Source organism: Pungitius pungitius, chromosome 14 (assembly GCF_949316345.1).
Source record: "Pungitius pungitius chromosome 14, fPunPun2.1, whole genome shotgun sequence".
Taxonomy (NCBI): domain Eukaryota; kingdom Metazoa; phylum Chordata; class Actinopteri; order Perciformes; family Gasterosteidae; genus Pungitius; species Pungitius pungitius.
The window spans coordinates 10,154,939-10,215,886 of record NC_084913.1 but is presented as its reverse complement, the minus strand read 5'-3'; the positions used below and the strand labels follow the sequence as shown (position 1 = coordinate 10,215,886).

Genomic DNA, 60,948 nt, shown 5'->3' with positions numbered 1-60,948 from the left:
AATAATATGAGAGCAGTTGTTCAATCGACCACACCTTTCATTTTAATACCCCAAAAGTAATATCAAATTAAATACAGATGTATATCTTTACGGGGGGGAAAGGGGAGGTCTTTCTAATCTGACAATAATGGACATTAAACAGAACTGGTGGCACAAGACTGGGCTTTTTTTTAAGCAGTGAAACTATCCATTGTAAAGGCATTTTCTTCTACACCAGAGAAACACAAAGGAAACGCAATACGAAATGCAAATCAGCGCGATAAGTCTCTGTCAGTCTTCTCTTTCCCCTCACCTGCTCACACGCATCGCGCCAACACCGGAGGAGCATTTAAGCTCCCTTTGCCCGAAGGCAGCAGCTTCGCGCACAAACCAAAACAGAATTTTCATAAGGAGAACCTCATCGTGAATCAAGGCTTACACCCCGGGGGTGTGCTAGAGTCCCGACTCTCCGGGCAGAAGACTCTGTAATGGAGCCAGGCGCCACTAAATACCCCAAAGTATATCCATCTTCATGGAGACCGCTGAATGAGAGGTGTGTGCAGAGTGTGTTTTGTGTGTGGTCACCTCTGTCATTAAAAACGATTTGGCCATCTGAACGCTTTGTCTTTGTCCCTCAATCCAAACAGTGTGTCCCTGAGTCCTCTGTCCTCTGCCCCTGCCTGACCCTAAACCACTCTGGTGGAAGCAGCTAATTGGCCCGATCAATGAGCAGAGCCTTCTGGGAAACACAACGAGCCAGGGATCCAATTTCATTTTGCAAGTTCAATTTGGTCTTTATTGTCGGCAGGACAAGGGGTGTCATGGCCGTAATGTCACAGTGTGGAGACACGTGGGGGCGGGGGGGGCCCTGACTGACTTGTTTTTGGATCGGGTCTTGATGTCCGTGAATGATTTATGGTACACGGGTGGTAAAAAAGTGGATGGAATTGAGGCAGAGGACACCAATGAGGTCCAAGAAGGCTTTAGTGTTTGAGGCCCTTTTAATTCTATTGATTGAAGGGGATTGATTGCAATCTGTTACACTGAAGCCATATTCATACTGAATGAAGATTAATGGGACTCTTTGCTGTCCTGCTCCCAGATGATGGAACGAGCTCTCTGACGACATCAGGACCGCAGAGAGCCTTCACATCTTCTGCCGAAGACTCAAGACACACCTCTTTAGACTCTACCTTGAATAAAACACTAACAAATTGTAGCAATTAAACTGTACTCATAATGGCACTTATCTATAACGTGTTTTGAAACTGCTTGTTTGACGAAAATTGTACTTTTTTGTTCTTCTGAGTTTGTATCTCTACGGTTGAAATGCACTTATTGTAAGTCGCTTTGGTTAAAAGCGTCAGCTAAATGACATGTAATGTAATGTAATGTAATGTAAAGACTCCCACAGCAACTAGCAACTAGCGCAAGCTGTTATTTGTTGCATACAATTTGTGTGCACTTAAACGCATTGGCCGTGAAATTGTTGCATGCCGCATGTATTTGGTGATGCAAGCGCCTTGGCTCACAACAGGCTCATCTCTAATCTGTAAACACCATGTGACATGACCTCATTAGAAGACACCCTGCGGATTACTTTGGAGACTTTAATGATATGGTTATAATTTCTGCAACTGCGTGCGGGACGTCCTGGACTTCAAGGCAAAACTAACAAGGCGGATGACCAAACATTTCTAGTAATCATCTAACAGATGAGATAAAGTGGGTGTGAAACACTGATTGATCTTTTGCGGCAATAAATGAGATCAATTGTAGTGTTTGAGTCAGAGCTTAAGAACTCCAGACGATGACCAACGTGTAAACTTCTTTCTATAAAAACAGTCTCACAGTCAGAATAAACTAATACCAATGATACCAAGATCTCATGGATTTATTGGTGTGAAGAAAAGACAAGAAATGGGACTTCCTATCCCTAATCTAATCTGATAATAGACATTAAACAGAACTGGTGGCACAGACTCGGCTTTTTAAAGTTTTGTATAGGGAGTTGTTTTAACCTTGAAACCAAAATTTTTTTATTCTTTAATATGTGTATATATTGTCTAGATATTTTTGTTGTATTTAGAGAAGGATTTGTTCATTATCCTATTCATTTATTCCATTGAAATCTCAAAAAAACTTATTGTGCTGTGTTGGCTTTCACAATGGTTTTAATTTGCAAAATTCACTTAATAAATACAGCAGACACATACTAGGAAGACATGACTATAATATTAAAGACAATACATCAACAGTTGTCTCTAATCACTAAGACTAATAGGATTTACCTTAAAATCATAGAATTATTGGTACATAAAGCTTTATATAATTAGCTAGATATTTAACTACAGTTATTTTTTTTTACAAATTGTCATAGCATAGTACCTAAACTAAGCTGTTAATTTACAGATAATATCTGTGATTTTAGTTTTATATATATATATATTTTTTTTTAAACGAAAAAATCCTGCAAAATGTAGTTATTTTCTGTAAAATTAGGTTTTTTTTTACAGTCAGCTTCTTAAAAGCCTTCTCCGAAACCCCTCATATCACCACATCTGCTGCCATAGCAGATATTATCGCTGGCATTGCAGTCGCCGCAGGCAACATGGGGACTGTCAGAAATGCTTTCCTGGAGAGAGACAGATCCCCACAGTATTAACAATGACTTCATCCAGCTGTGAATGAAGAATAAACAGAGCCCTTCTTCTTCCAGGAAACTGAACTGTGCACTCGGTTCAACCAGGAAGCTGCTGTGATGAATGGCAACAGGTGAGACGTTGCACCTGGTATCGTGCTGCGTCTTGGTGGGCGCACACAAGCTCACGGGGCCGGCGAAATCTGCACCAAACAGAGTCTCATTTATCAAACTAATGTAGGGTTTGAAACCAGGGAGGAAAACAAAAGTGTTTGAATACATCTCATTTAGGGCCGTTGACTGTACTCACAAACCTCTCTAAAACCTCCCTAATTTGGCTCTTTCCACATGGTTCTACCAGGGGCATTAGGTGGTGGGAGAAGCCCCCCTCCCCCCCCACGCTGTCATGGCCCCTCACACCTGCGGACGTGTGCCGTGTCCCAAAGCGTCCTCACAGACAGTGAACGCACCAATGTTAAGACACGGGCGAGAGAGGAGATACAGGCGGCTGGGCAGTGCCCTCAAGTGGAGGAACGCGACCAGTGCTCCATGTACAAGGCATGCAGGAAGTGTGTGAAGATACGGATAGTACTGGACAAGAACCTTTAGGTATATTTCTATGTCTCCATGTTGTTACAATGTGTTACTCGTAAAGCATAAAACCGGTCACTCTCCACCAAGAGGGCAGTAGTTTGAGCAAATTAAGCAATTAAAATGATATTTTGGCCCACTTCTGAAGATTTGTGCATTGTCATTAGTGAATAAGTCAAATATGAAGTCACTCTAGCCTTATACCTAAAGACATTCTGCATTTGGGAAAATTAAACGATGCCGTTATTAAATAAAAATTACTTTATTTTTTTAAAATAAATGCATTTTTTTAGTCAGAAAACAGAGCAGCAGGACATGCAACCGCTGCTTCTGACACTGGAGGCAAACAAAAGCAACATCAGAGAAACAGCTGACTAGGCTGGGTCGCTTATGCTGATTCGTCTCAAACTATGTGGGTCTCCTTCATATGGACATTATTAAATGGCACACTTCAGTTGTGACAAAACCAGACAAAATTATATTAAAAAGGCAGTAAGCAAATCAAATTTGCCCCCCCCCCCCCCCCCCCAAAAAAGTATTATGCTCATTCTCCAGATGGGATCAAAACACAACCCCGAGAAAAGAAAACTGAAAACCAACAAATTAAAGTGGAAATGCAAAAACAAAGAGCACATTGAAAAGTCATAAGTATTTGAATTATTTAAAAAACAATTATAATATGTACTTGACAAATATCTTAAACAAACCTGGAGTTTGAGACTAGTGTTATCTTCATATATCTTCATATTTATATTCATAGGAATACTCAGTAAGGACACAACATAAGCAGGCACAATTCTGAATAATACACGTGTTGACAGGTGGCTTCTCCCCTCTTTTCTGAAAGGAAAAACTTCCAAGCACCCCAAAAAAGCAGAAAAACTGTACATTTCTATAAAACGTTTGTGTTTTTACATTAGTTACAAAAAAATAATACTTCATTTACTGATCCTTCATACTGAGGACAGAAGGACAAACAAACTTTGCATATTCATTCTTCAAACTCTGTGACCTTTTGCTGGTGTGTAATGATATAATTATAATAATACTATGCGGTGTGAGAAACAAGAATAAAGTTAAAGTAAAGATTGTACGAGGAAGTAATGATTCTTCATGTTGCGTAGTGTAATTAGCAATTATCAGGGTTTTATGTTTATCAAAAAAAAAATGTATCTGTTGAGATTTTAGCAACTTCTGGCCGCGCTCAAAACAGCAGCAATAAACAGACTTGTTGAGCAAATCGTCAATGCGTCTTGGCAGGTTTTCTTTCCATCAAAGCCAGGAAATAACAGGCATCTTGAAAAGTCAGAGCTACATGTAGAGTCTTCAAACATTTTTGATAACAAGGAACTGAGATAATTTAAATACACATGATCATTAGTTATCTTGGTTCAACATAACAACCCCAAACGTTTTTATTTATTAAAAAAAAAACTTGTTTTCAAGTAACATCAGATACACTGAACACTTGAGCTAATGACTTATTAAGATTACTCTTTTTTTGTTTGTTTCAAATCATTCGGAATAGATTTTCTAACCCACAAGACACTCATCCTCCTCAGCGGCAAACTGTAGTGTTTTTCCAGACATGCTCACAATAAACAGCCCATTAAATACAAAACAAAACTCGTGTCGACCAATACAACAACAACAACTCTCCAGAGAGACCCGACACAGAGGAGACAATCGCTCTGAAGCAAAGACAACGCACATCCAAAGCAAAAAGACATTTAACAACAGCTTATTCATTAACAGGACCGTATACTGTAGAAGTGCTTACATGTGACTTCAAAGGGATTGAACAGGATGGACACGTAGTGCTGCGTTCAGTGGCCTCTGCTACTCACAGACGGCCTAACGATCAGACTCTCCCATGAAGTCCGTCTCTTAGGATAAATAATTAAATATAGCTGTAAGTATCAGTGATACCGAAGAGAAGAGGGAAAGAGGGGAGGGGGGGGGGGTTCTTTGGGATTACATGTGGTGTTTGATTGGCTTTAAAGGGTATCATGGACGTTAGTTGGTAGTTCCAGGAGGAGAGGAAGGCAGATGGACAAAGGAGAACAGAGGGACTTCCCCGGTTCAGGTGGGTGTGAAGATTTACTGCATTCACCACAACATCAGCGTTATGAAGAAAATGACCTAGTCGGCGTCAACTGTAACAACGGAAAAGGGCGCGCGCTACCGTGATTGCAGCGCTGCTCTGGACTCTTCGACACAGCAATCAAACAAGACGGAGAAACAGGAGAACAAAAGAAGAGCCCAAACGCGGTGGTAGCCCCGCCCCCCTCCTGGGGCCTGACTCACAGACGCCCCCTGGTGGTTTAAGGGCAGCTCAGATCCAGCCGCTGGTCAGCTTGTAGAACATCTCCTCGTCTAGAGACTCGTTCTGGTCCTTGGCCCGCGTGGACAGGAAGATGTAGCCTCCGATGAACTCGTGGACCACCTTGCAGTCCACCTCGGCGCAGATGAAAGACAGGCAGGGCTCGTCGGCAAATTCCACCTTCACCTGAGCACACGGAGCACAAAGCAGCCAATAAAGAAACCGGCAAAAGGGGAATTTGTGTTACATTAGTCGAGTTGGAATTCAACCATTTATACTGCAGAAGCTTGAGAAAACCCCAATATTGAATTAGTAATCCTATTCAACGAGCTTCCCACCATCTTGATCTCCCAGTTGACGTTCCACTGTTTCATGTTGCTGAAGCGCCAGGTCTTGATCGCATCTCCAGTGCTCGCATCCATCCGGATCAAACGGTTATAAGTGATGCCAATCAGTTCGTCCCGCTTTCCACCCTGAAACCTGAGGAGAGGGAGAAGAAGGGAGGCCACTGTGAAACAAAACTGTGCAGATCCCATGAAAATCAGCATATACGACTCCAGCGTGGAGACGCATCGGCTTACTTTGCGAGGAAATGGGTGATTCCAAACTCGGGCAGGGACTGCCATGCCTGGATGAAGCGCATCTTGGCCTCGATGAGGCTCATCTGAGCCACATTTTGGTGGGCTTCAAGGATCCGGGCTGAAATCTGACAGGGACACAATCGCAAATATTACACTTCAGTGTGCTCCCACTATTTGAGTCCAGACAAACACCAACACACATCGGATGCACCCAAATCCACACAGACAAACACACACACAGTAAATAAACACGCTGTGGCTAATTGCATAAAGCCATCAGCATACACGGGGTCCGCTAATAAGCAGAGGGCTGTGACAGTAAAACTCTACTTCGCACCGCTACTAAATGGACAAACAAATATGAACCTATGAGCCCAGCGGGGAGCCACACTAAGGTAAACGTGCGGGTGTGCATGCAGGTGTGTGTTCAGTCATTTGTCTGTCGGGCAGCAGCACAGCATTTGATCAATGTATTTGGCTGGAAGAGCCGAGTAACAGAGACCTGCGGAGCCAGTAATAACTAATCCAGCACGGTGAACTTCTGCCAGCCTCCCACACGGTGCAGTCAGCTAATGATTAGCATTGAGCTACTTTGGAGGGGGAAAAAAACCAAAACGAATGCAAACACAGGTGTCTGGAATGAATGGACGGTGTGGATCCTTTCTTTTGCTTTACTGTGATGGATCCCTTAATTTACCCTCAGGATGTTTCTGTTCTGCCTTCTGACACGTTGCTACATCTTTGGATCAAAAACATGAATTTCTATGATAAATGTTCCCCATTACTGGTGAATGGAACTGCTGTTAAATACATGGTCCACGTATGTCACTGAATATGGTGTTTTTGGGATCCATTCTATTTGTCGCTAATGGTAATGTACGGGAAATTATAACAGATGTCTAAATGTTGTATCAACAGCATTTTGTTTCATCTGCTTGTTTAATGGCACACTGGAAACATCAGAGCCAGTGACAACAAAAACAAACAACAAACCAACAAGAAGGATTCCATCTATTCTACTGTGACCAACATGGTATACAATTCTACGTTTGGTTAGGTGAGGCAAACCGGACACACAAAGTGTTCAGTGTTTTGACACACATGCACATCCATGTATCTAAGGCATAAGAGACACCCAGTGGACACATAACTCAACTTACCAAGTCCCTGATAGAGCCTGGCTGAGGATGGGAGAAGGGCATAGAGGAATGAAGGAGATGCATACAAGGAGAAAAGAAAGATTGGACAAAGAAAAAGCAAGTAAGATCAATGTCAGGGGAGGAAAGATACAAAAACAATAGGGTCGGAGGCCCGGGTTGTAATAAAAGATGAGATAAAATAGTGGTGAGAGGGGCTGTTGAGTCTTCAGAGATCATGCAGTATTCAGCGACAACAGGGAGGAGAGCACAGCAGCAGTCATTTATTTTAAGAGAAAAGAGGAAGATTACACAGCATCTGTGTGGGCTCACATGGGGCAAGAAGGCACTAGAACCCCAGACACTTTACAAAGGCCCTCCACAACGCATCACAGAGCGTCTCCTCACTCCCCCTTTCATCCACAGGGGGGCGCCATTGCACCAGAGGAGCACACTTTGGAAGCCCCACGCCATAAGAATGCCATGGCGCCACACTCCGGGAGTTTATTATTGTGTCCCTAACGCTTGTTTTCTCTTGTGTAAATTTATCAATTTTGGCCAGAGACCACACCGGTCCTGAATATCTAAAACATTCCTGCCTGAGCTTCCGCTGAGAGCTGCAGCACAGAAGTCTCCTCGGGCCAGTCTTGCGACAGGAAGTCCAGTTTAAGGCAGATGAGGGGGGGGGGTCACAGCTGACTAGGAGCAAACAGGCCTTTTCCCCCCCCCCAGACAGCGCAGCATTCCCCGGCACGGCTCATTTCCTGATGCCCCACGCCCACTCCAGCATGTGTGTGTGTGTCACATACACATACTGCAAGTATGTCACTGCTCTTTCATGTTGTATGCCTGGGGATACCCCCCATCGGACTGTGGACATCGGGGAGGGGGGGGGGGGGGGGGGGCTAACCCAGAGAAGAAAAAAAGGCCCCCAGATGGTCACACACTGCGCTGAGCCAATACCCCAGCCTGTGTAAGTCCCACCTCCTTTTAAATCTCTGTTCAAAGCCACGTGTTATCTCAAAAATGTGAAAAAGGTTGTGATTGTGTGCATATGGTTCATAGAAGTAAATACAAAATCAAAGCAAACACTGTTTCACAGTTTGATTTAATGATGAGCTAATAAAATGTTACTGTACTTGATGATGGTTACTGAAGATTACTTTACTCTCTCTAGATATCCAAGTACATTTCAGGCCCAGATTGTTTCTGAGTCATCACCCTCCCCCTCCAACATTCATCTTTTCTCCAACAAGTTGAACAAAACCAGACTGCATGAGTCGGCTACGGAGAGGCCCCCCCCCCCCCCCCCTTCACTCACCCATCCCCAACTAACACGGCTTTGGCAGCCGTGTGCTCAGCTGTTCTAATGTACACACACACACACACACACACACACACACACACACACACACACACACACACACACACACACACACACACACACACACACACACACACACACACACACACACACACACACACACACACACACACACACACACACACACACACACACACAGTAATTGTAATTGTTGCTTGCTGCTTAATTTCCACACCTGGTCGTAAAGATGTTTAGACCACGTTTTAATACCGGATTAAATGAGCGCTTTCAAGTCCGGCCGCTGAGGCCTCGACACTTATGTCTCTGAGCGGAGAAAGAATCCGTTACGGCGCGACGCGGATCTACTGTTAAGCATGCGGAGTGCTGTGGACGTCCGCTGTCCTGGTTTCCCCTCGGACAGACGGGAGGGGCGAGGCAAAGGGAAGAGGACGAGGGTAAAGAAGGAGGAGGAGGAGGCTACATTCCAACTGAAGACGAGACCCGATGCCAGGAGGCGCCCATCTGGGAAGTATCAGAAATTGCGACATCTAACCCCACAACAGACCTGATCATCAAACAAGTCAATGCACACGTCGCAGCGAATAGTTGCCTTTGGTGTTTTCCTTTTAAACTGCACCCTTTACCTTCGCTTGCAAAGGTCGTGTTCCAGAAACATACCTGCTTGTTTTTGTACTTCTTCAGATAGCGCGGGGACACCAGGCATTCTGGGTTGATATCGGTGGTGATTGGCTCAATGAACTGAGGGTCAGGGTTCATGTGCTGCATCTTGAGGAAGGACAGAATGTTCTGGACCTCCAGGTTGTAAGAGCTGTCGGCCATGGTCTTCCCTTTGGAGGCCAGGCGACATGCGGCCATCCAGTGGGCGTACTGTTTCTCCTGGAGAGGGAGGACGAACGGTGATGATCAAAAAAATAAACGGCCAAAAAAAGGACGAATCCTGAAATCCTGAATGATTTCTAACTTCAGTCTCACCATGTCACACCGAAGCCAGATCTCATTCATGCCATCGGCCACCGGGATTAGCAACTTGATGTTGAATTTCTGACCCGAGATGTTAACATCTGGAGTTACCTCACAACCTGCAGATGGAAGCCAAAATGAGGAGGGGAAAAATAGGTCAAAGTTCACACAAATGCTTGAGACAAAAATAAGCATTGCATCGGCATGAAATGACATTCATGTGTGTTTGCACCTCTAAGATTCATTTGGTGAGCTGGTGTCCCATGTGCCTCCTCTTTACTCTTGTAACAGGAAATTGTGATATCCTTGAATGTGCACCAGTACTGCTTATAGCCCTTCAGTGTCAGTTTCTTGGGTCTGGAAAAGATGTAGAAAACAGAGGGAGATCATAAGAGAGTACAAAAGAGCCTCAAGTCCTAAGTCAGCATTGGATGTGAACATTAATGGGAAACAGTTTATCGCCCCCCCCCCCCCCCCCCCCTTCCCAACCGCTCGTGGTTGATACATTTAATGAGACAACCACACCAGGGACCACCTGCCAGTCAGCGAAGGCTTAAAGCCAAAATAATAATATGGGGAAAAAATACGCTCGGTCCAACTGTAATCATTTTGAAATGCTAAACTGAAAGCTCAGCCTGTAAACGCCTCTGGCAAGCAATGCAGCATCTTACACTGCGAAAAGCAGGCAGCAACTCTTATTTTGCCAGAAAAAATTGATTTCTAATTCTCTAAGAGACTCAACATATTTTGGACAAATGCAGTCTTTGCACACATTGATTCGCTGTATACGCATGTGACCTCGTGGGACCAGCTAGCTCTGTGTGTGGACTTACTTAAAGACTTTGACATAGTCGGCGAGCTCGGGAATAGACGTGATGTCACCCTAGGAGGAAGGGAAAACACATTGTTAGTATAAAACTCTGATTTTAATACAAAGCACCACAAGAACATGGTTAACCAAAACAATGACCTCATTCTCCACTTTGCTCGTTAAAACAAAACTTCTTATTTAATATCCCAAAGCAGAGTTCCCTCTGATGATAAGCTTAATAAACCTAAAAAGCTGTTGAGCAGAGGCAGCTGTGATAATGGATACGTAAATGTGTAACGTATCCGTGTCACATGCAGCCTTTGTTAGGCTCGTTTTGGTGTAAAACACCTCACGCCCCCGGGTTATCGCCAGATGACAGCCGCATTAGGACCTGTGTGAAATTCAGCACTTCCATCAAATCCATTTTAATTTCCACTTCCCTGGGTCAGTACACAGTGTCTATGTAGGTTCAACTTCCTGTTTCATACAGCTGACAAAAGGCACATGGTTCCTAATACAATGGAGCAATGAAGGAACAAACACACTGCCAAGCTGCTGCAGTCAAATAATTCACAACATGAGTATGGAACATGGAACATGTAACGCACAACCAAAAGGTATCCGCTGCAGGGAATCTGCAGAAGCATCAGAGTCTTCATACCAGTGAGTTGGACGTCTTCCCTCCCTCCAAAGTGATTTCCAGGTCTGACAGGGCTGCATCCACCTCATCCACCTCTTTCTCACTGTTGTTCATGTGGTTGTCTGAAGACATGATTGAGAGCTTGTTGATGTGGTACTGAGGAAAAGAAAGAGGCAAACTCAGTTAGGCTCATTTTCAAGTTATATTGCATTTGATTTTGTCCAACCAGATTTTTCAACTTTTTATTCATTTTTAAACATTTTGTATAAACAACCTTAAATGATCATTTCAGAGTTTTGGGTCAAACCGCAAACCTTTTCATGATCTAGAAATCCTCAAACGAAGGTTAGCATCATCTAACGGAGGTTAGCAAAGTCTGTGGTGCTGTGGAAAGCACAGCACTAAAAACCTACAATCCTCCAGTTACAAAATGTGTATTTCTGTGGGGGGGGGATGATAATGCCACACATAAACTTCAAGTAGTGGAAGAGGGAACAGCGGATCTCAAACACCTTTGTCAACACTTTTTTCTATAAAGTTTACTGCAGTGTGTGCTACCGGTGCACAAACCCTCCAACTTCATCTTATAAAAGCTATTTGGTCTGTAATAATAGCCACATAAATTATTTAACATGTGTTGGCATTTACGTTAGCGAGTGCTGCCAGTATGCAACAATGAGTTTAGCAGCGAGGAATCGGGGATAAAGATGAAAAGGCTAGTTTCAGGATGCCGAAAAGATGGAGAGGTCGATGGTGATGATTCCCTGAGAGAAAAAAGGGCGGTGGTTTGAACATTGTGTTCTCAATACGTCTCTGAATAGCAATAGGCTGTGAAATGTATTTCACTGGGAACACATGTGAGATCGAGCCAATGAGGATCACAGAACACTGGAACCGCCGATTCATCGGGATGAACTGAAAGGCCAACCGTTTTTACCGCTTAGTGTGAGTCACAGACACTAAATACAACTTGTTGACAAATGGCATTTATAATGTCAACCCATCCCCAACCCCCCACCAACATATGAATGAACAGCTGTCGAGAGAGTGAGGGATACAAAGGGAGAGTTTGAGAGAGAAATGCGAGGCCGTAGCCTGCTAAGGTTTCAGAATGTGGGACAAAGGGCTCGCTATGACATTCTATTCATCTGCTCTTCCACTTTAACCGTCTTTAAAGGAAAGAAGAAGAAAAAAAGATGGCAACACAGAGCGGCTCATTTCCTGTTTGTTTGCACGTGTGTCTGAATGTACGCATTTATCGGCTGAAGTTCAAAGCGAAGGCTGTCACTCAGGTCGCAGACTCTGAGGTCAGTTCTTGTTCTTGACTCGTGATTATCTCATTTCTCTGTGCGTCCAGGTGATAGCATGCCAACACCAACCAGCCACATACTGGATGTGGACAATCACTGGTCTCCATTTAGACTGTGTATCCACGCTCATCAGTGAATCATTAGCAAAAAAAACCCCTTGTGCTCATACATCTCCGCTGAAACATCGTGCTTGCTGGCAAACCTGCTAACTGATAGGTAGCAACAGGAGCCGCCAGTCTAAACACCCAACTTGGAGAAACAAGAAACCAGTTAGGTGTAATTATAGCTGGTCTGAGGAAACACACCTAACACCTTGGAGTGTGAAAGGGCTCTGAGAGGCATGAGAGCAGATCTTTAAGATGGTGCACCGCTTGGGGGCGGTTGGGTAGGGGGTCGGGACTAAAGCATTGGGTCCCGTGGCCCGGATGCTCTATAATTACCCCGGGGGGTGAGGACAGAGTGGCGTCCTCAGGTCTTGGAGCCCGCGGTTTATGACGGTCAGAAATAGCAGGGCACCACCCCTAGACTACCAGGGGGGTAAAGGGATTCACATCTGTACATCACTTCCATTGCTCCCTGTTTCCCCCGCTGCTAGATCCTCCATTAAACCCTGTCCCAGAAGAGAAAGCTGTGTGTGTCTGATGCTGCCAGAGACCCCACAGAAATGACTCGGTGACATAACCCTAACCGCCAACATGATTGAAATCCTTGAGTATTACAGAGAAAATTGCAGTAATATAATGCAGGTTTAGTCAAGAACATTTATCAGTTATGTCCTTCATGAGGACACACTAGGCATGGTTTCCACACTTATAAATAAATAAATTTTTAGTTCAAAGGCTAATGACCCTTTTTTCCCTATGAACTAGAAGTCAAAAAAAGGGCATTGATTGACATTCAGGCATATTGCAAAGCTCAATGGGAATAATGTGGGATAATGCACCCAGTAGCTCTTAGAACTTCTGTATAAATGTAAAATTGCAACGTCTAAGTATCCGTGCAGGGCAACTGGCAGCCCACCTAATTCATTGGCTTAGGGTTGAGAAGGCAACGTGCCCACTGCCTCTGAAGAAGAGGACTGCAGGTCTTCATACCGTGACAATTGAACGATGAAACAGGAAAATCTGGATTAGGCACAGACACACATGCAAGCTCCTTACCTGCAGGGCGGCAAACATCATCATTTCCTCCTCCGTGCACTCAATTTCCTCCAGCAGGATGGCCCACTTGGACTGTTCGTAGAGCTGGTTGACTCGGATGGCATCATACTGTGGAGAGGTTTGGCACAGAGGTTAACATGCAGACAAAACAGCAAAGAGAAACAGTCTCTTCCTTTCATACACAACTGGACCCAACTAGGTGTGTGTGTGTGTGTGAAGCGCTGGTTAGAAGCTTGTACGCGTAAACGCAATGTCACTCTCTACTGAGGAGGCATTGCAACCGATTTAACATAATACAATAACATCGGCGGGGAGAATTTCAAAAGAAAGATGTGCTATTAGCGGCTAATGCGGCCTCGATGCAAGCAGAGATGAGGAGTGGGCTGCTGAGGTCTGGTGACATTTCCGACTCCACGTGGCCAGATCATTTTCTCAGATTGTGTGCAGCTCCCTCTGGAGCCATGAAAAGCTTCATACTACTCTTTCACATGCGCAGAAGTATTCCCTAAGAACTGCACACAGACCATTAACAATTAAGTTTTATTTTGCGTTATCAAAACACTGACAAACTGGTCCCTTCGCTCTGCAGTCTTCTCTCTTTTGGGCGCCTGCGACTCAGTGGAGAGCAGGGTCGTCCTTCAATCAAAGGATCGTTGGTACAATGCCCGGCTCTACTTGTGCCCAGGATGATGTGTCCTTGGGGAAGAAACGTGTCCCCGGTTGCTCCCGTAGCTGGGACTACTGTGTGTGAATGTGTGGCACTGGTCGCTCCTCATCTCATGTGAGAATAGGTGAATAAGCTAATGTCCAATTTTCTGAACCGATAAGACGCTTTTTGGAAAACCATCAACGCAAACAAATGCGGTCATTGACTCAAGGTTAATGTGTACTGAATTGGCTGTGGGACGTACCTTAGGGTTGAGGTCAAAGAAACTGTGGTATTTAAACCTCAGCAACAGCACCTCATTCTCCTTTACATCCTGCTCCATCAGAGACCTGGATGAGTCCAACCACCTGCACGGAAAGTGAATACAGCGTCTTCAGAAACAAACTCTCTGCCTGCAAGTTTGATCACATCGCTAATATCGCAATCCACCAAAACATTTCTGACTGGAAGCCGTTTACCAAATCGCCCAACCACTAAGCAAAGTCTTCTCACCCCTGGTTGATTTTGGCTTTGTCCAGCAGGGACTGGGGCTTGTAGAGTTTGACCAAGATGTCCGGAGAGGAAATTGGCTGGCTGACCGCGAGGATGCTGGGGTTTCCCTCAGAGAGTGGGCTGTCCCCAAACCAGGCAGTGGTGGGCGACAGGGGGCTTCCATCTCTGGAGTCATAGGTGGGGGTCATAGTCTTACTGTAGAGGCCTGGACTGGAGTAAATGCTCCCTGAAAACACACAGTCATTTGTTAGTCCCCAATAGTGCAGTGAGGTCGAAATAAGAAAGAAAAAGGTTATCTTCACTCAACAATATAACGTTGTCTTACAATGACGCTACAAAAAAAAAAAAAAAAAAAAAAAAAAAAAAAGCAGTCAAACACCGGAGTGCATGTTCACAAATACTGATCGTCAATAAAAACAACATCAGGGAAATTGGGAGGGGACACTTTTTAAAAGGCACGCACACACACGCAGCCCAGCCAGGCCAGCTAGCAGTCAACGGCACCATGTGACTACCAGCACACACTTTGCAAATAATTGGCTTCAACCATGACCTGCTGCTGATGGCGAGATGCTTGTGGATCAGCATGCAAATGGCACAGAACATGATCTGGGGCACCCATTTACTTAGTAAAAAAAAACCTTGCAGGACTGCACTAAACACAGCAAACTACACAAGTCGCCACACATAAAGATATATAGGCGGATGAATGGATGATAAGAAAAAACATTTTCGATTAAAGAATAATCAGCTACATACTACAAGTTTAAATCTTCCACGAATAAGGGCTAGAAACTTTTTTTAAAGGTTTTATCTGTTTATTCTCCCTTCTGCATTTAAATTAGTCTCAGTAATGTGTCTAAATTAAAACCACCAAAGGGAAGCTTTGTGCATTTCCTGTTGGCTGGCCTCACGGTAGTATTTGCGGCTCCACATCCTCCATTCCCTCCTCCCTCTGTGGGGCATAGGTCAAGAAGCAACACTGGCTAAACCACTAAATCCCTCCCGAAATCAGGAAGTGGGCTCGTCTTGTGCATGCGGGTGTGCACGTGTGTGCGCTTGTGAGCGGAGGTCATGAGAACAGGGTGCAGGGTAAGGACACACATCCCTTGTGGGGGAGGACGTTTGGTGGTTCTTTCAAGGTTTTTCCCAAATGTTGAGTGCATCAGGTCACACAGTTCTTCCATTCTCCCAAAAGGGTCTCTTGCAGAATACCAAATATCCAGAGAGACCTTGATCAAGGTGAAAGTTTGCAGCCCATAAAAAAACACAACTGGGCCTCTTCCATCCTGTTTACCGACTCCAATGCAGGCAAAAAGGCACAAAGAATGTTAACATGACTCGACTCCCTAATGCTCCCACACTGGGGATTCATAAAGGGCTTAGATGGATGGAGCTGGACCACCATGGGCTGTTAAGACCAGAAGTAAATCATGTGAGCATTGTCAATAAATGAAAGTGTCTCTTGTGGATTGGACTCTTAAACACATTTCTGTGTGGGCTTTCGGCTCTGGTATGCATGTAGGGTTACTGATCAACGCAAATCATTCCAGATCTGATCCTAACCCCTTTCAAAAAGGTATGGCAAAAGCTCTCATAATAATTTACTCATGACCATCTCATCCTAACAGTCAGCAGCCACAGTCAGCAGGCCTGGGGCAGCTCTAAGAAAAAGTGCACTTTTACGCTAATTTCTAATGAGAGACAATCATGTGACAACCCAAATCAGCTGACTTTCTCTGGGGGAGCAGTCAGGTGACTCGGCTGTTAGTCCTGAAGAGTTACAGGTTTCATGTGACCTTGAGACTCCAGCTGTGGCGGTTAGAGCCTAGGGAGGAAAGGAAAGGAAGCAGTGCTGAAGCGAAAAGGACAGAGGAAAGCTTACCTTTGACCGGACCGATGTATATTACCTCAGAGGCTAGGATGAAAAGAGAAAGAGTAGAAAAGAAAGGAAAAGAAAGAACCGGAAGAGGAAACAAAAATTATCAAGTGGACAGGCAGAAGATAGTGAAAACTCTACAAGTAGGTAGAAACAGGTGAGACGAGATCGTAGAGAGAAACAAGAATGGGAGGATTTGTAGCGTTTCCATGGTTACTGCCAACTGTTAGCCTCAGAGTGGATGACTCAGTTTACCCCGTTGCAGAGGGAGATCTCCCTGAGACTGGACTAGTGAGGTTCTGTCATAGTCATCCAGCACAGAATGAGGGATTGAAAACGCAGGCGTTGGTCAACCTGACCGAGCCATGCATCCAGAAACCGCAGCACAAATAGAACAACTTCCGGGATTTTCTAAGGGATGCCGTCCAAAAGCCGACACAAAAGATACTTTTCTTTTTTCTTTACTAAAATGACACGTGAGTGAGCAGACAGACGGGGGACATGGGGTTTCCTCAACAGGTTAAGGTTAAAAGAGGTTGAGGCATGGGGTTGTCCGTGTGAACGTAGAAACCATTAGTCATATTCTCCTTTTATAACCTTACTGAAATTGCCCTAACCCATGGAATTCCCCATTTTACTGGCTCAGAAAAGTGGGAAATTCCATGGGTTAGGGCAATTTCTTGCTTGAAGTCTTTTTATAATAACAACAAATAAAATTGGTGAAATTATGAAAAAAAGAAAAGCTACACAGTAAGGACCATGGAACCCTTCTCTCTTCATATCCAGAGGCCATTCAGTGTGCAGAAGCGGCTGCACAGGGGCAGGTGTGATTGCATCGCTGCCTCTCTGCAAAGCCTTGTGATTCCTATCAGGAGATCATGAGTTAGGAGGCCAGCCCTTCCCCACAAGGGACAGAATAACGCCTTACATCTTGTACATGAAACATTCGTCCTCCTGTAGCATGTCACCCGATATGGAGGACACAGGAAGTGTGACTGAAGGGTAAACAGAGTCCTGCACATTCCTGTTGAAACTGTTTTCCTGCACCACTTAGTGCCAGAGGCATCGGCGTAGCTGCCCATGTGATGTAATGATGCACCTTTAGGTGTCCCCTGTTTTCTAACTTAAAATATATACACGAACTGCTGCTAGCTTCAAAGTGAAGCCAAATCAGTACCATTTGTTTTTCTTGACTGAAGCATCGCGACGGTTCCCTTAAGCTCACGCTGATCGTCAGCCCTCTTTGGACTCACGCCAGAGGGCATGTATGCGTTCTGAGCCAGGCCCAAGGAGCCAGCGGACAGCCCAGAGGCCTGGACCGAAGAGACTCCACGCGCACAAAGAGTCCCATTCAGCCGCTCTCATGGTGTTAGCAGTTTTGATTAATGCCAACTCTGTGACAGCAGCACAGACTGTTTTGTCCTGCTCCTCTCGGCTCACATGGTTTTAACTCTCACTGGCGCGACGAGGGGAGGAGGCCCAGGATAGCTGTGCAGCCTGGTTTGGGTTTAAAATGGCAGCGTGACCAACTATGTGTGGAATCTCAACCATTCTCCCTCCTCCCTGCCAAGGAATCGAGAGCCGCGGCTGTAGACATCACGCAGGCCTGAAACTCACACATTCATATTTGGTCACTGGCGGCGGGATGCAGCACCCTGGAGTTATCGCAGCAGTTTTTCGGACCACAAGTGCAATCTAACGCTAAGAAAAAGTCCGAGATGCTCTGTAGCAGCCACGGAAACCTGTTATTCGAAACAAGATCATCCCTTTTCACAATGAAGTACAAAAATGAAACCCAGACGCTCCATAATAAGACCTTTAAATCAGACTTTAGTTTGTTTGGAGCCAAATCGCTTTCAACTCATCAATTATGCATGTAAAGTGCCAAACGTACCTCTTTTAATTGATCATTCCTTTCTACCAACCCATTCAGTTTTGATATTTTAGAGCAAACACTGCAACGAGTCCATTCCATCCATTACTATCCATCCGCTCACCTGATCCGGGGGTCAACAGTGGACCCTGCAGCTCCAGATCGTCCTCCTCCGCCTCCTCCAACTTTTTCTTCTTCTTCTTGGGATCACGGGGCTTACGCAGCAGAGATAGCTCCTCTGGGTGGCGGATATCTGGAGGGGAAGGGGAGCGAGAAAAGTTGACTCCGTGTTAAATTCACCAATTCAATCTTGCCAATGAAGACCACAATAAGTCACTGAAAGCACACAGAGATTTGTGTTTGTACGGGCTTCTAATAAACCACACGAACAATGAGTCTGTAATGGAGATGCAAAAAGAGACATTGAAGAAACTTAAACGGAAAAAGGTTTGGGGTAAAAAAAAAAAAAAAAAGGGGGAGAAGTAGGAGAAAGCAACATGGCTGAGGAGATGTTTTCGGAATGTAGACAGCTGTGGAAAATTGCAAATCCCTTTTCTCAGGGCCCTGACAAATCTTGCTTTAACTGTAATCCCCAACTGAGACAGAGCAGACACGACCAGTATCTCCTTCTTACCCTCCTCCTTCCTGATTTTTCCTCTTAAAAAAAATGTTGATTCATTTATGGAATCTCGTTATCTTCTATCCTTTGGCGTTTTCTTTACAAAACAGTATGTGACCTGTGTGTAAGATCCCAATACAACGACTAAAACAGAGCAGCTTCTCTGCCCTCTCTTTTCCCTCCCTCGGACTCTGAGGCCACAGAGCCATCCCTCGCTAGCAGCAATGGTGATTTAAAATGGGCTTGGGACGGTTCTGATGTATGCAGTGTGTCAGGAATAGAATAGATGGTGCTTGTCTGGGTCCTCAGCTGGATGTGGTTTTCCCAAGACTCTGCCCCGAACCCTCACACAAGCTGATACTTGAGTCTTATTTTGTGCAGGACTACAGCATATTTTTTTTTATCCCCTCATTTTCTCATATCCATGATGGATAGGAAAGGTGTTGCAGGCCAATTGAAGACGTTGCTGATGGTGTTGGCGTACACGGGCGGGAGGAGGAGGAGAGGGAGAGAGAGAGAGAGAGAGAGCGGCTGGGCTTAGTGAGAAAGCTTGTTTGGTTTGTGTAACTAAAGCAAAAGCATTCCAGGAGTTTTAAGAACTACCAGATGGGAGCTCAGCCCCTCTCTCCTCCTCCGCCTCCCTCCTCTCTCATTCTCGCTCTGCCGCAGCGACGAAGCGCAATCCCTGTGCCCTTATACAGCCATGCGAGGTGCAGGCGTGCCGCCGAGTTTCAGCCCCCCCCCACCCCACCCCACCGAGCTGTGCAATACACACATGGTGTCAAACTGTGCGTACGTGAGCCTGGACTGTTTCTCTCGGTGAGGCATTGCAGAAGCATGTGACATTTTACTACAATGTCCTTTTTTAATTTTCATTCTTATGAGCTCACTGTCACCAGGCCCGATATTCAGGCCATATGATCCACGTTCATCCATTATTTCCTATGGAACCGTTGCTTCGGGACATATGATAATGCTCTATAGATCAAATGTGTGGCTCGAAAGTGAATACTTTGGTCACAAAAGCAAACCGTGAGTCAAAACTTTCCTGTAAAAACGATCTGTAGGGTGTCTCTGCCGAATGGCCTGCAGACAAGAGAAGTGGATAAAAGGGTGGGCGTACGGGGAAGAATGAACTAAAAAGTAAGCAGTATGCGTTTGTCATCATTCCCATGAAGAGAGTAGAGATACAGTGGAGATTCCCATGGGAGAGGAAAATAGAAGTTTCTAGACGGGAAATCACTACCTTCAATTTCTGCTGACATCCTCATTCATGTGTTGAATTGCATGTTTGTAGTGATCATTTAAGAATAAGGATTCGGAGGAAAAAGACCGCTACTCGGCTCACCACATACTTGCGGCCGGTCTCAGCGGGAAGAGGAAGGTGGGGGGGGGGGGGGGGGGGTGACGTTAGAGCGCCTACAGAAGCTCGGTGGGTTTCCATTAGCAGAAACGACACCTCAGTCAATGAGACCCACATCATCCATCCCGCTGACACGGGGCAGTAACCAGGACTGGGCCCGAGCAGCAGGGGTTGACTGAGAGCCAGCGAGGTCCACTCCTCGGAACACATGATTCACTGCAGTGAGTAAGGCCAACCGCGGAAGAATCACAAACACCGTCACTCTAATTTTACAGCACCAACGTCTACCGTACAAGAAGTTTGAGACCCTACATGGACAAAAAAAAAGAAAAAGAAAGTTATTTCACCTTGTTTTTTTCCATCTGCAAACTCCATGTTCTGAAGAGGTACTCATTGGGCTATAAGGCTGACTGATCAATACTCAAAGAGCTATGAAAAGCATTTGTTCCATGGATGACTAATTAATAGGAAGGGGGGTAAATGGATCTCTCCTTCAGTCCGGCGGGACAATGCTAATGACAACAACAACAACAACAATCTAAAAAGGTGGAGATGTATTTTATGGTTATGTTAATAATTTAGCTGATGGCAAGTACAGTGAAGTCATGCTTTGGCATTCAGGGAGAACTTCCAAGACTCAGTGGCTCAAAATAAAAGGAGAAAAGACATAAATAGATCTTAGTGTCAGAGCTAGTAGATACAATCCAAAAGGGCCCTCAGAAACGGTGCAATTGCCCTTTAATTTAGGGGTTGGAGCCGAGGAGAAACTGCACTCCTGTGTTATGACAACAGAGGTCGGCTCACTCGGGCCAGTCCAGCAGACCACAGGTTGATGTGCCATAAATCTGTTGGACCAAAACGATAGAGGAGCAGCAGGCACACACACACACACACACACACACACACACACACACACACACACCTTCTGCGCAATACGCCTTCTCAACGTTAATAACAAGCTCTTCCTGCTGTGTTCTTCCTGGCCTCTGGTACCAAACACACACTACAGGTGAGAGCTTCCAAAATAAGTTGTTGACAAAAGAAATGTTCAAAAATGTTGTTTTGCTACTACGAACGGAAATCCCTAATTCCCTTTCTTCGCTATCAAATGAGCAGCGCAGCACAGGAAGTAAGAGCAGCCAAATGTAATCAGGGGTGCAAACAGGAGTGATCTTCATGTATGTTGGTGCATGTCCCAGATGGACTGTGTCTGTGTCAGGACACAGCTGCCATGGACATGGGAGAAGTACAGCGCTGATAATTGGTTTCATACTTTTATCTTTGAGGGGTATGCTGATTTTCTATGCTTTTTCCACTCACTGACAGAGAGCTGTGCTAAAAATTAAATTAAAGCTGACTGTTGTCCAGTTTGGACGGACATTGTCTCTTCCTGTCCCGTCCGATTCTCTATTCTGCTCTGTTCACATGGAGTCAGCAGAAAAACTTTTTCAGGAAATTGTAAAACTCAAAAAGTTACCCAGATAACAAAACTGGCTTCCAGGCCCGTGCGGACGTGGGTCAGCCAGGTCTGCTGCCACATCCAGCTAGCTAGCTAAGAAGCTACTTCTCGCACGCATTCGTGCAGCACAACAGCCACGGACAACATCTTGTGACATCCGGGCACGCGCCATGTCAGCCAAAAGCACTTTGTCCTGGATTTCTTGGAAGCTGAAATAGATTTACAGAAGCAGCAGACACATTCCTTACTGGGCCTGCTTCGCCCCCCCCCCCCCCCCCCCCCCCGCAGCTTCTGTTTCCAAGAACAAAGTATTTTGGCGTATTTACACTAAAAGAAATGTGTTATTTGGACCTTTCATTTCATGGATCTTCTTCTCCACTTGAGGCGGACACCAGAAGGCCGTAACGCACCGTTTTTTGCGCGATCATTTTGCAGGTACATTCATTTTTTACAAATATTTTAGAGCAAAATAGCAACATCCCATTGAAATGAAACAGTCTTGAATAGTCTGAACCAAGACGACTGAAAACTCGTTCGAGCCTTGACAAAGTCAGTGTGTGCTAGATCCACTCATTCCTTTCACAATAAAATCCCTAAACATATACGTTTTGGTGGCCTTTCTCCCCATGTTGCCTACCAGGTCTTAAGAGGAGGCAGGCTTAGAGAGCGGGGACCGAGCTGGGGGAAAAGGTCACTGGGGCCCGGTGTGTGTGACCTCTGACACGACATCCTGGTGCCAGTGATGGCAGATACCGATGTGTGTGGCCGTTGGGTGTTTCATAGACCACGGGGTGGGGGGGAAGTTAAATTTGGACTTGATACGAGTGGAAGAGACAGCAGGTAAGCAAGACGTCTGTGTTATAAGCCCGAGGCACAGTGATAATCTCTGTTTACTAAACATTGCTGTGAGACCGATGGAGCCCAGGTTCCAAGGACATGACTCCACAGACGACGGTGGACTACCGGTGAGGGGAGACGTGGCTCCAGCTTGCGGAGCTCAGAGTGTGTTTAATAAACACAACAAATTGCAAGGGACCAAAAACAAAAGGAGGGAAGGACATGATTGGCTTCGTTTGATGTAGAGCCCTTTTAAAAAAAATAGTCTTACAGGGAGATGTTTTTGGTTCAGCGGCGTGGGCAGCTTCTGTGGGGCCGAGGAAAAAAAAAAATTCCCCACTGCTGTACACTCGCTCCCATGAGCCTCTGCCGATCCGTCGCACCACGTCTCGCATTTGCTCGATGACCCTTTCCCACATCTCGGTCTAGCGTTACCGACGCTTCTCCGCCAGCTGCCGTGCAAACGAGTCAGCCGCTCCACTTACTGAAGGTCTTGCAGATGTCGGAGACAGCCTTGAAGACGCGGTCCGAGAAGTTGACCTTGACCTTCATGTGCTTCATGTTGGGCAGCTGCAGGCGCAGCAGCTTGTGCTGCGGCGTGAACAGCAGCCGGGCGTCGGCCTGGATGCCGTACTTGTCCAACGTCCAGTGGGTCTTCAACAGCCACGTCTTCTTCTTCTCCCACCACAACGCGTGGTCGGACCAATCCTTCTTCACGTCTGCGGAGGGGCAAAGAAAATGTGGATGAGTCTCGAGAGATTAATGCTGAGATGCAAGTGAAAAACACAGTGGAAAGAGTGAAGTTACAAGCACCCTTTGCTAAAGTGCCATCGGCCATCTTGGTTGGGAGGGTTTCATCTATCGACAGCAAGGTGGAAAGTGTAATTCAATCGGTCTTCATCCATCACACTGTACTGACCTGACCTCAAAATATGTCCCTCTGGGGCAGAGGGTCAGATTTGGGGTGAAAGGGAGATAGGACAAGGGAGGGAGGGAGGGAGGGGGTGGGGTGATGTCAAAGTGAGAAGGAGGAGACGGCAGAGTGTGTGAAAGACGCCGCCGTTTGTGTGACACCGCGGGGATATCGGGTTCATACCTCCCTCTTTGTTCAGAAGTCACACTGGTGTCCCCCCCCCCCCCCCCCCCAAACACACAAGCCACCCAAAACCACACATCGCTCCCAGGCTCTCTCTCTGCAGGGGCTCAGAAACAATGGGTACCAATCTGTGGTCTCATGGTGTGTGTGTCTGACTTCAAGGGGAAGGTGAAAACCGCAGGGATTGGGGGGGGGGGGGGACTCAAAGCAGCTGTTTCTACGGCTCACCTTGCTCCGGTTTCTATACGAGTAGCGCTTAACTACTGGTTTGAGCCGGCCAAAACTGATTAAAAATAATCAACTTCATAACACTTCATAACATCCACGTCAGAATAAGGCGTCTATGATTGTTGAGGGAGTGAATACACCTTTAGTTTTAGGCCTATTATACTTTCAGAGCCCCCCCCCCCCCAACTACCAGAGTACATGCAGTGATGTCATTACTTCTGCAATAATCCAGGAAGGCACTTCCCAAGGCGGTGTCTCATTTCCTCCACCCACATACTCCTTCATTGCTTCTCCAGCTTGTCCTGTGTCTCTCTTTCAGACTCATTGTGTCCGGCCACAGATTCATAACAGTAGATCTGAACTGATTCCACTGCTATACTGCATTGTCAGCAAGAGTTTAAAAAGGCGTGTACCCAGATTTGGGATTCATAAAAAATATCTGCCTTCATTTATTATGTCGAGTACCTCAATACTTCACTGTACAGTTCATCAATTACTACTTTAGACAAAAAAAGCAGAAAAAAGAATGGTTGGCTTTTAGCTTGGACAAGGTTGTTATCTTTTTGATTCTGTAAGATTTCAATATAACATTTTAATGATTTTTTAGAACAGCAGCAGAGTTACATTTCAGAGGTTTTAACCACTAATTTCTTGAACTTCAATAAATAAACTAAATATAAGTCAATAAGTATATTCCCTCATCAAACTTGACCATCTTTCCATTGACAAATTTGTTAATTCATCGTTGGATCAGTATTTTTATCTCTGGGGGATAAAGAATTAACCAAAGTATATATCCTTAGGCCCACAAATCATTGTATAAAGTGTAAATGAAGGGTGAACATGGTGAAAAAAGACAGGCAAGAGCCTCATTAAGAAAAACATCTACTTTATATTCATGGCCAGTAGCACATTATCTAATGTGGCATCAATACATTACATCTACGGATTACAGGGGGAAGAACGCCGCTATGAATGGAATAAATTACTCTTGGATAATGGCGAGCAGGCAGCAGATAGGAGACACGGCAGCTCAGATTATTCCCATCACATCGGAAGACGAATACGGTAACAATGTCGAAAGTGAGGAGAACTTGAATATTGGCCTTTATTGACATATTTCATCTGCCAAACTGGTGTCATGGTAACCAAAACCTTGAGTGGCTGTTTCTTAACACAGCGGCTATCCTTATGCACTGTTGACCTTGTCCTGCTGACCCTTTCTAACAGCTGAATGAATGGGATTAGCCGATTTGCTTCCCGGTTCTGAGGAGCCCAAAATGCTGTTATGCGAGTAAAGACCGCTGGGATGAAGAATAAATTACACTGATTGATTAAAATGGGGAAGAACATTTTGAAAGAAGAGTGGCCACCCAGCATCTCCACGCAGACGTCATTGTGAAGGCCCTGGGGGGCCATGTGGATGGGTTTGGGGAGGACTTGTTTGTCGAGCTGTTGGGTGCTGTACCTTTTACTGCGTGGACCAACACTTGGCACCTATGAGAAAACATTCCAAGCTTTCTTTCAGAGAGCCTGTGTGTGAGTTACTCCAGCAGCTTCGAGGGGGGGGGGGGGGTTGTGGCTGTCATCGCTCCATTCTGATGCATCAGCTGCGCAGAACAACTTCATTGCTACCATCAGCCAAACTGCTCCCTTAAGTACACTGTGACTATTAAAGCATGAAATAATGAGAGGGAGTAAGGAGAGGGAAATAGAAAATAGATCTGAATGTATTTTCATAACTCTGCTCACAGTCCCCCCCCCCCCCCCCCCGCTGACAACCTTGTAATTTCTGGTGTCTGGAAGCAATGCAGAACGGCTAGTATTAACATTTGGGCCCTCCGCTCCTCACCACAGGCCGCGTTCTACAGGAACGTCCTCATACGCAGCTCGCATGACCACCACACCGTGGAAAGGCATGAATAGCCGCCTAAGATGGTCCAAGTTGCCCTCAACGTGCTCCCCGTTTCCATGTCCCCGCCCACCCCTCGATGGACATATGCGTTCCCTCTGCTCGCTTGTGTCATTACGCGGTGGTTCGATGTGCTGTGATTGGACAAGGGCAGCTTGCGTGGCGTCCATTGGGTTCTTTCAGCAACAAGCTGGTAACTCAATCCACGGAGAGGGAGGGGCCACCGGCTTCTCCGGGCTAAAAATACAGCCTGCCAAGCCTGACGTAATGCGGCAGCCAGAGGCCTAAGTAATTGGGTACATGAAATGTGGACCCACAGCCCCACAATAGAGTGATGTGCGTGTGTGCGCACAAGGAGAGCTTGAAAGACAAGGAGAGAGGGTGGGGGGGGGGGGGCAGAAGAGGAAAACCATGTTTTATGACCTCTGCAGGATGTGAAAGATGATACCGATCGTGTGTGTGTGTGTGTGTTGGGGAATCGTGGAGGGAGGGTGTTTTTATCCATCCATTAACTACATTAGTTCGATGTGTGTGTATGCTTTAACAAGCTAAATGAATCCATAAATTCTGTCAAACTGAGTTATTTTCATTCACCACCATCAGAGCTCTCCCTTTGCGTTGAGCACCAGACACCACAGCGTGAAATCCTGAATATTCATTCTGAGTCCTACAAAGCAGTTAAAAGAAAACGCCAAGAGCGCTTAAGATACTGTATAGAAGGCTTTAATTGCTCCTCCTTCCCTCTCCATCACTCGTCTTGGCCGTCTCAAGCCAGAGGATCTGTGGTGTTTACATTATGAGGCAGCTATGTTTATGGAGGCCCCACTGCGAGGGGGAGGGGATGGGATGACAGAAGAGACGGTGAGAAGGACGGACCAAGAGGGATGGGGAGGATGAGCAGAGGACAAGGGAGGAGCTCCTGGCGGGACAAAATGACTGCGACTTAGCAGGCAAGCGTGAGGCGGAGGGACACAAGTTTACATGCAGCTTCCAATTTAATTGCATGAAATGTGAACGCTGCCTCCATCAAGTCAAAGATGGACAGAATGCATCTGCTGACTCTCAGCGGTCTGCCTTATAGTTTTATGGTTAAATGGTCAAATCAGAATACGTGGCGTCTCTTCCTAGATGAGGCTTCCACGTGTTACATTGTGTACACTGTTCTTAGGTGCATGATTTCCATCCGGGTAGTCCAGTCCCAAATCTTAATACAGCGGTTGCGGAAAAATAACAGCAGACCGTACGTTTGAAAATGATCGTCCGCCTGCTTGTACGCTCGCTTTAAAAACTACATTTTCTTTGAATTGCTTGTGTGTTCACGCGATGGTTTGCGATACTCCGGCATGAGATTCACAAGGTTGTCGGCGCTTCCCCTATTTGCCACGAAGCCTTGATAACGACCGCGGAGGGTACGATGGTTCTACGCTCAGCTGTCGGACCGTTATGGGGACGCCACCGACGTACTCGTCAGCGATGCTACGCACTCTAAAATAGCAAGCGTGAGTTTGGAAGGGCTGAAGTTGAGACACAGCATCGGTTGATTGGAATCAAGTAAAAGGAAATACGATAGACACCATCTTTAGAGTTGATTTTATGAGCAGTTAAAGTGCTAATGATGAATGAGAAGAACACATTTCTAAATTGAAGCCTGGCGCTGCCCTTTGGACTAAAAAGCAATTCAGTCTTGCTGTTGCATGAGCACTCAATGACTCATATCTACTAACTATTTAGCTTCATACGGCAAAGCAGCAACAGTCAGCTGACACCTGAAGCCATCATTGATGGAGGCGATTTAAGAGCGAACACGCTCTCCGTTGCGCTTCAGAATGAGCATCAGCATGTTTTGCGATATCTAAGGCCCCTCTGTGCACAGGGTTGTCATCCTCAGACATCGGTTGATGAAAACAACAGCTGGGTGAGGCCGGTCATGCCGTTTCCTTGGTGACTCCTGGCTGACGCTGCGGGGGAAGTGGTGCGAGGCGACAACTTGTTTTCATACACAAACAAAAAGGACGACCGGCAGATTCTCTCACACACACAGACCTTATTAACCCCTACAGCATGAAAGCCTTGCTTGTTCTAAATATATTCCACATCTGAGGTGAGGTGAAGGTCGATATTGAAAAGGAAACCCAAAGGACGCAAGTAAGATTAAGTAAGATCTACTGTAAATAGTCTTGAGATACTCACTCGCTTGCACAGTCGACAAGTTAGTATCAACATCAGATTCTCTCCCCCCCCCCCTCCCCCGTGTATGAAATAAGCTTGATAGAGACAGGTGAGGACAATAGCGGGGTTGCTGACGCATGTGATAAAAGTAACGCAGGATTGCAAACTCGTCTCTGGTCTTGGGGTGCATGTTAAACAGACGCAGCGGTTCAGTCTTTCACACGAACAAGAGTGTGCGACACCAGCCACTAGCGCTGGCCATCGATTATACAAAAACAAGGTACAATACCAGTTCGCCTTGAATTGATAAAGGAAACCAATAGAGGGCTTCATTCATCCCATCAACTGGGTCCCTTTTGGGCGAGCTAAACGGCGCCAAACTGCACGCAGCTCATTCGGCGCCGACAACGCCGACCAGCGCCGCATTGCGGGCGGAACGCGCCACGCCCCCCCCTCCGCCGCAGAGCCTATTTCTGTCAAATATTATACACCAACTCAGCTTCCTGCCAATAGCAAATCAAAACAGGCCCATTTATCTGGGTCATTAAATATGCAAAAATAAAACGTCAGAACCCTTTCAAGCTGTCACACTTTACCCGATAGAGCTTTTAGACAAGGAGACACTGTAGAAATAAAACCTATTTGTCGAGGTCGCGGTGTTGGCGATACACCGCTCACGTAAGTGAGAGATCAATTAAGGTCATCTCTGTGGACGTTGTGGCAGACGGATATTGATTGCATTTAAAATAATTATACTGCCACTTCTACCGTACCACATACAGACAAACGCAGCCTACTTGTATTTTTCTGAGAACGAGACGGCGGTTGATTGGACATTGAATACACAAAAGACACAAACCCAAAGTGTTTGAGGATGATTCCGGACTATTCTCCAGGGGAAGCCCCTCTTAAATGGGACGATACCCAACCTTTGTTGCATCGTGGTTTAAATCGGTTAACCCGACGGCTCCAAAAGGATGAGATCAGCCCGGTTTGCTACAACTGAGGTCGACGGGCGATTCGGCCAAATCAAGGACATTTTCTCATTGTGGGACATCCAGCCCGTTAGAAGAGGAGAGTGCAACAGGCTCCGAAGCATTAGGGGAGGCCATGAGGGATAGTAGACAAACCTCCTAAGAGACCGTTTGTATCCATTTGTGTCATAAAACAAAACACAGCCAAACAGTTGGGGGTGAGCCCCTCCCGTCCTGACACAGCTTTATACGATTAAGTGTTCGGGGACCCGGTGAAATAACGACGTTACAGAAACTCCGGGACTAAGATCAATGGAGCAGAAAGAAAATATTCATCAGTCCTTCTACCCATGAGTACATCCTGCCAGACGTCCCCTCAGGACAGGGACGAGCCGCCCCACTGACGCATCTGTGAGTCAAACAGGAAGCTCAGTGGCTTCTCGCTGAATATGTCTAGAAACCTTTTGGACAGCTTTCTTTGGTTCAATGTTTGGACACAATTAGCTCATTTATTAATATGTGATAGAATTGTACATTTAGTTCTTTGTTGTACTACTGGGTAGAGCAATTTGAAGATAAGATCTTCTGCCTGGCACCCCAGGAAGGGGAGAAGACAAAGAGCAACAGGCTTACGATTCACCTGTGAAAGTTTGTCTGTATCTTCCTTATGTGGATTTGTGTCCACATGTTCCTGAAAGCACCATCTTCACTTGACATTTGGAGCATCACGCAGCTGATACTTTTCCCACAGGACCCTTCACATGGAGGGGCTTCATTGAAATGCTTACAAAAATGTCAAGGTTGAGTTTATTTCAGCTTAACCAAAACCGCTCCTCGAACGGTCTGCGCGTACTTGGTCGAATAGCACAACTTTACCTACACAGCTGCATTCTTTCATTGAGATGTCCAGTAGATTGCAGAGAGCAGCACAATCACTGTAGCATCTTGCTGGTGAAACAGGAAAGCTCTGGGCTGGGCAGGGTCGCTACTTAGGCTAACTACTTCCTGTCCAGAGAGATTAGAGGGCTGGATGATCACGCGGGCTGCAGGGCCCGTTTCTCACTTCAAAATGCCAGACATTGAGTGTGGCTCCACGGCCCCCAATCAATGAGGCTCATTACACTCGGCGATACATCTGTGCCCTGAGTAATGGGCAGCCGATGCGAGGGGAGGGAACGTGGACATCCATCCAATAGATCTCCCACTCTCCTGGTGAGCGACGTTGGATGTGCGGAGATGTTCACAGCGCTCCTGTCATCGAGACACATGCGACTGCGGTATCTCATCTGGCCCTCTGTAGGGACTGAAATATCGTTTTTTCCCTTCAGCCCAACACGGCCATTACCTTAATAAAATGAGAAAAGAAACAGCAAGCGACACAGAGGGGCAGGAAGGCGGGAATGCAAGGAAGGCACATTAAAAAAAAGCCCAGAGGAAGTTTGGCATCCGGTGTTAAAACGCGTCTGTTTCCTAGTGAAACCTCCATTGTCCCATCCGAAGCTATCTGCCTGCTCGCGCCACAGCAGACACCATCTCCACATCGCAAAAAAAGGGACGCAGAGTTCAAATAGCTGACAGCGTTTCTCGAAAAATCAAAGCCGCTGAGAGGAAACATTAAAATAACTTGTAGGTCAAGTCTTATTGAACATTATGACTTTAACTTCCCGTTTTGCCAGATGTGCCTCGGGGGTGGAAACCAAAAATGTCGGTACTTTTGACGCACATATGTAGGTCATCGCAAATGCAAATCGCACGTTTGCCGTGGAGCGGCAGCAGAAAGAAGCGCAGGCGCCTCGCTGGAAACAACCACTCGCACCGTCCAGAGTCACTGCACCCATTAGTTTGCGTGAGTTCTATTTATGGAACACCGAACAGTCGGAAAGCACGAAACCTGGTTCAGAAATCACGAGAAAGGGAACAATGTGTACCTTCATGCTTCCCGTGTAGGGGAGGGGGGGGGGAGGGGCCTGGACGAGTAAACCGTGTCAAACCTTAAGAAATGGCTGCCACAAATATAATAAGAACAAATGAAGAGAGAAAATGGGATACTCTGAATACACAAATAGAAGAAGCGGGAGGGAGAGGGAAGGGTGGGAGTTGACAAAGGTGGGGGGGGGGGGGGGGGGGGGGGATGAAGCAGAGACTCCAGCAATGACGGCAGCCACCAGAAAACAACATGCCAAACGCTGGAAGTCATTTCCTGTCTCATCGAAGACTTTTTATGGAATTTAAGCAGCGTCACAGCGGGAGGAGGGATACGGAGTGAATCGTTATCTAAAAAAAGAAAAATCATAAACTGCGCTTTCCCCCTAAAGGGAGTCTAAAATAACAAGGCCTTAGTGTGAAACATTGATAGCTTACTGTAAACAACAGTTTAAAGTTTGAAATCAATGTAAAGTAGTAACAATCCCTTACAAATCAAATAAATGATGCGCAATATTTCTTTTCCCGACCAAACAGCAATGTTAGCTTTTAGAGGGGTAGCAGGAGTGATGGTGGGCAATGAGGGCTGAAAGGATCACAAGGGGGGGGGGGGCAGCGGGCGGTCAATCAGCTGGCCTTAAATACTGCTCTTTTGGAGGGTTGCACGGGAAATGGAAGCGGCGTTCGCTGCGGTGATCAATAGCTAAGTGCCTTCCTGGCATTTGTCTATTTAATCCATTATCGAAAAGGCCACTCGAGCCGGCAATGTGGACGCAAGACCGGCAGCGCACAGGAAGCAGAAGAAGAGCCCCACGCAAACCCACGGAGGACATGAACGGAAGGCTTTTACTGAATTACTAGAAGGACAAAGAGAGAGAGAGAGAGACACTTGTCATAGCGCCGGGGGGAGGGGGGAGGAGGTCCTCTCAATGTTAGACTGATGCATAGGCTTGCCCGTGCCAAAAACTCTGTGGCATCCGCGTGCGCCTTCTCACGGCGCCATGCACATGTCCAGTATGCACTGGGTTCATGCATAGTGGGTGTGCGTGGAGGCCTTTTGGGTGGTGTTCAGTGACGGTGGTGCAGCGCCGGGGGGGGGGTTAGATCCTTTAGATCTCGCTCATTTGTAGAGATTGTGATGCAATCGGAGGTTACTGGACGGCTACCCACAAACAAAAGTCGCTAGTGAAATCACGATTAAGATATTATGTCTGCAGACAAATTTGAAAATATGAGCTCCGTCCCAAATGATCCATTGCAATCAGAAATCACATCGCCGCCTGTTCCCAATGCAAAATAGTGTGTTCCCTGCCGTGTGTGGCCATGTGGAAAACCCACGTTGCCGACGGATTAATGATTACAGCGGATAGCGACGTGTTGACTGAGGGTAGGAGGCCGAAATGAAACGCCCCCAAACTTACTTTGGGAAAACACTCAGAGAGCAGTTTAACGGCAGCTCTGGTCCTCGGCACGAGGGTCGATTACCTTCAGGCACGCTACACTTAGCTCACGTGACTACAATCGTCGGGAGGGAAGTTGAATATGTGTGAGAGGAGTTACAGTAATTAGTTTTGTATGTCCAATGTACAGTCTCATCCTTTTGTTTTTTACTTTGGTGCAACAACAACAACAAGCCAAACATCTTCGGCAAATCAAAACTATTGTCAACTGGACGCCATGATTTCAAACAGCCACAATGCACAAACGTCATCGCAAATAGCTACATCCTTAAAGGAAAGGAAACAGATATTAGGACAAAGGAAAACAACAGCAGAACAGTCAACTTCCTTCACTCCACGTTGTTGGTGAACAGCTTGTTGATACGGACGGAATGGATTACTCCAACTAAATAAATACAAAAGACTTCTCTCCACATCCAGAAAGGTCACACCCTTCAACAAGGACTGTAAGCGTAAACACAACTCAAACAGCGGATAAGGCCGGGGGCGGCCCCTGGCGTTGGCGCCCCATTGATACCCGCCGTGCCAGTGGCGGCCCGCGAGGAGCGCCGACGCCGCTCGGCATCGGGGCGACCGCGGGGGAACAAAGACCTCAACCATGTGGCGCTCGTCCAGGGGAGCTAAAAACGGGACCACGGAGGCCTGCAGGAATGCCGAGCGGTCGAGCCCCGTCAACACACAACACCGTCACTCCCAAACGGTAGCGCCACCAGTGAACGTCCCCCAGCCCTTTCATGAAGCAGGGCAGTGTTCAAGGGACTGGAACAGACGACCCTTATGCTTACATTCACCCAAACACGTCAAGTGCGTGACTGCAGCTACAGAACAGTGAATGATACAGTCGGGGGTGGGAGAGGGCTGTGTGTGGTTTCTTTATACCTCGGGTTACTGACCCATATACCCTGCAGGGTAACAAAGAGGAACATTAACCCCTGAGAAGGAAAGTCCACAAACTCGTATGAGGCGTTTTGAGCTGATGTCACGCAACGAAAGGTCAAAGACTGATAACTGCTCATTGTGTTTGTACAATAAGAAAATGCATTTCAGCCAACAGGTTTCCTTGTGTGCATGAAAGAGGACAATTCAGCTTGCTCCTAACCTCTAATTTCATACGTTTCCAGTTTCTGTGGCAGAAAGCATGCTTTTAAGTTCCAAGGCCTGACAGTTGGAGAGTGTCTGTTCGTAACTTGGGCCAGTGTTGAGAAACAGTTTGCATGCTTGCATAGAAGTGTGTGGCATCCACTTGGAAGAATCTCTCCCCCTCTCAAAAAAAAAAGAGGTATTTATTGCTCAACAAATACAAACCGATAACACCAGTCTGCCATTGACACAAGCTACAGGGACATGAGGTCAAATGAAAAGCCATTCATTACTGCCAACCATATCCACCCTATTGAATGCATCACAAATCTGCCTCACAGTGCACCGCTGTCACGTCTATTGTGTCCAAATGAGTCACCTGAGACTAAGATCTGAAGCCCCGCTGTGGCCCCTAGACGGCAGCAGCCTGAGTGCAAACATCCATCCATACATACATACATTACATACATACATACATACATCCATACATACCTAGCTTCTCCACGAGTTTGAGCATGACTCCGCCGATGTGGATTTCCCCAGTGACCCTCAGCGACACGTCCCTGTGGAGGTCGGTGACGTGCATCTTCAGCTCCCACGTCCCGTCGGCGTAGCAGCCGTCGGGCATCCGGATCCCGTCCAGGGCCATCCTGCCAAACAGAACCACGCGGTCAAGAGGGGAGAGACGGGGCTGAGGTTCTGTCACCCTGGAGCGAAACCTTTTGACCCGTCTTGGGAGGGGATAAGTGTGGCGCGGTGCCCATGCATGCGGTGGCTTGAGAGGGAACTGTAGTGGATGTAGATATCAATGGCGTGGGCACTCATGGGAGGTGTGTAACAGTAGATGTACTCAAGTATTGTTCTCGAGCCCAGTACACTACTCATTTCTAAATAGCACACCCAAGCATGAATACTCTGTTGCATTTACAGTAACTCACAGTTTGAAGATTAATGTTGTACTTTCAAAATAGTGGATTAGTTCAACAAATGGAAGCGATGGTATGAAATGGAATTGCATCTAGGAGGGTTTGGGGAGGGGGACAAAGTGACAATAGAGGCAGTCGTCATCATGCAGTGCGTCAGTCAGCAGACTATACATGGTCAGGACTACTCAACCGGGGACTGATGTGCAATGTGTGGAGGAGTTTTGAGAAGTCTTAAAAAGTAGCTGTGATGGTCTGACTGTCTTGGTGATGTCATCAGGATTACGGTATGTCACCGGGAGTACACATTCATAATGAAAAGCCAGCCCTACAGATCCGGTGTGGAGTTTTTTTGTACACTGGGGGAACTTTGCTTTTGGCAACAACACCAAAAAAAAAATCACAGACAACGTAATGAATTTGCGTTTAGCTACGTTTCTCCACAATACACTGGATTTGAACTACAATTGATATCAAATAGTTGGCTAGTCGGTGTATTTTGACGTGTTGCTCGTCATGGAGCATTCTGCGATTTCTTCTTTCACTCCATCCAAGTGTGACGTACTTCCTCCAACATTTGAATACAATTATGAAATACATCACCACAGTGTTGGCAGATGCGATATTTTAGCCCGCCTAAGCAAATGTGAGCTTCATTGACGGCTTCGGAAAAATTAAATAAAAAAGGAATAAAAAAGGCAACAAACAAACAAGACGATAACAAATTATTTTTCTAAAAAAAAGTTACATGACTGTTGCACGTCTGTCATTATTCTTTGACCCGGTGGAATCGACACACAGCGCAAACAAAAGGCTCCGATACAAGTTCAATAAGGACCTTTAGCAGCTATTATATGTTCGGGTCTGTTCACCTGTTAAAAGGGAAATAACGGTAAAAAAAAAGGGGCACGGTTCCAAACAGGCGCACGATGGAGGTTTTAGCAGCTCTCCTCGCCTACATGCTCCCTCGTTCCCTCGCTCGCTCACTAGAGCCGAAGTTGAAGCAGAAAGAGGGTTTCAAGTCGAAAGAAAACACGCTGAAAACGGACAAACGGGTAGTGAATTAAAGCGCGGGTTGCGTGTAGCAGAAGCAGGAGCCGCAAAAAGCCCACCGGAGAGGCGACATGTTCAGAAGTCACAGCAGATTTGAATCTGTGCACTCACCTTCACAAAAGACGGAAAGGAAAACACTAAAAAAAAAAAAAGAGTCGACTACGCGGTAACAAAACAAGTTGCCCCTCTCCTCGCCTCCTTCTTTAAATCATGTAGACCGTCTTCCGTGGACAATGAAAAACGGAAAGAAATCCCCGAAGAAGTCGCCGGAGAAGTGAAGTATCCCCAAAGGTTTTCCCCCGCAGGCTGTGGGCTTAATGGAGTCCAGCCGCCTCTCGTCCTCCCTCCTTCTCTCCAGCAGCGTGTAACGTCACTGCTCCAGTCCCACTTTTCCTTTCATACTGGGAGCTGCTTCTGGTCCCCTACTGGCCCCGCTGCCTCACACACACACACACACATACACACAAAACACACACACACATGAAACACACACATCTTTTAGGAGGGGTACTGAGAGTGGAAACGTGTAGGTTGGCCCTTTTTTCCCTCCGTATCGACGCAAGTCATTAAATAATTGGTCTGATAGTAATAATAATCTAGTCATTTTAAAACAGCCAAAAATAAAAAACGTGTTTTCAACATTTACATATATTTATATACATACATTTGTTTTTTCATTCACAGTAATCATTGCATCATTTAATTGAAGGTAATCCGATTGTGAATATGTAATCTTTGGGCCTTTAGTAGTTATCACACTGAGATGTTTAAACAGTATTTTCCTTGGCATACAAAAATAACATACCATTAAGAACTATCTGCCACATACAGTTGTTCGTTTGGGTGTTAATACCCCTTTTGTCTTTGTGGAAATTATGAATAAAATAAGTAAAGTATACCAGAGACAAAAGTGTACAGAAAAAGGCAGACCTTGTTTTTAAAGATTTTGTCAAACTGCAGCCCTTTCCAGCACAGAATTGGAGGCGATGTGGTTGATGGACATGCAGTGGAGATCTCAAGCTGCCTTTTATGGCAATAAGGCTGCTGAGCGTTGCAGCAGCATCAGGGACCTCTGGGTCTTTAGCCCCAGGGAGTAAACAACCAGGCTCTTTTGTCCATTTTACAGTTCAAATAGCTGAAAGGTTACTCCAAAGTCTCCTCTTTATCTGTTTCTCCCGTTTCCTCCCCTTCCAGATGTAGACTAACTCATTTAAACTGTAGAAGCCCAAGTGGTGGAGGGCTTTGAGGGGCAGAAGAAGTTTTAAAAGTTAAGAAACACAATATTTAATTTACATCAAATGTAAATATAGGCGGCAAATTCATAATTGGAATGCGTGCAAACAATTACAACAGCACAGGATCAGTGTGTGAAGATCATGGCTCTGTTCATCCATTAAATTAACTGAAAGTTACATGTTGTCTGCATGCAAAGGGGGGGGGGGGGGGCAGGGGGGCGCTGCTGTCTCCTCTCAGCCGCGCAACACGCACTCCCCGAGTGGTCCTGAGCACAGGGCCATGAATCATCGTGTTTCTGGCTCTGAGTCTCCAATTCTTCCGCCCAGGAATCTTCGTATAGTTGCTCAGAATACAGGATAGCGATTTATAACCCCCCCCCCACGCCCCCAGTCAGTGTCTGGCAGCCGACCCGTTGCCTTTTATAGGCTGTGTTTTAATTGCTGAGTAAACATTTGAGTCAGTCTGATGCAGAGCAGTCAGATGGAGAAGGGAGCTGGCTTGGCTGCTGCTGCTGCCGATGATGATGAGATGAAGAGGAGAAAGACCGAGGCAGATAGGGTGGATGATGTGAGCGCATTTTTTCACTTTTGGTTAAAACAATACCAGTGATGTATTTATTCCAAATATAACATTTTATTTTACAAAGCTAAAAAATAAAAACTTTTGATCGAGTTATAACCGAGATGTTTGACAATCGTCAAAATAGCTCAATTAGTTAATGGCATTAGGTGGAAATATGTCCATAAAGGGCTCTGGACAGCTGGGGGTCGATAGGGGTCATTGTTCCAGCATTACCTAAAGATGACTGACCTCTTCTGGACAAACGCAGAACAGCAGGGACAAATGCATTATTCAGGAGAATCTGCTTGCTTCTAAACGGTCCCATCTGTGAGCCTCGCCTTTGCAGATGTTGCTAAAACTGCATTAAAGCTGGCAACTCACGTGGAAGACTAGACTGCTTATGGACCACAATGCGGCCTATTCATGATCCATAAGTCTGCTTTGTTATTCACAACAGGGGGGCGCTTTGGAAAGAATCCGATCCGAGCTTCAGATGAACAAATAGTTCTATTGTTCCGCCCACATCAGCCTGGAAAAGACCAATGAGGCCGTCTTCCTCTGGCGATTTCAACCTCCCACAGCAGTAAGAGCGCACATTGAATCATTTTCTCCCTCCTATTATCCGTGGAATATGACATATTAAGAAGTATTGTATCCAAAAAGCAAATGCTTTAATAAAAGGAAATAAATACAGTGCTTTGGATGGCAGTTAGAATCCATAACAGGCATGGGTTATTGCACAGACAAGAACTCCTTCCGCTCAGTCAAACTCAACACATTTCATTCAATAAACCCACAGCAAATTGAAATGCGTTTGTTTCCTCTTTCTCACCCGGTGACTGATTACATATGGCTGCAGGCCCTTCTTTATTTACCACTGAACATTAAAAAGACAGACAACACATCCGTGACCTAATTGTCCGACTCAATGATGGCTACAAACGGATGTCAACCGCAGGGACGGGTTGACAAAACATGTCACTGAAGACATTTCCCTGATGCTTGCGGTGCCTTTCAACAAGAAAAGAATACACTGGTATCATTCATAATGCTGTGCATTAAATGCTCACATGGTGGTATGTGTCTTGCAAGAAGGTTTTACGTCAACGCTCTGCAGTTTAGTGACTTTTCTCACGCGCAGAGAGAACAGAGTTAAAAAGTCTGTGCTTCCATCTAGAATTGTGAGAGTGAAAAATGTGCAACGTCGACATACGTTTTTGGAAACACTCGCTGTCATGGTGGCGATGGTCCGTCCTTGCTCATTACGGTGCGACTCGGAGATACAGAGGCAACAAAGGAATTGTCCGTGTATTTTGCATTACATGTCTAAAGGTCTCCGAGGAAAAGCGCGAGCCCACCGTCAGAGCTGCGCATTGGGTTCTGCATCTGCTGCTGCAAATAGGAGTATAAAACATGATCAGGAAACAAAAATAAAAACATCAATAATGGGCTTTCTACATCAATTCTGTGCAAATCATAGCTGATGAATGAGCAAAACCCACCAGATTAAATACACAAACACTTTTATATCACTCTACCCGGTCATCGAGAGGCAGCCCGGCTTCCTTTGCATAAAAAAACTCCAACAAATGGATTCCATTCAGTGGTGAAACCGGTCGACAACAGCCCTTGATTGTGTGGCAAAAGAAAAGCAACAGCTGGCCCCAAAGCAAATTTTAAATAAGCGCTTTGACAAGTAAAAGAATGCCAAATGACTTTTGAAATTTGACACTGACAACAAACAAGCGTGTTACATGTGACTAATTCTAATCTGAGGGTAAATTCCCTTCCTTTCATCTGTTGCAAATATCTTATAGATCATCTCATTAGAAGTCCATTAACAATCATGAGTGCTTTTCTACAACACAACGCAGCTCCTTAGATGTGTGTTGGCACTCTCTGCAATGTCGTGTTGTTCTAGCATCCGTTTACTTTTAATAGAACGCAATGCAGAGTAAGTAACATGTCCAGCTTCAGCATAATCTTTGCTGGGCAGCTTTCTTTAAAAAGGGACCACATTCGACAGATGTCCGATCTATTTTTACATTTTTTTTATAAGGGCTTTGACAAACCCAAGGCAAGTGTCATAATAAGCAGCAACAGTCATTTTTAGAAGAAAAAAAAAAACAGAAAAAAATGATTTGGTGTCTCCAGTTGTCAACATATTTGTTTTCTTTTATTTTCCACACTGTCTGGTGTCTGGCTTTTTTTTAGGACTAAAGAAACCCTTCTTTCACAGAAATAAAGAGACAAGCCGACATGTCCATCGTTCAAATGAGGAAAGGGAAAATTGGTCACAAGGCAAAAGAGATCCAAAAACAATAAAGAAGCTATTTTAACGCCAGGTCAGTTACTTTTTCATGATGTATGCCTTTGAATTACTAATGCCACGTCGCTAATAAGATAGACACATTAATGTTATTTGGCCGCAGGTTTGAATCCCATTTTCCCAGAGATGACTCTCGGTTAATATAAGATCCTGAAAATCACAAGAAAAAAAATATATGTATGTATATATATTTATTTTTAAGAAAAAATACATCTAGTACCCCTGATTTCATTTGGGTATCAATATAAAGATACAGCAGAGAAGATCCTCTCTGTAACTTATGCTTAACATAGAAGCAGTAGTTTAAATGACTGTGATTCTTTTGTGTCAGACCTCTAGTGTTGTTAATGACATCAATGTAAAAAAATTAAATAATAATTGGGTGTAGGAAAATAATTGACTAATGCAATTCATGCGGTTGTAAACGTTTGTATACAAAACAAATATTTCATGGGCGCTAAAGCTGTCCTGTAAACTGTCTGTTAGTAAAACACATTTTTTTAACCGGCTGCGTTAAAAGAGAAAATCTACTGTTTGACAGTGCGTGAAATTGGCGCTTTGTTCATGTCTTTTCAAAGATGCAATGTTATATAGAGGCAGACAATATAATCATTTTTACGTCTTTCTTCATACCTCATAAGCATTATTAAAGGGTTAATGTCCTCAGTCTTTGTTAGGAAAATGTAACAGACTTTTTGCAAGATTGAAAGTATTTGGATAGTTTTGAAAGGCATTGCATTTACTTGTTAGCATTCTTTTTTTTATCTAGTAACTTAAAAGGTTTAGTTTAAAGATTGAATGAAACTTCAATTTCCAAAAGTAAAAAAAAGACGCAAATAGAACAGAACTGAAAGTCCCCGTGACCAGGCGTGTGTCACAAGGCGGGAGGAGGGGGTTTAAGAGAAGTTTAAAGGTCAAAGACTTGGGGGTGAAGTTCAAACTATTTGTCCTGGATTAAACTTATTGGTCTTATTCAATGTTTATGTCTTGCTTGTGGCCATACTGGCAAAGGTGAACCTCCTTAGGGGTTCCTAGTCCAACATTGTCACCCTTAGGGTGCACAACTGTGTACAAACCACACAAAAACAAAGACAAAAATGCACATCTTGGATTTCAGTCAGTACGTCAGTAATGATTCCCACGAGTGAAAAGCGTGTGGTCACACAGAGATATCTCAAAAGGAAGATTGTTATTGTGGTTGAGCAGTCTGTGTGCATGAAAATAAACTGAGGTTTATTTTGGTGTCTGGAGTGTGACGAATACGCCGCCTCAGTCTGGCGTATCCGGAGTATCTCCTGCCGGGTCAGAAGGTGTCGTCTTCTGCTTGTATATGAAGGTCAACAGGAAGAGGGCTATGTCATGTGAGCACCAGTAACCCGTGTGAGATGTCACCGCTGACCAATAGCGATTCTCCACGAGACCCTCCCGGAGCTCAAAGTCGATGCGCCGCTCCAGCTCCACTGTTAGGACAGAAACAGAGACATTGTGACTGATTCGTCCCCTCCCGACCCACCAACCGACGTGAGATGCTGTTTTGTGTCGGAAACAGGTGAAGTGAACTAACGTGATGTGTCAGTAACTGGTGACGTGGGTCGAATCAGGGTGGAGAGGCCGTATGCTGACTGGCTTTCTGTCCGCTTCTGCTCGTCTTCCTCAGTGTTGGCCCCTCCCTCCAGCCCTAAAGAGACTGATGGCTGGCTGTTGGAGCGGGAGAAACGAGAGAAGAGGATGCCTCCGATGCCCTTCCCTATGCTTGCCGCTCCTGTATTAGTTGTGGTGGAAGGAGAGACACAAAGAGAGATATGCTGGGTGGGATGACGCGTCAGGGAAGGACTGAAAGAATGGTAGAAAGGCCAACTTTGTCTGTGTTTTTATTGCATTTCCTAATTCCAATATATATTTCAACATATAGGAGAAGCAAAGTGTATCCGCCCATTCTCTATTCCCCCACATGATGGCACTGTGGATGCAAGTGTGCATCTCACATTTCCTCAAATATTGAACCACACAAGAGAGCTCAGATTTTAACAGTGGAACTCTTTGTCTTGGCCTCCGATCGCTATGTCATTGCATGCATTACCACCTGGATCATCTACTCCTTCATTCTCCACCTGAGGGACCATTCATCAAAGCAGTCTACCCTCACACGTCTTTAAAACAACAGCTCTTCTGGGAAGTATAGTAATCTTCTGAGAGTATAGTAATCATCCTATTGTTCACAAAGCACTTTTGAAGTCAGACCCACTCTCCAGTAATGTATTCCTGTTCCTGAGGTAGCTTGAAAAGAATATTTAGTCATGTCCACAAGAGCCAGAAAGAGCCTTTGGACCAGAATTGGAAGAGTGGATTTTGCGTCTTACCCATTATGCTGGCCTTGCCCAGGTTGGTGATGGACTCTCCATAGTGCCTGCGGGCGAGTACTGGAGAAGTGCTCGGGCTGGGGATGCTCTCGGTGTCGGATGGCGGGTCTTTAACCGGGCTCAGATAGGTAGGCCGGAGCTCATCGTAATGTGTGGGGTTTATGGCGCTACACCTGACAATCAAAATAAACACCAAACAATTAAAAAATACAATCCGGGTGCGTAGAAGGACGAGCGTCGAGTGTTAAAAGACGTAAGCTCTTACCAGTGTATCTGAACAGGTGCAACATTGCTGTAATGTTTGAGGATGAGGGGCTCCAGTCTGTAGGCCTGAACAGATCAATACAACTTCAGTAACTTCTGTTAGCTTAGTGCAGATACATTTCTTCACTTTTTCCAGCTTGTCAAAATGTGAACAGTGCTAATTTTCAATTTTTACATTCGGCTGAGTAAGCTGCAAAGGTCTGCTTTCCTTTAGCTTAGTGCAGTCAAGTTAGAAAATGCAAACTCCTACTTAAAAAAAGAACACCCAAAATCTGTGTGTGGGCTGGGCTGAAGTTGCACATAACTAAGGGAAGTGAATGTTGATGTCTTGGTGTTGCAGGCCTGTGGGAGAGTGGGTGAGCGTCTGTATGGTTCGGGGCATTCAAGGTAGACTGACCACGGGGTCTGTGGGATGGAAGACGTTAAAGAACCGGCTGCAGATGGAGGTGGGCAGAATGTGGTCCTGGTGGCAGCTGATACCAGGCCGGATCCCTCTGAGGGCCAAGAACACGGCCAGAGGAGAACCCATGCAGAAGAAGTTCTCAATCTGAGACAAAGTATGACACAAATGTCTTTACTACCGACAGCAAAAGCGTTTTTTAAATGAACCGTTTATATTTTGTTTTCCCAGAACTATGGGCACATATTGTTAACATACATTCAATGGTACCACTATTACAATAAATGAAAAAGCCCAAACTTGTTGTGGCATTAGGTGAACTGCTGTTGATCTGAGTTCAATCAATCAATCACTATCATCAATGGAAATATCCAAGAAACGAAAACCACCATGACATACTGATTTAGAGTAACGTCATGATGTAATAGCACGCATACAATATGATGAAATTATTGTGCGTCATACTTTAAATTTTAGGGCTGGGCGTGCGGGAGGTTTTGAGGCTTCCAGGGTGAGGAGTTGGCTTTCCAGCTCTTGTAACCTGTTAGAAGGAAGAAGTTAGAAGGAAGAAGTTAGAAGGAAGAAGTTAGAACGGGACACACTGCTCATGAAGTACAAAGAAATATATATATATATTCTAAAAAAGACAATTTCATTTCACAAATGTATTTTCCACCGGCTACATTATAAATACATGGTAATAGGTGGCACAGAGGAAATGTATTAAAATCAGTATCATAATACCGTGCCGCATTACAAAAACCAGCAGAAAATACCATTTTTGCAAAATATCAGCAAGCTCTACCTTTTCCTCGTGAGCTGGAGCTGCTCTAAAATGTGCTTCTCCTCGTAGGACATCCAGCGCAGGTCCAGCTCCTCCTCCACAGCGTGATGCTCCTGCTGGCAGAAGCGCACAGGATCCCATCCCGTCATGATGTCGTACGTGATGACGCAGCCGAGGGAGTGGGACACGATTGAAACTTTGCCCCCCCTCTCTTCAAATTCGGGGTTCCGGTAGCAGAACAGTGTGTACAGTCTGTTTAGCTCCTGTGTTAGGCCCTTGGTTATCTGGGGGGGACAAGCGGAGAGGAACTTCAAGTAGAAATAGTGAGTCGCACAGAAGTCAAATTTGTGTTTTTGTGTGAAAGTGTGCGACTCTCACCTCGTCCCGGTAAAGGGGGCTGTTGTAGTACATGATGTCCATGGCGCTGCTGTTGAGTAGATCTCTCAGTCCTCTCACTTTGTCTGGAGTTATGGAGTCAACCGTATCTACGGAGACAGATCAACACAACGATGCTCTCCATTTATACACCTAGTGGCCACTTATACCTAGATGATCTAATAAAATCCACATTTACAAAGATAATAATTAAATGGATTTGATAGTTGATATGCTGCTATGCTCACACGAGTACAAACCAAACAAAGTAAATAAACACACGCATTCAAGTATACACAAAAGACACACACTGACCTCCATCCAGTGCCAGTTTGGAGCGCCACTCGACAGGCAAGAACTCGACATGCTCGCCGCTGTGCTCCGAAAAGTGCTTCTCCTCCATCTTCCTCACACCCTCCCTCAGCCTGAAAAGACATATAGTAAGAAGATGTGTATTTAACTTTGCAATGAAATATATCTATTACCTAAGTGTGGGTTTTGGTACACGTTTGGTGCTCATGAAACATCTTCGATACAAAATGCAGCAACGTGCTCCTCCTACAGACTGACTAAAAAGTGTGTTCGCACTCAGTCTCACACTGAAATGAATGGCTAGAAGAGAATGACGCCCATTTGGCTACTGCTTGATGCAAACACACACACACACACAGAGAATAGCCGTGGCGCTATTAGTCGTATAAGGGCAGCAATAGCTCACAGGAAACTTAGAGAAAGGCGAGTAGGGTGTGGGTTGGAAATGGAGCCTTTTAGGGGGCTGGCCTGTGTATAGAGCACCAAATGCAACATTTGACAGGACTATCTGTAGACATGTTTTAAAATACCCAGGAGAGTTGAGCGCTGCATTGCAAAGCTTTCTGCGTATTGATCACTGATCATACTAAGTTCAGTTTAAATTGGTTTGAAAAAATAAACTATAATTTTCTGTTAATGCTGCTGTTGACATTCAGGAAGGCACAGAGGAGAAATTAATTTAGATTTTCAAGTATAAACAAAATAAGCTACTAGGCTGACGTGTCTATTTGATCTTTCTCCTCGTGCAATGAATGCCTGCATGCTGTAATCCACAGGGAGCTGCGAGTGAGGCTTAAAGTGCTCTGCAGCTTGACGTGGTCTACTTTACCTCCTTAGCTGGCCTAAGCTGCGACCAGTGGCCCGACGCTAACTTAGTGACACAGAGACACACATGGCTTTGGTCAACTTGTTCTTTACCACTGCATCTAATGCTAGCGGCCCAGGGCCAGTGGTGCCAGTCGCAGAGGAGGGGGGGGGCGGGGGGGTCAAGCTTCCCTCCTAAAAAGGAGAACAATAGGCATAATTTGCTAATTCAGGTCTCCAAAGGCAGAAGTCATTACTGTGGCCTGTTGTCAAAACTTCCCCACCTGCACTTCACACACATATCTACAATTGAAAAGAGTTCTCCATGAAAATGTGATGCCTTTGAAAAATAAAAAAAGAACTGGGCATGCATTTATTTTCTTACTCGCCTCACTAAATGAGTCAGGCATATGAATGTAAAAAAATCAGCAAGAGAAGAGAATGAGGGTGAGACGGATGCAGAGGGAGGGGTTGGGAGGAATACAAACGCTGCAGGTGCAGTATCGAAAGAAATGCTTGAAAGGAGACTGACTGTGCCACTTTAATATTAAGCGCGCCCCTCTTAACTGTGGTAAAATGTGCTTCCTACAGCTAATTAAATGTACCTCAACAATAAAGGAGTATATCTGTGTTTGTGTTATGTTTACCATATTTAATAAATTAAGTATTAAGCCTCTCCAATATGTAATAAGCAGTGACTATGTTGTTCTGTGAAAACTAATACACATATTGTTTCATACTAGGCAATGGTGGTGAATAGAAATAATACAAATAACGATCTGCAATCATCTGAACCTGCCAGATACCTGATCCCCCTCATCAGTCAAGGAAAACACAGTATGTAACATGACAACGGCAGGCCTGAGAACAGACAGAAAAGGATTTGGCACAATATCTAACCATTAAAAATGCAAACAAATAAACTTCCTGGCATTCCAAAATCCTAAACTAAACTATTTGGTAAATTTGCGAATAAACTTAAACTTCCCTTAGCTCTAATTTAATGGAGCAAAAGTGAGAAAAAAAAATAAACTCACATTCCAGTGTTTTTAATAATGCGTCCTGTGTCCATCTTTTGTCCAATCCCATGAACGACAAAGACAATGTGTGTGGTCTGAGGGGGTCTGTCCTCAGGCGAGGCCTCCTCAACGTAACCCCGATGGAGCCGCGTTCCACTGCTGGAGGCTGGAAGACAAAAGCTAACATTTAGCTATTGGCCTGAGATTTTGGTACCGTGAGAAAAGTAAAACGTTTCAACATTTTGTACGGGACTTATTAATTAAACACACATCCCTATCATGTGTGTTCCATCAGCAGAAGGCTTTAAATATCAAAGTGACGGTGTTTGAGTAACATCCTGCTCTTAGTCCAGTAGGTGAGACACAGGACTCGCTGCACTTGTAATGGGACACCGTATTTAGAATCTATAGTCTGGTCCAGTCATGTGCTCGAGTCTAGTTAGCGATTAAGGAGATTTCCCTCCCTGTGTGGTAGAGGAGGCTGACATAACCAGTGACAGCTCCCCCTCGTACTATCTGCATCTGCGCAGTGGAGCCAGATTAGAGTAGTCCACACAAATCAAACATCCAACGTGAGGTCAATCTACAGCTGCCGGCTGCCTGAGAATAACAGATGGACCCTGGCTGATTTTCTGGGTTAATCCAGTTAAGAAACAGCACTGTGCGCAGCTTTTTTTGAACAACTGTAGAATAATAGAAAATGGCGACTATTAGCCCATCATGTCTGCTTTAGACGAGAGGGAAAGGAAGAACTTGTGCTGCTCTCATGAATTTGAGGTAGTAGTAAAGGTTCTAGCCAAAGTAGCTTTTGTCTGTTGTCTGACGTTGCACCAACTTGGAGGCGTCAAGAGGATTTTTTTCACAATTTGGTGATCCTGTGATGAACATTAAAGCACCACCGGCACATCAAGATTATGGTTTATGAACAAATACCTACTGAGCTGACGACATTCTCATCCCTAATCAGCGACTGGTATTATTTGCACAAAAGAAACTAAGATGGTGAATCTCGTAATTGTTATCCACTAAACAGCCGCGCGGTACCATTCTTCTTGTGAGCATGTCGGCATTTTGAAGTTAGTAGTAATATTGAGAGATCCAGCTGCTTGGACTAAGAGTAAAACAGTTTGAGTAGATGATTGAAGCCATTCATCGTTCGATACAGAAGAACGTACACAGATACAGTATGATGAGACAACTCTTTCGGCACCTTAGCATCGCTTAATAGAATAACAAGGTGTAGGTAACAGACCTTTGGAGAAGCCCAGTTTCTGGGTGACGGTGCGTGCAATTTTGGAAGTGGTGGCATCGCTGTAGAGATATACCTCATCCACGCTGTGCCAATCCACATGGGTCCGACTCAGCTTCAGATGGTGGATGGCTGTGTGGGGGGAGGGAGGCAGTGAGAGACGAGTGAATAAATATTTGAATGAGCAGAGGAAAGAGTGGAGGGCATTGGTAGATGGCGAGGGAAAATGGGGCGAAGGATCACCGACACAGAGGGATGCAATTAGGAGTTTCAAGAGAACAGAGGGAGACAGGGTGGAGACATTGTAAGAATTACACCAAGTTGTGATCATCTTGAACCCAATACGAAAAACCCCAAAGTCTAGAAACACCAATTGATCTGCGGTTGGAAAGAACACACCAAACCACCACACACACAATGATTTGCATATTTCAGCTCTTGCTTGTCGGTCCTGTTCGAGTGTCATCAGAGGGGATATATTTGATCTGCAGAGACCCCAATTCAGTTCATCTCCAGTTCAATCGCTCCAAACTGAGACGCAGTGGCTGAGGCAAGTAAGAGCGAAGGTATGGCTCGGAGGAAACGCTGTTTGCTACAGAAGAGCGATGGATGAAACTGGTTGACTTGAGAGGCTTATTTTGTCTCTGCAGCGGGCTCTTTAAATGTCCCGCGCAGTCAAGTTCTTCTGGATGATGCGGTTGGAAGACTTTTGCGTAGGGCTAGAGCACGGTCGAGGCTTTTTGTGGCTCTGAACAAATCTGGGAATTGAAAGCCTCAAGAAAAGTAATTGGAGTAACAAAAAAAATGCCTCAGATTACTTTTCTGACAAACTTGTAATATTATAGTCCCTCAAACAATGTCAATTTAAGTCCTACCCGAAGATTCTATTATTGTATTGCTATTGGCCTTCAATAAGTACACTAAAAGCCTATATGGGGCTTACTGAACATCTTATATCATAAAGGTGGAGAAATATGGATTACTAGTGTCAGGTAATGGACCTTTCCATGTCTATATTTATATAACACTTGTTTAATGTATACAGTGTAAGAGGAAGGACTAAAAAAAGACATGTGTGACTCCATGTTGCTGTCTATATGTAAGTTGATAAAACATGATATACCACCAGAGCCATGGGTTTGCGTGTCACATGGTAGAGATTAACCTGGCCTCTGTAGGCGGGCGGGCTAATCTTCTTCATTGGACAAGCATAACTGGGGGGGTTAATGTGAGGCCAAGCAGTTATTGGGCCTTAGATGTTCACTCTGAGGGCAACCAGTGTGAAAAAGGAATGGATATCTCTACATGAGAAGAACAAGCAGAATCTGCTAAAAGGAACAGAAGTGTCGGATTAAGGGGCACTATTACATTTGGAATAACAAAAAGAAAGAACATTGCTTTTCCTAAACACATAAAACAATAAGGCTCATTTCCTGAGCCGCTTGAGCTGAGAGATTCCTACGTGACACGTTTCCATTTCTCTTTGCAGATCCTCCAATGAAGCCCCCTCGACAGCAAAGCAAACATAAGCTTAACCTCTACCACCACACGGGACATCACTTAACAAATCTATGGCAGAAGCAGCCAAGAGGACCCTTCACCACCCGGTTTGGCTTCATCTCAAACGGTTTAGTGGCCTCGTTTCCTCATCTACCCCATCGTATCACAGGTTGAGGGGCAAAGGAAAAAGGGAATGGTTGCAGTTGACATGACACTAACACTTTTTAATTATACATGAGGAGTGGGGGGGCCACAACAGACTGTTGAGTTTTATCTAAAGCTGATTCCACTGTAAAACAGGATGTATTAGTCAAGCTAGTATGTGAACTACTGTAAAGCTAAGTCGTCCCGTTAGCCTTATCCATACAAAGGACTAGTCTGAAGGGGTTAGCAGGTGCCAATGTAGCCAGCCGGAGGGAGTGGTGCGTGAGGACTGTTGAAGGACACTTCCTGTTTTACAGTGAAAGGCAATGCGTTGTGAAAGTAAGGAGAATGTACAGGGAAGTTTGGAGAGTTTACCAAGAGCGTTCTCTTACACTGCTGGTGATTGACAATGGGACACACAGGGACGAGGAAAAGGTTAAACGGTTAGGGATAAAGGTCCAAGAATGTGACAGAGGGTGGAGGAACTGAGTGTTACAGATAAAGAGAAACAAGGAAATTGCGTGTGGCCGTGGGGAAATATACAGGAAGCAGAGCCGGGAGGGCTGGAATTAAAAGCAAGGGCCTGTCTAACTAATAACATCTACAATTTGCTTGGAAAACATTTGTCCAAAGATGAGTGGCAAGATACCAAATATGACTTTTGCCTGGCAATAGAATAAAAAATGATGTAATAGTGATGTAATAGTCTAATCTGAATGTAATGTCTTTCCAGAGTGTACAACTAGTTGTACTGCAATGATCTCAACTCCAACCGGTGCGTAATGCAGGGAAGTCCCAGGTCTCTGCTGGGCATCAACGTCTGTTAGGGTTAACTATGAAATGAAGACACGGGCCCTAAGACTTCTCCACTCAGAGTCTGTGATGAGGGTCAATAGACCCAGAACTAGGGCAGCAGTGGACCTCTGAAAGGGCGCGTCTACACTGCATGTTAGGGGGGGTATAGTAAAGGACCACAATGGCTCCACTGTCCAGCTCATCACTTGTGTTTGACTCTAAACAGGGAGCTTTGTCCACTGCTCTTAGAGCGAGGGCCGGCGGTAGTTCATTACTGTCGGTCAGACTGCCCGCAGGGATGAGAAGAAAGTGATGAGAAACGGGGTTGTGGAGGTACAAAGGGGTAAAGAAGGGTCGCTTTTTGAGGAGCTTCATTACTTCACATCTACTGGTTTAAAAAGGATCTTGCCCTCACAGTTGAGTCAACCATGTTGTCTACTCACTATTGCGGCAAGGAGAGGAGACGGCTAGAAAGGTTTCCTCAAAAAGTAGCAGCAGCAGTAGTACCACACTTTGGGTCACAGCACAAAAGGGAGACACTCTAGCAACTAGGCCCAGTTAAGGCTGCAATGGAGAACTCAAGCCCAAATCGATTATTTTTTTGTACAACCATGTCTAACTGAGCCTAGGTCTAGGTCGAAATATTAAGATTGAGCAGGTCTGGACTAAAACAGAAAGGAAAACCTTGCCCCATATGGATCTAGGATCAACTAGGAGAGAGAGCACACAAGGTAGCAGAACTAACACAGCAGAAGTATGAATAAAAAACGTGGTATTTTACAGTACCTTGGCAGCGTTTGCGCTTGTGACATGTAGTTTTAGCACCCGTCTGATATCCACTCCATTTGAACAGAAAAGGGAGGTAGAAAGGGGGCAGGTGGGAGAGAACTAACAACCAAGAGAGAGTGAGTGAGTAATGGGCAACAACCTGGCGTCAGTCACACACACAGGCTAACCACTGTCATCACCCTCCAAGATAGTCTATCAAATAGCGCTGCGATCAGGTTACTGCTGCTTCAAGGGCCCCAGGGAGACCGGAACCGGTAACCGACGGAGCCTGAGCCTCGGACAATGACTACGTAGTACGCACAGGGGTGAGATGCAGCGCTGCTTGACATGATGACCAGGGTAGCGTCTGCTTTACACTCATGACAGGAATCTACTGTCTTTACAGAGGAGACCAGCATGTCAGGACGTTTGTCAAATGTGTAACGCACCAAAACTACTCTGGAAAAAAGAAGGCATAATCATTGGAAAACATTTTGTCTGTTGTTAACAAATGTATATAGTTGAATATAGGTGGAAGTGTCTTTCCCTAATACAACATGATTAAAATAAAACTAAGGTTAAGACATAACAATTAATTTGTTAATATTTTACAAATGTTTATAGAAATGATGTTGAACTCATTCATATAAGAAGAAACACAGGAAAAAGCAAGCAAACAAACAGCAGGGTATAATATTATTTGAGCTTGACTGGTGAGGAAAAAGGACATGTCAAATGACATTATCAAATCCAGTTATATAATGCCGTTAAAAATACATTGGAAAAAGTTATTTTACTAGGTCACAGATTTTGATAAATATTTGCTGTATTAAATTGAGTCCAATTCCAAATGATTGGTCTACAATCATTACACACCAGTTTAAATCTGACTTACAGCAGCGTTATGATTATATAGTCTCTGAATTGGCTGTAAATGGATGTCCTGACATTTAAAAAGAGATTTCCTGCATTTGCTAATCAAATCAGCAAAGACTCAACTAAATACTTCATTTCACGACAACGCAGACATCTGACTTGCAAATGTGGAGGAGGAGGAGAGACATGCCGAGTGCACAGGAAGTCTGTTTGCTTTAAAAGGTATCAGCAAAGTCCATTTAGGCATTACAGTGCTGATGGATCCATCAATATCAATAGGTGTTCCCTAATAAATGTAATATCGACAACACACAGAAAAATAGATCATACTGCGTTGCTTTTCCGGTCCACTAAAAGGCAGGTTTCAAACCAGCAGGGCCAGTTTGTAAACGATCAGCTGATCTTTTAAGCATGTTTCTGTTATCAATGATGCTGTGTGTGCCCAACCAAAAAATGTGCAGCTAAATGTGTGCTGTACACAAACAAACATGTGGGCCCTGCCTACCTCAAACATACCAAAAGCATTGAGCCTTCAGATAACCCTGACGCAGCCCGCTGGCTTCATTTTTCCCTCTGACGTCCGAGAGACAGACTGGGCCACACCCAAAGGTTTCCGGCATGGGCTCACTGTACTCAAATACACACACACACACGCACACGCAGTGGAGAAGCTTGAAGTATATAGAAGGGATTGTATTCTTATTTGTTATTTCGATTTGATTTTCAGTTCTCTGTAAATGACAAACCTAATTTTCCTCAGCCAGGCTTGGAAAACAACATTGGTACTGTCAGGCTTTAAAAAAAGAATTCTGCTGTACAAAGTTGGCCAGTGAAAATCAAATCATTAAAATAAGTTTCGAAACCCCATCATCAACTGCAATGCCCTTGTGGGCACTTTCAAATCAACTGTCGACCTTCCTTTGCGTCCCTCTTTAAAAGATAGTCACGTAAGTGAACATGAATTTGGGCGGAGAGACACAATTACTGTATGTGTACAAGAAAATAATATAACTTTGAATAAGGCATTGAAACCGTTAAGTTAAATAAGTGAAACATTTGTGAAGGACAATTCATCATTTGGCAGGGAAATGCCAGTGCTCCAATACTGCCAGAGGACAGCTCACTGGCCTTATGGTACATTTATCTATTGTAGAGCAGTTCAAACGTAGGCCGCTTACGGCTCCGAGTCATTAGCTCTGAGATGAAATACTCTGCTGTAAAGGCTCCAGGTGACAAAGACCAAAACAAGATAAATTAACAGGATATTTTACTCACTTCGCCTTCACCCCCTGCTAAAAATAGAAATGGAAAACAATCTGCCAACAAAGGCAGCAGGAGGGCTTCAAACAGATGCTCAGTTCCGTGCATAAAGGCGATCACATGAGCGGGTAAAAATACAGCCGGTATTAGGTTTCACAGACACAGACCCATATATATTGTTCGGCTACGTACTTATTCCTCACTTTGTGGAGATTAGAATTATGGAGGTCCGAGTCGACCTTGTAGTAGCTCACCCAGTGGATAAATTCTTATGGTCTCTTTGTTGCGCCAGTAGACGCCATGAAATCAATATGTGTTCTGTTCCAATGTACATTTCACACTCCCTGTTTACAGATAATCAGACTCTCAGACTGAGCCCGGCTTTCCCTGTGGCTGTTTCATGCGTACATGTACATCCAGCTCCCTGTTTGGATTCAAAACTTCTTTGATTTGATTCAGGAAAAGCGCCGGTAGCTACGAGCTACATCACACAAGCAGGTGAGGATGTGAGGCGGGCCGACTGACCCACAGTGGTGACCTTCTTCTGCTCTGTTGACGTCTTTATTTATAGGATTTCATTTCGTCAGAGTAAGGGGGAGTGACGGTATCCCGACGTGTCAGTTACAGTGCAGTATCACAGAAACGAGGCAACCCGAATCATTGGAAGTCAATGTGATGAATGTAAAAAAGCATGGGGAATTTGATGAGTAAATGCGAACAATTGATTAAGGCTGATGATTTATAAATTTGAATGGATGTCTTTGTGAAGGCTGAATGTCTCACACATATTTGCTTAGTTTTAATGACGCACACTAAACATTTGTGTCACTCTCTTTAGCGGGTCGCTTTTCCGCTACTCTCCGTTTATCTGCCACGCACCCACACATTCATCACCAGTGAAGGTCTCATAGCTCTGGCAGCCTTAAGAAGACTGCTGAATCAAAGAGCCTCTTTCTTTATTGCCTCTCACGGCCAAAGCCTGCTACGTTCCGTCTGAGCCAGAGAGACGCCTCTTAGTGCGCAGGCTGCACCTGCTTTGCCTCGGGAGGATGACATGACAAAAAACCTGTCTTGGCGTGAATGGAAGCACCTGCTCCATTCACTTCTACCGGGTTTGAATTGATACTACCGCGCGGCGCCATCGCACAGTTCACTATGCAAGACCCCCAATGCTTTTTGTTTGGTTTATTGGAACAATGACGACTTTACTTGTAATGGGGGTTTATTAGGAATAATGCCGACAACAGTATTTCCTCTACTCACTGCCCTAACAGAGCACTATACTGGCGTTCTTGCAGCAGTAAATACTGGTGAGTGAGCTATAATGTGTTTTGGACCTATGCCTCCACCCCAAACACCCGGACTCTCAAATCTAGCTGTAACAAAGTTATTCGGACTTGAGTGACCAGAATGGACGCTTCAGTGACGTGTTTTTCCATCCTTCCCATTTCTCTCACCGTCTTTGCTGTCGACGGTCCTGACCAGCACATCCGTCTCAAAGGTGTCCTGCATTTGTTGCCCGCGGAAACGGTTCAGGTGCTCCTGCTCGATGAGGTCACTTTCCTCTTCCTCTAACAGGACCCAGGTGCCATCGATAAACCACTGGCCCCTAATCACTGGAATATTGTCTTGTTCTATAAAACAGTAAAAAAATACCATGGATTGGATACACAATAATGACAAGGGATGGACACAGAATGGCCTGACTGGTCTGTGATGAAATATTAATCTAAATTAGGATGAATTCATTGAAATGACATTTTATTAGCTCTTGGCATGGCATTGTTATGTTCAGATTGAATGTGGGTTATGGTCTCAGTGGCTTATGCAGCAAGGAGTTTTGATTACAGAGATCAACATTATTACTCTCTCTCTCTCTCCATTAGATTCTCTGGTGGTGAAAGAAATCGTGGCAGTTCTGAATTTAGAATTGAGAGCAAAAGAGCATACTCTTATCTACGGCCACAGAGGCCCACTCAACTATGGAAGACACACTGATAAGAGGCCTACAGTAGCTACTATTCACTCATTTAAGGTGGTTTGTGTTTGGTCAAAAAAGGTAAGTCTTTAAGCTTTAAAGTGACCTTTTCACCTGGTTACAACATAAATATTACGCAAACGTTCGAAGTCTTAAGTGTTAAAGGCAAAGGAATGTCTGAGCTGTGTACAAAAGGACTTAGAGCCACAGCAGGAAACATTAAGGGGAATAACTGCTTCACTGACAGTCACTTGGCATTAACCTTCAAAATAACCAGCTACTCATGAACCCTTTCTGCAAGGTCAAGTTTTTCAAAGTGCCGCCCTTTTCTTGGAAAATAGCCAGCAGCACAGATCAGCTGAGTCTAATAGACTGACTTCCTGCTTTGTTTGGATGTCTCCGAAAGACAAGAAGACTTGATTTCTTAGCCGGGGGGAAACAATGCAGGAGTCAATCAGTAACGGGACTAAATTAGTCATCAAAGGCTAGTTAGTGTCTTTTTGAGCGTCGCTGTCAATGAGTCTCTTGCTGACATGCTGACGGCCATTACACAGCAGAATATGAAGTTCACGTATGTATGTGGTATAAGCACACAGCAGGGATCAGTGCCTGTGGAAGTGCACCCAGTGATGTTGAACCTGCATCCCCTGTGACCGCAAAGCAAAAACAAAAACAAATGTTTCCACACGCTTTGTTTACGTTTTGACTCCCGGGACACTCACGTTTCCAGTAGACGGGTTTGCACTCCCTCTCCTTGACGTCCACCTCGTACAGCCCTCCCCGGACGCACACGGGCTCGACGTTGATCTCGACCCCGTCGGGGTCCCTGTCCTCGGAGGAGGACACCGCGGACCCGTGCGCGCTGCCGGTCCTCATCTCCGGCGACACCGCGCCGTTGAGTCCGCTGCCCTCTTCGCAGTTGTCCCCGCGGTCCTCCTCGTTGTCGGCGTCGACCCGCTCGCCCGTCGCGCTGGGGTTCCGCTCACAGTACTTTCGAAACATGTGCTCGATGTTGAGCGAGTCGTGGCCGAGAAACGGCTTCCACGTCTTCTTGTCCTCCTTGTAGAACCAACGCACCTCCTCCGGACCGAGCTCCGTGACCACCTCGTTGAAGCGCTGCCTGGAGCTGTTGGACCGCGACCTCTTCCTCCTCTCGAACAGCGGACCCGCGATGTTGCCGCCGCTGTAGTCCGGAGGGCCGCTGTCGAGGAAGGCCGCCGGCGAGTTCAGGTCCAACATCAAGCCGTCCTGGGTGCCGCAGTGTCCGGCGTATAGGAGCGGCAGGTGTCCGTCCAGTCCCGACTGGACCGAGGACATCCCCGCCTGCATCGTGTCGTCCATGGGACTCATCTCGTAACAGCACGAGAACTCATCGCTCCCCAGAGCCCAGTCCCGGTTGTTGTTTCTGGCGCCGACGCCGACCGGCGAGCCGTTGCCGTCGGTGTTCAAAGGAGAGTTTAACGCGGAGGTTTTGGTTGTAATGTTGAAACCGCTCATAACTACCGTTACCTGCACAACCCAAACTCACGACCTCCGCCTCTTCGCATTAAAGCTCACAGTATCACTACACAGCGCCTGTCGCGTGACGCCATAGTGGTTAGTGTTCAAAATACAAGTGTTAACAAAAACAAAGACCTCCAGACAAGCTCACACCGCATTTCCCCAACTGCCCCACAGCCGTTGCTACATCAGTTTGTTAGCATGCTAGCTAGCTGAGCTAACGGTTGTAGAACTCCGTGGCTAGCTTATTAGCATGTCTGCAACGTTGCGACCCGGAAAACCTCTTCTCCCCCTTTCTCCTCGTAACAAACATAACGTTAAGCTTTTATCAAACCTCTTCCTTGTCACTGAGTCACTTTAGTCCAGGTCGATAGTCGTCATATTTTAGTCACCATACTTTGTGGGTGTCCCCGTCTCTCTGGAATTTCAGATTCATTCTGTGTCCAAACAAATCTTGCATAGAGGCAGTACAGTAATGTGCGTGTGCACGGCTTGACAGCTGACGCATAGAGCACAGGACTCAACCGTGAACGCGCACGTAGAAACTGCGCGAACATGACGAAATCCGTGACATATAGACTGCTTTCTTCTTATGGTGCACTAGATGGAGGCAAATACCCGTTAATGGGCTTCAGCCCTGATTTGATGATTTACGTTCATCGTGCAATGACTTGAGCTGCCTCCAGAGGGCAGCACATACCTACTCATGATAACTGAAAATATAACGCTGTTCCTGCTGGCCTGCTTTTTTTTTTGGAGGGATCAGAATAAGTTTACTGTTTAAAATACTATTACAAACTCCTCCAACGTTTCTAATCAGAAGGTCAGCCACAGTAACAAGAACAAACCAATAAAGTATGACTATAAACTTTGCTACAGCCAAAGCTTTTTAAATAGAACAATATAAACACCTTTCTGACATAGTCACATATTTGTTCTGATTGACTATTTTCAGATACAATCTAGATGGATACACACTCCCCCCAAAATAAGTCAAGTAGCCACAAAGGAATTGCCTCTCAGTTGAAGTTTTCCACAAGCCACGCATGTCATTGAACTCCTGAATCTATTTGTAATGTTTCTGTTCTTGTGCACAACTATTGTGTTTACATCTCTGCATGTGCTTACATGAGTACAGTGTGATTCTGTGTTTGTATCACTGTGTATATGCATGCATGTATGCATGCACTGTTTTATTTGTATATGCAAGAGCGTGTGTTTGCATAATGTGTGTTTTGTGTAGTTCCATTTGTGTGTGTACTGCTGGTCCAGGTGATCCTGGGGCCACGGTGTGGACGGTTGGGGGGAAGAGAGGGATAGGAGAGAGACCCGGGCAGCTGTATTTGGGATAAACAGACATTACCCTGCTGTGTTCTAATTTACTGCAGAGGGGGAATTAAACTTTAAACTTGTCCCGCCCCTCTGCAGTCCAGTACTCCATGCTTCTGGCCATACATAACCACTTGCACAATGTTCATTTTAACTGTTTCTCTACAGAAGACCGGGGAGAAATTCCCCTCCCTGACCATCCACTCAATAGCAACCAAAACACTTCTCACTGAGATATTTCAAGCCTTTTTGAGGTTCCTCGTTTCTTATTTTAAAAGTTGATTTTGAGTCACCCCAACCAGCATTCCAAATATCCCACACAATCTTAAAATTGCATTTCATAGTTTTGACCGTAGAACTGAAATGTCTGATTCTACAAACCCTGGAAGAACACATTTTCTTTTCTTAATTAGTAATACATTGTACTTCGATCCCAGTCAACTGAACATGAGTGGTCTAATATTGACATTCTCCAGCTGATACCAATTATAGTCCCCCTTTTCATAATAATGAGTGCAAGACTAATCAGCATGGCAGTAATATTTAATCGGCACGGCCTGCATAATGAAATGCACAATGGAATCTTGCCAAGAGCTTTCTCTCACTACAGGTACACACTTAAGAATGACATGTGGCTTTCATATACAAATTAGTCAAATTCCACATCTCTGGCAGTCAAACTAAAACAGGTTGGCCTCTCTCTCTCTCTCTCTCTCTCTCTCTCTCTCTGATGTTTTGTAACCACCAGGCCCACCACCTGGATGAGTGGATGACAAACAAAGTGCAAATTTTCCTTCCAGTAACTGACCAAATAGATATTTATAACCAGCTGGCCACCCCCCCCCCTCCCTCTCCTCCCCCCTCTCCCACCCAAAGGGCCCCCCTCTCTTCAGCCACGGCTGTGAGAGCTCCCTTTAAAGACCAGTTGTGTCACTTCTGGCTTTGTTCTTAAACAAAGAGAACTGCCCCTCATCTTCCCGTAATTGGGCCGACTCTTGGAATGTGCTTGATGTCTCTGCGCGGGCCGTTGCCGCTCCATCAGAGAGGTTGCCCGGACATGAGAGATAAATGAGTGGAAGTCCATCCACCCCTCTATGTTTTCTTTTGCTTTCTCCCTTACCTCCTCTATTTTTATTCTTCACCTGTGTTTCATCCTCTCCGCGTTGCCTACATTCTCAGGGTTGAGGATCGTTCGACTTTCAAACCAAGTAATCCCCCCCCCCCTCCCCTCCCGCCTGGCGGTAAACGGAACCGTCTGCTGATTGACTTCACCGGGTCTGTTTGGTCTCTCTGAGTTGCACCACCTCGCTGAGGTCGGGTGGCTGGACGCACTACAAGGCCGATCCGCGGCACATGTCACGAGCAGTTACTGAGGTGATGTTGACCATGGGCAGATGCTCGGGAGGGGATTGGAGGGTGTTTACGGCATTGTTACCTAAAGGGAAGCAATTTAGGGGGGTTCAAATTCCACTTGCAAGGAAGGAAAAATGTTGAAACGGTAGTTGGCAGGCTCCCAAAAACCTGAGCCCCTAATTGTTTTCATTAAGAGCAAATAATCTTAAAGTGCTTACTCTGTATTCTGGGAAACATTATGGTGTTATGTTCAAGACGTGTACATCTGTGAAGCCTCCGTGGATTAGCTCAGAAATTTGTCTGCCGCAGTCACACAGTTCGTCTGAGAGTTTTAGGACTTTTAAGCTCCAACCCCCAAAAGCCAAAAGTGTCTTCATGGATGTGCTGTGAACCTTCTCTGTGTTTAAGCAGCCTTGTCCCCACAATACAACCCTTTGGTTTTGGTCATGACTCATTTACTCCTGAATCCTTCACCTTTCACCCCCACCTCCACTCTCCATCTCACTCGCTAGCAACCCTGGATAAGTAAATACGTGACGTAATGTGTGGTTTTCCACCTCCACTCCCTCAACGCCCCCACTCGCCTCCACCCACATCCAGAGGTGATTAAAACTGCAGCACAACAGATTTAGGTGGGGATAGCTGGGTGTGGTCAAACGGTTCCTGAGGAGGAGGAGGAGGAGGAGGAGAAGCTCGTAGTAGATGCGAGCAAATGAAGTGGAATTTAACAAGGCTGGTTTGGGCAGCTATAATGGAAGGGAGGGGCACACGCAGGTCACCAACAGGGCGGAGAGGCAACACAGTCCCGGGTGATCCGTCTGGGCCGGGGCTCCTCTGTCCCCGCAGCCTGTAGCCGTTGTCGTCTAGGCGGCGGCTCCACCTCCCCCCCCCCCCCCGGCTGTCTGGGCTCCAGGTTCCAGGTGGATGATTGGGGCTGTTGACTCTCCTGCACACGGCAGCCGCTGCCTGGTCCTGTTGCCCTATAACAAACTCCTCCAGGGATCCCCGACCCTTTGTCATTCAGACCCCCCCCCCCCCCAAGTGTGATGTCCCTTTGACACTGGAGCCCGGCCCTGGGACGGGCTGCCTGTCTGCTGTCAGCCATGTTTGTTTGTTTGAGATAATGTGACAGCGTTAATAATAATAAGCCTTTAAATGTGGTGGTATTTTAATGAAAATGAGTTCTTACAGACCTCTTAATAAGTCTACTGTTTTGTTATGCGCCTGCGTGGCTGTTGCATTTTTTTAAGTTCGAACTTTAAAAAAAAAGCTCAACTCAAAACTTAGGTAAATGAGAGTTGCATTTGGTTAGCTCAGCTTCGCATAAGGACTGTAAACTGGTTAAAAGGTCCATGTGCTGAGCCCTTTAAAACCCCATGCATCTTGTTTGGAAACAAAGTGTGAAAATGACTTATGCGGCCGGACTATTGTTGTTGCCAAGAGAGGAGCTGCGCTGGTTGCCTGGAAAACCTCGCAGTGTGGACATCACCGCAATCGTCTCGTCTCTGCGAGACAGCGGTCAAGTGCATTTCCGGGATAACGGTTGAACACTTCTTTTGATTGCATCACCAGACAACTGCTTCATTGAAACATTTATTTTGGCCCGCTTTAATAGAGCGGACATGCCGTGCCGTTTTGTATACGGCGGACAGGTCTGGCTGCCTGGTTTGTGTCTGCAGACGGAATTCTTTCACTTGTGTAAAATCACTTGGGCTGAGTGAGTCAAAGCACTTCACGAGGGCCATCTTTAGACCGCAAATGTTATCAAGAAGACTCACTAACTGTACATGTAAGTTTTGATGTGCTCTCTTTAACACATCATAACAATAGACTTCCCTCCTTAAAAACGCCGGCCCGGGAGGGGAAAAAAAAATTTGGAATTCCGTTTTTGAGGGATGAGAAAATGCAGTGACCATGAAAGAGTTTTTGGAAAATACGATGCTGAGACAATTTTAAAACTGTGTAAATTATTACTTGTGGGTGATGTTGAACATTTTGCATTTTAAGGAGCCCATTCGTGTATCAGTCACTTTCACCTCCACGTAAAAGTAAACTTGCTGGCAAAACACACAGGCCCGGAGTGGAAAGTGCCAGCAAGATTAATGAGGTGTCTCTCTCCTCTCTTTCACACTACCTTTCTCTCTGTCCCTCTGTTTGTCTGTGCAGGCGGGGGGTCCATGTGGGGGGGCCCAATGGGGTACCGTGCTGAAGTAAACAAGTAGAGGAGACAGCAGGGTGATGTTCCTCTCACTCAGCTTTATACACATC

At 45.4% G+C, this 60,948-nt stretch overlaps 2 protein-coding genes across 6 annotated transcripts; both read right to left on the bottom strand.

The window, feature by feature from the left end:
* Positions 1 to 4,139: 4,139 nt before the first annotated feature.
* Positions 4,140 to 35,900, bottom strand: fermt2 (FERM domain containing kindlin 2). 4 transcript variants are annotated; one of them, XM_037486641.2, is made up of 17 exons: positions 35,596 to 35,900; positions 34,001 to 34,158; positions 23,152 to 23,385; positions 18,513 to 18,641; positions 16,522 to 16,554; positions 14,637 to 14,862; positions 14,389 to 14,491; positions 13,478 to 13,585; positions 11,029 to 11,163; positions 10,390 to 10,439; positions 9,789 to 9,913; positions 9,569 to 9,675; positions 9,254 to 9,472; positions 7,276 to 7,296; positions 6,116 to 6,240; positions 5,873 to 6,014; positions 4,140 to 5,720 (listed from the first exon to the last, which is right to left on the bottom strand). In XM_037486641.2, the coding sequence occupies exons 2-17, from the start codon at positions 34,155 to 34,157 to the stop codon at positions 5,547 to 5,549; spliced, it is 2,088 nt and encodes a 695-aa protein (XP_037342538.1). In that variant the 5' UTR covers position 34,158; positions 35,596 to 35,900; the 3' UTR covers positions 4,140 to 5,546. The 4 variants fall into 4 exon arrangements, with proteins under 4 accessions (XP_037342538.1, XP_037342540.1, XP_037342541.1 ...); XM_037486643.2 differs by lacking the exon at positions 7,276 to 7,296; XM_037486644.2 differs by lacking the exon at positions 16,522 to 16,554 and having other exon boundaries at positions 35,596 to 35,899.
* Positions 35,901 to 39,435: 3,535 nt separating this feature from the next.
* On the bottom strand, positions 39,436 to 56,517 carry ddhd1a (DDHD domain containing 1a). Of its 2 annotated transcripts, XM_037486219.2 has the most exons (14): positions 55,221 to 56,517; positions 53,978 to 54,154; positions 50,403 to 50,504; positions 47,181 to 47,309; positions 45,947 to 46,094; positions 44,109 to 44,218; positions 43,797 to 43,903; positions 43,440 to 43,702; positions 43,100 to 43,175; positions 42,632 to 42,781; positions 42,236 to 42,300; positions 41,971 to 42,143; positions 41,175 to 41,372; positions 39,436 to 41,070 (listed from the first exon to the last, which is right to left on the bottom strand). In XM_037486219.2, exons 1-14 carry the CDS (start codon positions 55,993 to 55,995, stop codon positions 40,880 to 40,882), a joined length of 2,664 nt encoding a protein of 887 aa, XP_037342116.2. In that variant the 5' UTR covers positions 55,996 to 56,517; the 3' UTR covers positions 39,436 to 40,879. The 2 variants fall into 2 exon arrangements, with proteins under 2 accessions (XP_037342116.2, XP_037342118.2); XM_037486221.2 differs by lacking the exon at positions 50,403 to 50,504.
* Positions 56,518 to 60,948: the final 4,431 nt, after the last annotated feature.

Coding starts and splice junctions, on each gene's coding strand:
- fermt2 (XM_037486641.2), bottom strand. CDS start 34,157: ATGGCCCTGGACGGGATCCGGATGCCCGACGGCTGCTACGCCGACGGG. Junction 14,492..14,636: donor AAAGCCAAAATCAACCAGGG/GTGAGAAGACTT, acceptor CTTTCCGTGCAG/GTGGTTGGACTCATCCAGGT. Junction 9,914..10,389: donor GACTATGTCAAAGTCTTTAA/GTAAGTCCACAC, acceptor CATCTTTTCCAG/ACCCAAGAAACTGACACTGA.
- ddhd1a (XM_037486219.2), bottom strand. CDS start 55,995: ATGAGCGGTTTCAACATTACAACCAAAACCTCCGCGTTAAACTCTCCT. Junction 41,373..41,970: donor GGGCAAGGCCAGCATAATGG/GTAAGACGCAAA, acceptor CAACTAATACAG/GAGCGGCAAGCATAGGGAAG. Junction 41,071..41,174: donor ACCAGTTACTGACACATCAC/GTTAGTTCACTT, acceptor CTGTCCTAACAG/TGGAGCTGGAGCGGCGCATC.